Source organism: Prionailurus bengalensis, chromosome A1 (assembly GCF_016509475.1).
Source record: "Prionailurus bengalensis isolate Pbe53 chromosome A1, Fcat_Pben_1.1_paternal_pri, whole genome shotgun sequence".
In the NCBI taxonomy this organism is placed as follows: domain Eukaryota; kingdom Metazoa; phylum Chordata; class Mammalia; order Carnivora; family Felidae; genus Prionailurus; species Prionailurus bengalensis.
In genome coordinates this window covers 94606398-94678486 of record NC_057343.1, presented here as the reverse complement: position 1 = coordinate 94678486, position 72089 = coordinate 94606398, and the positions used below count along the sequence as shown (strand labels likewise).

At 42.3% G+C, this 72089-nt stretch overlaps 1 protein-coding gene across 1 annotated transcript; it reads left to right on the top strand.

The window, feature by feature from the left end:
* The first annotated feature begins 19021 nt into the window (after positions 1–19021).
* FEM1C (fem-1 homolog C) lies at positions 19022–46843 on the top strand. The gene is made up of 3 exons (XM_043556212.1): positions 19022–19375; positions 20234–20967; positions 42116–46843. The coding sequence occupies exons 2-3, from the start codon at positions 20424–20426 to the stop codon at positions 43423–43425; spliced, it is 1854 nt and encodes a 617-aa protein (XP_043412147.1). The 5' UTR covers positions 19022–19375; positions 20234–20423; the 3' UTR covers positions 43426–46843.
* The last annotated feature ends 25246 nt before the right edge of the window (positions 46844–72089 follow it).

The following is a 72089-nucleotide window of genomic DNA, read 5'->3' as shown; positions in this document are numbered from 1 at the left end:
CCATGTTGGGGCGCCTGGGTGGCTCAGTCGGTTAAGCATTCGACTTTGACTCAGGTCATGATCTCTCAGTCCATGGGTTTGAGCCCCATGTCGGGCTCTGTGCTGACAGCTCAGAGCCTGGACCCTGCTTTGGATTCTGTTTCCCTCTCTCCTTCTGCCCCTCCCCTGCTCACACTGTCTCTCTCTCTCTCTCAAAAATAAATAAACATTAAAAAGAATTAAAAAAAAATATTTTCCCCATGTAAACATTTTTTACTTGTTACTAATAGAATTTATCAATTTTTTTCTTTTATCTGAGTTTTTTTTCTTCCTAAGTTTTTAATTTTATTTTTTCATTCTTAGGAAGAACTTACCCATGTGAAGATTATTAAAATTATCTTTTTAACCCACTGTCCTTTGTGGGTATCTGCCTGGCTGTCTCCCTCAGTAGAATGTGTGACTCTTAATCTTGGGGTTATAAGATTGAGCCCCCACAATGGGTGTAGAAATTACTTAAAAATAAAGTCTTTAAAAAATAAATAAAATAGAATAATCCTTCCTCTGGTTTCTTGTAGTCCCTTTATGGTTTGATCATTCACATTGAAGTCTTTGACCCTTGTGAAATTTATTTTGGTGTAAAGTGTGAAATGTTGGTGTAATAACATTTATGCTGGTTGCTCTAATATTCTTTTGTGGTAATATGTCTTTTCCCAATGGTTTTTTTTTTTTTTTAAGGTTTTATTTTTTAGTAATCTCTACACCCAACATGGGGCTCGAACCTACAACCCTAAGATCAAGAGTCCCGTTCTCCACTGACTGAGTCAGCTGGATGCCCCAGTTTCTCCAATAGTTTTAAATGCCACCCGTTTACCTACTAAGTGCTCACAGGTATGTTGTGGGCCTATTCCTAGTCTCCATAGTATTTCTTGTTAATCTGTCAATTTATTCATTCGTACTTATCACACTCTTTTTATTACCGTCACCTTATAATATGCTTTAACATCTGAGAAAGCTAACCCACCCTTATTGGTTTTCATGTTCAGAATTTTCTCCTACACTTCCTTGTTTACTATTTCATATGAGCATGAAACATCAATTTTAACAGATTACTGTTAACATATGCCTATATTGCTGCAAAATTCCCTTTGTTACTTTTACTGGGACCACCTTACATCTATGGCTTAGCTTAAGGAGATTTGATATCTTAATGATGTGTATCTTCCCATCTAAGAACATCTTATGCCAAGGAGCAACACGGGTGTGCCTTCATGAGAACTTTTAACAAAAATGCCAAGGATTTGTATGTACTTTGTGTGCCAAGGGTTTATTTAAAAAAAATTTTTTTTAATGTTTTTTTATTTATTTTTGAGACAGAGAGAGACAGAGCATGAACGGGGGAGGGTCAGAGAGAGAGGGAGACACAGAATCCGAAGCAGGCTCCAGGCTCTGAGCTGTCAGCACAGAGCCCAACGTGGGGCTCAAACTCACGGACCGTGAGATCATGACCTGAGACGAAGTCGGACACTCAACCGACTGAGCCACCCAGGCGCCCCATGTGCCAAGGGTTTAAAGCAGGTCTGGTCTGGCACTAGTGAACCAAACATTTTTACATTAGGACTTGGGCACAGCATTTCAAATCCACATTTTGTAGTTATGTCTCTAAAATTAATAATGATGATTAAAATTTTTTTAATGTTTATTCATTTTTGAGAGAGAGAGGGAGAGAGTGGGGGAAGGGCAAAGAGAGAGAGGGATACACAGTATTTGAAGCAGGCTCCAGGCTCTGAGCTGTCGGCACAGAGCCCGATGCGGGGCTCGAACCCACTAACTGCAAGATCATGACCTGAGCCAAAGTCGGACGCTTAACCCACTGAGCCACCCAGGTGCCCCAATAGTAATTATTTTAATTTAAAAATGTGTATTCGGGACCTCAAAATCTCACATTCTAATAATTATGTCCCAAAGCAAGAAAATAGAGATATATAGAAAACATTGTGTATAAGAACACTTATTACAGTATTTTTATAATAACAAAAATTAGAAATTATGTAAATGCACATCGGTAGAGGTTTGATTAAATTATGGTAATTCTTATCTTGAAAATCCATTCAGTGATTCAAAAATTTTTCTTCTCATAAATATTTATTAACATAAAAATCCCAGTTATAATTTTAAGTGAAAAAGCAAGAAACCAAAGTATATTTAGTATGGTTCCAATTTGTTCCAAAAAGTTGACTGTGGGGGAAAAATATGTTGACTGTGTATATATTATGTGTACTTTGAAAAAAGACAAGAATTTAGTAAACCAAATGTTAACATGAGCCATCTACAAGGTTGGATTGTGGGTAATTTAAATTTTTTTCTTTGTGTTTTGTTGTATTTTCTACAAGAGGCAGTGTAATTTTATACATGATGTAATTCTTTTTTTTTTTTTTTAATGTTTTTAAATGTTTGCTTATTTGAGAGAGAGACAGAACGCAAGTGGGGGAGGGGCAGACAGAAAGGGAGAAACAGAATCCGAAGCAGGCTCCGGGCTCCAGCCTGACACAGGGCTCGAACTCATGAGCTGCAAGATCATGACCTGAGCTGAAGTCGGACACTTAATCGACTGAGCCACCCAGGCACCCTGTGATGGTACTTTAATACAAAGGGAAAAAAAATGCTGGTTTTTTTCTATTAATCGTTCATGTTGGGGAAATTCTAGAATTCTTGTTGGCTGATTTAAGGAGGTTAGATTGGGAATACCCCAAAAAGAGCAGACCCCCCAAAATAGCAGAAAAGTATTTCCTCTGATGGGTACAGTCTCAGACAGGCCATATCCTTCATCTTGGTACAAAAAATAAAAAAGGAATTTCTATTTTGTGCTTTATTCATCCACACTTATTTTTTGGCAGTTGAATCTCAGTTGTCATTCTTAGTAAAAAAAAAATCCAGTATTAATTTTCTGAAAAAATTTTGACCCTCCTTGGTTTCTCTTCGTATATTTATTCTTATTTATATATTTAACAGAAGATGACAAAAGATCACAGGAATAGCTTGTTAATTAATGTACAGGGAATGGTATTATAAGTTACAGACGAGCTTCAGTTAATGTGAATTCAGTTCTCAGTTCTAGAAATATTCACATGGCCAGTTGCAAATGGATAATAAACCATAAAGACATAGGGGTAATAATAATAATAAAAGTTGCAATTTGATTCTGGATTGCAAGTTAGGAAATACATTCCGTAGGAAATATTCACCCTTAATAAAAGCATTTTAGTAAATGTCACTTCTGAAAAAAATTTTTAAGATCGTGCTTAGATAATTAAGGGAAATTGCTGAATAAATGTTTACAAAGTAGGCACCAAACAGTCTGTCTCACACACATACAACACTCCTAATATATGTGATTTTAACTTAAACAGGATTTCATTTATGTTGCAAAAACCATTCAGAAGAACCAAGCACTCGTATTATAAATGTTTTTTGTTTTTTGTGCGAGAGATCTCCAGGGTAAGGATTACCTTCGAGCCTTCTCATGGCTTTGCTTTTTTGTTGTGTACCTGGCTATAGTACATTACTAATTGCTCATTTTCTCCCCCTCTCTTCTGGATCGTATTCTACTTAGACTTGTTCCTGCAGTAATAATTTGTAATCCCTTAGAAACCTGTCTTGAATTAATATGCATACATGCAGCTTGGCACCGATCTGCTTTAGGCCATGCCCAAGATGACAAGCAAAATGAATAGCATTTGACTGCTGCCTTCCCCTTCCACAGGTCCTGGCAGAAGGGCTTTGGTGGGTAAACAGAGGAAGCCAGCAAATGAGGAAAGAGGAAGCTAGGCTAATGGCTTGGCTCTGTGGACCTCAAGTTAATTGTCACCGAAGACACTGTCATCGTGTCTTTCTCAAACTTTACTGAGCATCTAAATGCCCCAGGGGGTATGTTAAAATGCCCAATGGGGAGCCCTACACCCAAGAGCTTCTGATTCCTTAGGTCTCAGGTAGCCCTGGAGAATGTGCATTCCCAACCTGTTCCCCAGTGATGCTGAGACCTGCTAAGACAGGAACCACCCTTTAAAAACCTTCACTCTCATGGGGCATCTAGTTGCTTCAGTAAGTTGAGCGTCCCGCTCTCTATTTTGGCTCAGGTCATGATCTCACGGTTCATGAATTCGAGCCCCTCATCGGGCTCTGTGCTGACAGTGCGGCGTCAGCTTGGAGTTCTCTCTCTCTCTCCCTCTCTCTCTGCCTTTTCCCTACTCGCTCTCTTGTGCTCTCTGTCAAAATAAATAAATAAGCATTTAAAAAAAAACCTTAACTCTCTTGGTAAATCTTTATCTCTTGAAACCCCCAGCTGGGTGGGCTAGATGTTCCTCCTTTCAGATCTAACCTTCCACCATGATGAGATCACTTCAGGATGGCTCCATCTCAAGTCTCCTCTTGTGGCAAGTCAGCTTCCTGGACCTCCTGTCTAGAGCCTGAGTCTTGGATCCCATTCTTCATAGGCTCATTCCTGACCAGTTTTGCAGGCTCTTTGTTCATGTCCCTGACCCTTTGTTTCTCTAATCTCTTGGATGGGGCTCTGGATCCCCAAAGCATCTTCTCTTGGCCTTACCTCTACCCTGCCTCCCGCACCCATGTGACTTGCACTGCCTGCCACCCCTCTTCTGTTGGTATCAACCATTCATGGCCTGCTGTGTTCTGTTATCACCCAAGTCCTTCTCGAAACTTCTCACCTCTTGGAGTGCCCAGATGGCTCAGTCGGTTAAGTGTCCGACTTCGGCTCAGGTGGCTCGTGAGTTTGAGCGACAGCCGGAGCCTGGAGCCTGCTTCGGATTCTGTGTCTCCCTCTCCCTCTGTCCCTCCCCTGCTCATGCGCTCTCTCTCTCTCTCTCTCTCTCTCTCTCTCTCTCTTTCTCAAAAATAAATAAACATTTAAAAAATATAGGAAAAGAAACTTGTCATCTCTAGAATTCTGACTCAGTTCAGCTCCACTGCTGGGATTAATATTATGAGTTAGAATTTCCTTTGGGGATAGAAGGCAAATAGTTGTGTGATTTGATTGAGTTTGGAAATGGGGACATGTGATTGTTAGCTGTCGAATCACCATAACCGCAGGACAATGAGCAATGGGTGATCTGAGCCAGCACTGACTTCAGTTCCACAAAGGCAAATTTACTTACACTGAATAGAGTCAAGGCTCATTGAAGAATTGTATTAGTTTTCTCTTGCTGCCTAATAAATGGCCACAAACTCAGTGTCTTAAAGTAATACCCACCTGGGGCACCTGGGAAGCTCAGTCGATTAGTGTCTGACTTCAGCTTAGGTCACGATCTTGAGGTTTGTGAGTTCAGGCCCTGCGTCAGGCTCTGTGCTGACAGCTCAGAGCCTGGGACCTGCTTCAGATCTCCCTCTCTCTCTGCCCCCTCCCCACTCATGCTCTGACTCTCTCTCAAAAATAAATAAATATTTTTAAAAATTTTAAAAAGAACACAGATACAGTGATAAACATAATACAACCCAAATGTTTATAGAGCAAATAGAATGATGGTATCCCAGTTTTTTAAGCACAGGGTTATTAACCACCACGTGTCAGATTCTGAGTCATTCCCCCAGCAGTGAGCTCACACTCCTAAGATGATGACTTTTTGAAGTATCCACTGGATACTTTGGATGTCCAAAGGAGTATCCATTGGGGATGGTCATCAGATAGATGATTATCTCAATAATGAAAGATGAGGAAATCAAAGAACTTAGAAAAAAAGATTACAATAAATGCTTTAAACAAAGTTCATTTGCATTTCCTTAACCCAAGATTTCTCAAGAACAGTCAAATCCCATCAGTAAAAAAAAGCCAACTGTGGGTGCCTGGGTGGCTCAGTCGGTCAAGCGTCTGACTTTGGCTCCGGTCATGATCTCATGGTTCATGGGTTCGAGCCCCGCATTGGGCTGTCTGCTGTCAGCACAGTGCCCAGATCTTCTGTACCCCTCTCTCTGCCCCAATTTATGCATTCTCTCTCTCAACATATAAACATTAAAAAAAGAAAAGGCCAAATGAATCTCATTTGCATTTGGGTAGTTAACATTTTTTTTTTTTTTTATGCTTGTTTTTGAGAGAAAGACAGAGTGTGAGCAGGAGAGGGGCAGAGAGAGAGGGAGACACAGAATCCGAAGCAGGCTCTAGGCTCCCGGCTCCAAGCTGTCATCACAGAACCTGATGCAGGGCTTGAACTCATGAACTGCAAGATCGTAACCTGAGCCGAGGTCTGACACTTGACCCACTGAGCCACCCAGATGCCCTTAGGTAGTTAACTTCTTAATATAAAAGAAGAAGTCACCAAGACCTGAACTAGGCACAGTGTCTAGTACATGGAAGGCATTAATTTAAAACCTGTGAGGTTGGAGACCACTTCCATGCAAAGCTGCCTTGAGCGGGACCCTTGGACAAAGACCTGAGAACTTTGGGCAAAAAAGAGAGAAGATCGTTAGTCTCATGATTTGGAGCAGAGTAAAGGTAAGGAGCACCTAGTAAATGAAACCTAGAACTTAATTATGAGTCTGATTCTGATTCAGAGGGAATCTTTGAGATTCCTAAACAGAGGAAGTAGACGGGTTAATGGCGTTGAAACAGCAGCCCAGAGATAGCAATAAAGCAGAACATGAACTAGTGGACAGAGTGAGGCCAGGATGGGGGAGAAGTTACAGCGATAATGTGGACATTTCGTTCTTCGCTTGTTGAAACAATGGTCTGGGTCCAAGGCCAGCACAGAATGTTCTCGGAAGCATCTCTCGAGTAGCAGTCGTGGACTGGTGTTAATATAACCATCATTTCTGGTCCAGTCTGTCCTGTGAACAGAGGCAAGTATTAGAGTCAGTGATTGTTGCAGTTAGGACAGTGCGTAAGGCTCTGTGAAGTTTCAGTGTGTGGCTGGAGACGCACACATATTTAGCCAGCACAGACAGAACAGGAACTCTGGGTCTGGCCTCAGTAGATAATCGAATGGATGCTATTTATTGTGTCTCTCCTTTGTGCAAAATGCTGTGTTTTGCATCTCATTCAGTTTTCAAAGCAATCCTTTGGCAGTAGGACCTTCGGACCCATTGTACAGTTGAGGAAACTGAGGCTCCGAGAGAGGTTGCTGATTGATTTGGGATGGTTGTCTCTGTATACTTTTCCCATAGCTTGTCCGTTAAATTCAAATCATCTGTGTATGTGTCTGTCACCCACCCCAGACTGTCAGGTCACGAGAAGAGGGCCTCTGTCTTATTTTGCACCCAGTACAGGCAATACACGCTATTGAACTGGATTGCCTGCCTGCAAAGCATGTGCTCCTGACGTCCAGCAGGTGTGCTAACTTCCCAAACTTAGTAGCCATAAGAACAGTGGAAAAATGTGGCAGGGACACAGTTAGGGCCTGGAGGCAAGGACAGTGCTGAATTTTAGAAGGCCTTCTAGAGATGACCTATGTTGACTTCAGAAGAAGTCATTCTTAAAATTCTCCATTCATGCAAATTCTTTTTTTATGTTTATTTATTTTTGAGAGTGAGAAAGAGTGTGAGTGAGGGGCACAGAAAGAGGGGTACAGATGATCTGAAGCGGACTCTGCTGAAAGCAGAGAGCCGATGCAGGGTCTCGAACCCACGAGCTGAGATCATGACTTGAACCAAAGTTGGATGCTTAACTGACTAAGCCACCCAGGCACCCCTCTTTTTTTAACTTTATTTATTTATTTTGAGGTGGGGGTGCGTGTGGTCAGGGGAGGGGCAGAGAGAGAGAGAGAGAGCAGGAGAGAGAGAATCCCAAGCAGGCTCCGAGCTCCCATAGCAGAGCCCGACACAGGACTCGAACTCACCAACCATGAGGTCACAACCTGAACCGAAATCAAGAGTCAGACTCTCAACCAACTGAGCCACCCAGGCACTGATTCATGCAACTTCTTGTTGATGGTGAGAAGCTGGACTCCATGAACAACACTATTGTTACAAAGACACTGGTCTAGAAATTCTTTCTCTAACTTCCTCTCCCCTCCACCTCCCAGAGCCCGCAGAATAACAAGGGAAACTGGGCAATTAGTTATCACATGTATCCTGTGTTCCTGGTGTTACTGCTTGGCACCAGGTAACAGAAAGCGATGGGGCACAGGCCCATGGAACTCACAGATTAGCCGACAGTAACGAAAGGCGTGACAACAGTGAGGAACGGGGGCTATGGGCATACATGCTCCAAATTAGTCTTTCAAGTTGGAGAAAGTACAAAGGACATTTAAGAGGCCTAAAGGCAGCGTGGTGAGGCAGGCTTCCACTGGGAAAGGATTGTGTGTGAGGCCTGAAGCCAAGTGCTGAGCAAGAGCGTGGCAGAGAGGCAGGGTCGCACAACCAAGATGGCAGGGAGGAAGACGCGGAGGAGGAGAACGGTAAGAACCAAGGATGTGGGGCGGGTGGAGGCCTTGTAAACCATATTAACATCCGTAGCCTTCTCCCTAAGGGCAGCGAGAAGCCCTGAGCATAGAGGAGCAGCAGGATAGCCATGCCTGCCTCTCTGGGCAGCGGAGTGGACCGTGAACTGAAGGAGGCAAGAGCAGTTGTAGGGAGACCAGTTAGGAGATGAACGCCCCGGTCTGGGAGGGTTAACGAGACCATCCCGGGAAGCACCACTGTCACATTCGTCACCAGGTTGACTCTCTGCCTAGTGGAAGCTACTTGGCGTCCGTCCCAAGTCTGGACACCCCCTGAGAGCAGAGAGAGGTGGACGGTGGTCTGGCATTGACTCCCCTTGAAGCTTATCTGGTCAGACTGTCTCCTCCACTGCATTGCACTCATGTTGGCTTTCTTTCACCTTCATGAGTGCATTGAGTTCTTTTCCTTTTTTTTTCCCCCTTGCAACAGGACCTTAATAAATGATGTGTACTTCTACCCAGACCACCCTTTCTTCCTGCTCTGCTCACTCCCCCTCATTAGCTGTCCTGCCTCCAGCTTTCTCGTCAAATGTCATTTCCTCAGAGCAGCCCGCCCTGTCCCCCAAGAATAGGTCAGGCCCCTGTCATGCTTGTTCAAAGACATCCTGTGTTTCTCCTTCCTAATGTGTATCTCTGTTTTCACATACAGTAAAACTCAGACTGGGAGTAACTTGTTCTGTGAGGGTTCTGCAAGACGAGCAAACATTTCTAATAAATTTGAACCTGATAAATGAGTGATATCTTGCAATATGAGTAGTAGATGATGCCGAATATCACGTGATCACAAGTGAGCCAATGGTTCTCTCTCTCTCTCACTGTGGCATTGTGGGTGATCGTCTCTCATGCTCGGATGCTCCGTCTCAGGCCGCAGTGTTTGGCAGAAATCAGTGATTTTTCAGAAGGCTGGAAGGTGCCCACAACTGGCACTAGTGTATTTTTTGTCACTTCAAAGCACTATGGACAGTCCTTTGCTTTTCCACACAAGAGTAAGCTTAGGAATGCTTTGCTTCATTCTAAGTCATTGGACAGGTTCCTTGTTAAAGTTGCACGAAGAGAAGAAGATTCCATTGAGCCAATAGATAGTAATGATTCTGTTAGGGATAGTGAAAGTCTTCCTACATAATAACCCTCCTCTCTCTTGTCTCCCTCATAACAGCCACGAAGTTTTTCAAAGGTAAGTACAGGTTAATTTGTTTATTTTTCTTTGTATTTTGTATTTTCTTTATTCTTTTGTATTATATCACAGTATTGTAATCACTTTCATATGAATTTTTTTGGGTTGTGGGATGAATCATCTGAGTTCCCATTATTTCTTATGGGGAAATTCGCTTTGATATACAAATGCTTTGGATTATAAGCATATTTCTGGAACGAATGATGCTTGCAAACCAGGGTTTTACTGTATTATGTTTATTTGTTGCTATATTTCAAAAAAAATCTTTCAGTAGCAAATGAATGAGACACTAGTCAAGTTAGCTTGAGCACAAAACAAAAGAGGTAGCAGGAGGGATGCAATGGTTCACATAACAGAGAGGCTGGCACAGGGTCAGCATGAGCAGGACCAAGAGGGCAGGCACATTCTCACTGGTGTGAGAGTGGCAGAGGGGCAGGTCCCAGAGAGAGGAAAGGGGGAAGCCCAGGACCTGAGGACCTAGGAGGACAGTGGTAACTTGGGGAGAAAACCCCTGTGACTGAGGACATTAATTGAGGGGGCAATGTAACACCATGGTTAAGATCTTGAGTTCTGGAGGCAGATTGTCCAGATATCAATTCCACTTGCCTCTGATTGCCCATGTGATTTTGTTCAAGTTACCCCACCTCCCCATGCCTCAGTTTTCCCATTTGTGTCACAGTCCTTGCAATGTTAGGAAAATCAAATAAAGCAACAAGCCTGAAGCTTTTCTACACAGCCCCTTACACAGAGAAACAATAAATGAATGCTCACGGCAGCCGCAGCAAATCATAGCACTAATCAGCAAAAGAGGAAACGGAGGCACAAATGCCTGGTTCCATATGCCTGGAACCTCTTCTCCCTCCTCTACATGCAGCTAGAACTTCCACGCCTCCTTCAGGTCTCAGCTCACACATCCCTTCCTCGAGGTGGGGACTCCTTCTCTTCTGATAAGTAGGCAAACGATGACATTTGGTCTGGGAACTAAGGGCAGAGGCTGAGTCTTCCTGCCGGCAGTTCAGCTTGGAGCCTCACATAGAAATAGACTCAGAGGGAAGTTACATTACCGTCACTAAGGGACCCAGGCCGGTGGTGTCACCAAAAGAACACATCCTGAACACGGTTGTCTGTTCTAAGGTCCCACGAGGTGGAATTTTAACAGGCTAGGGCTCTTCTGAGCAGGAATGGTGTGGGATCCCAGCACCAGAACCTACTGAATAGATACACTGGGATTGAGTTTGGGTAAGTGCTTGCCTTTGCTTGTTGTCGTTTGAGAGGAAAGTGGAATGTGGACAAATGTTTTGTTGTTGTTGTTGTTTTTTCCCACTCACTAATCCAGAAGGCATATCTTTTTTTTTTTAAGTGTATTTATTTATTTTGAGAGAGAGAGAGGGAGAGAAAGCACGAGTGGGGGAGGGGCAGAGAGAGAGGGAGAGAGAGAATCCCAATGGTTCTGAGCTGTTGTTTTCAGCATCATGTCCTGCTTGCTCTCAGTAAAAACAGAAGTTGAATTTTACTTGGCACTCTTGAGGCTAGTTTTGTTCCCAGGGCTGGGAGAGGGGGTAGGAGTGCCCTAGACCCAGGGTGGGGTGGCCATAGGGGACCGACATGGACTACTGGATTAGCAGTGCTTTGACTCCTCTCTCTAATCGAGTGTGGCTCCTGAGACTTTGGGTGGAGTCTCATGTGTTTGCAACTGACAAGAACCTGGCCTATCTGACATCAGTCTGGGCAGTGACAGAATTCAACACCAGGGTTTCTCACTGAAGGTGTGGCTTATCAGGCTGTCAACCAGGCTGGTAAATCCCCCAATATGCAATTCTTACAGCATCGGTGGGGTCATCTGTCAGTCATATAGCCACATTGTTGGGCCCGGGCTGAATTCACTCTCAGCTAATAGCTGTCTTGGATTTTTCTGTCCAATGAGTCTTACTGAGCAGACGCTAAGGTAATTGGAGGGAAACAGGGCTGGGAGGCACACCGGGGATGTCACATTCTCTTTCCAAAGTTGGAGGACGAGAGCCCATAAGACCAAGTTCTCAAACTTCGTGGATGTAAGCATCATCTCTAGGATTTGTTAAAAATGGAGATGCTTGGGTTTCTCGTCGAAACTAGTGAATCTGAATTTCTGAGGATGTGGTCCAGGAATCTTCCTTTTAAATAACTTTCCTAGGTGGTCCGTATTCTTAAGATCTGGGCACCCTATTCTAAGAAACAATAATGTAGAGGCCTTTCTGCTGCAGCAAGTGGAAATGGATTTCTCATCTTACGGCGATTGGATGAAATCTTCTACTGTTGGGCTCACTCGTGATGGCCTGGAGGTGGCCATAAAGAGTTTGGGAGAGATGTGGTCAGCAGATTGTGCAATAATTGATAAAAATGAGCGGGGTGGGGTGGCGTAGCAGTCAGGTAAAGCACGCCAGAGGCCCCAGGCACCTCTGTTGCCATTGGTGAGCGAGCTGTCAGCACACAGGCCCTGGTGCAGTGCCCCAGCCGTACCTGTGTCAGCGTGTTAGGATGCTGTCTCGTACCGACCTGGATGCTGGAATCCCCAATAGTAAAGTGAAATACTCAAGGCTCTCCAGCAAAGACGATGGCGACATTGACCTTCATTTTAAGTAAAGCCCTCCTGGGGCACCCGGATGGCTCAGTTGGTTGAGCGTCTGACTCTTCATTTTGACTCAGGTCATGATTTCACAATTTGTGGATTCAAGCCCCGCATCAGGCTCTGTGCTGACTGCATGGAGCCTGCTTAGGATTCATCCTCTCTCCCTCTCTCTCTCTCCCCTGTCCTCTCTGCTCCTCTACGACTCATGCTGAGTCTCTCTCTCAAAATAAATAGACTTAAAAAATAAAAATAAATTTTAAAAAAAGAAACAAAAGGACTAACCATAAAAGAACATTATAAAAAAAAAAGTAAAAAAGAAAAATCCTCCTAAGATCCCATATAAATCCATTGCTCTTGCTACAGTGCTGTTTGATTGATGCCTTTCTCATAATCATTGGCTCCCACCTGCTGGCCCGCTAGATCAACAAAGAGGGGCAGACTCAGCATTGCTGTTCACATCAGTGGTATCTTGGTGTTCCTGCCAGGATTTTACCACCTGTGCGTTGCCTACTATGCATCCAGAAGCTACCGGGGTTATCCCTAGGATGACATTCCAGATTTTGAGGACTAGCACCCATCTTCAATCCTGCAGAGAAGAGTCACAGATGGGACTGAGCCCAGCCTTAAGATATTGAGCAGAAACTGTGGCAAAGGGCTAAGGAATTCTACCATTTGAAGATGTTAATCAAAAGAATGGCCAGATTTTATAGGTCCATCCTCCAGATGTGAACTGGGCTTATAATTACAAATTAACTCATTATTAGGACATGCTGTATTTTTCATCTCCTGGCCCTGGCAAAAGCTGAGAAATTTTTCCACATGAATATGTATCTTGGAAGAGTAGCAGAGTTAGTGGTATGGGAAAGCAGGAGGTAAATCTGTAGTGGAAAGTGGAAAGTAGTGGAAACTGCTACCATCCTTTTTAGAGTTGAGCCTTTCTTTTACACAGTCCTTATAGTCAGTTTGTCCTAGTAGCAAATGGAAGAATTCAGTATGTCAAACTTCATATTCCTAGTAATGTATTTTGAAAATGTCAGAGTATCTTAACCTCTGCATTCACCTCTAACTTTGTGTTCTGATGGAGGACCTGGGCAAAATCCAGTGTCAGCATGGGGGCATCTGTAAGATGTTTTTTACCTGCTCTCTTATTAACAGCAATCAGCAACTTTTTAAAATTTTTATTTCATTTATTTTTCTAAGAATTAAAAAATTAATTTTTTTAATGTTTATTTACCTTTGAGAGAGAGAGAGAGACAGAGCGTGAGTGGGGAGGGAGCAGAGAGAGAGGGAGACACAGAATCCGAAGCAGGCTCCAGGCTCTGAGCTGTCAGCACAGAGCCTGATGCAGGGCTCAAACCCACGAACCACAAGATCATGACCTGAGCCGAAGTCGGACACTTACCCAACTGAGCCACCCAGCACCCCAGAATTAAAAAAAATTTTAATGTTTTAAATTTTTTTTGGAGAGAGAGACACAGAGAGAGAGTGGGGGAGGGACACAGAGAGGGAGAGACACGGAATCTGAAGCAGGCTCCAGGCTCTGGGCTGTCAGCACAGAGACCGAAGTGGGGCTTGAACTCATGAACCACAAGATCATGACCTGAGCTGAAGTCGGATGCTTAACTGACAGCAACCCAGGCACCCCAATTTTTTTTAAGAATTAAAAGAAATGTTTATTTATTTTGTGACAGAGAGAGAGTGGAGTAGGGGCTAAGAGAGACGGAGAGAGAGACTCCCAATCAGGTTCCACACTGTCAGCACAGAGCCCAAAATGGGGCTCACTCCCACAAACTGTGAGATCATGACCTGAGCAGAAATCAAGAGTCAGATGCTTAACCTACTGAGCCACTCATGTGCCCCCAGGACTTTTTTAAACCTCAGAGTAAAGTTTCCAATCGGTAAACAGTGTCTCTGTTCACCATTCCTTGGACAGCTTTGCTGTGGCCCACCAGTAAATTGGCCAGCATATAATTTGGGTCATTTTGTTCTTTGTAGATCAGGGTGTTCTGTTTATCATGACTTTAAGGACTGAACTTATGGCCATTTCCTAAGGAAAAAAAAAACACAGGGGCGCCTGGGTGGCCCAGTCGGTTAAGCGTCCGACTTTGGCTCAGGTCATGATCTCACAGTTTGTGAGTTCAAGCCTCGCATTGGGCTGTGTGCTGACAGCTCAGAGCCTGGAGACTGCTTTAGATTCTGTGTCCTCTCTCCCTCTGCCCCTCCCCTGCTCCCCTCCTCTGACTCTCTCTGTCTTTCAATAATAAATAAACGTTAAAAAAAATTTTTAAATATGGATAAGTGGTTATTATTTAGAGATGACAAAAGCCCGTTGTTAGCACCTTGTATTACGATGTCACTGCTGAAGTTCGCAAGACTCAGCCCGGATCCCCTGGAGGACCAGTCTGCCTTAGTTTAATTCTGTTTCCTGGCTTGTAGAAAGTGGCATATTCAAATATTCAAAAGAAATTAAAATGTCAGACTCTAAAAAGAGAGGGATAAGATGGATAAATGCTCAGGGTGGATAATTGCTGGACTCGTCAGACAGACTGGGGCTGAGGTCAATGAATTACTGGTGAGTTGCAGCTATTATCCTGGTTGATCAATGGCCACCCACACAGGCATGGGCAGCCAGTCAGGGACAGGGACAGAGGTCAGGACAGGAAGAAGGGCTGACACTGAAGGTCATGAACACATAGGGATGATGTCCAGCAGCCCTTGATATGCCGACAGGACTGTGCTTCTCAGAGGTGGCCTCATATCCGGGGTGACTCTGGCCACTTTATCTGTCCACACCTGGGAGACTCCTGTAAGCTATTAAAGATCCTCAGAAGAGGGGCACCTGGGTACCTCAGTCGGTTAAGCATCCTACTTCGACTCAGGTCATGATCTCATGGTCTTTGTGAGTTTGAGCCCCTCATCGGGCCCTGTGCTAACAGCTCTGAACCTGAAGCCTGCTTTGGATTTTGTGTCTCCCTCTCTCTCTGCCCCTTCCTCCCTCACACTCTGTCTCTTTCTCTCTCAAAATAAACAAACATTTTAAAAATTTTAAAAAAGAAAAGATCCTCAGAACAGATTTACTGCTTGGAGTTACCAATTACATCCTCAGCATTTTGAGAAATATCGGTTTCTGTGCCAGAATTGCTGTACGTTATCTGGGTGGGCTGGTTTGGGATGTACAGGGGGAGACTGTCAGTGGGTGGAAGCCAGTTCTTAAGAATCTTCAGAATCTTTCTCATCTCTTGCTCCTAGAGAGCTAAGGGTCGGGGCCCTGACAACTTCAGGAAATGGGATAACAAAGGAAAGAAACAGATACTTTTACAATGACCCAAGATTTCTGACTTGTGATAAGGTGATGAGTAAAATGATGGCACCATACCAGCGAGGGAGACTGTGCCAAGAGAAAATGATCAGAATTTGGTGACCGAGTTGCTGCCTTCTCCTTTGCATTGTTCAGGGAAGTAAAGAGAGGCTAGACCAAAAAAATACACAGTGGGAGGATCTGGAAATCTCCCGGCTAAAAGAATTCTCTTCTGCATACTTGTATGATTTTGAGATGTATTTGAGCTCACAAGTTTCCTTTGTATAATGGGAGTACCCCAAGAACGTGTTCTTGCTCTAAGTAGATTACTTCCACCAGTCCCACCCCTCCTAAAATCTCCAAGAGAGTGGCTGACTGACAGAATGTGAATGCCGGGTGAGTTGCACAAACAGGCAATGGTGGCTTATGATGCATTTTGAGGGAGGAGTATGGAGAATTTGCAAATTCAGAAGGTTGCCTAGGGTGCCAGCCTGTGTCTGGGGGGCAAGTGGGGAAGAAGGAAGGGGCCATCTGCCTGTGTTCTGGCAGCTCCCTGCTTTCTCCATAGGGCTCCCTCCCTTCTCCCACTGCCTTTTGGCTGAGCCTACTCCCACTCATTCTTTAGGATCCAGTTTAACCACACCTCCTTCCCAGACTCGCCCAAGGAGACTTGGCAGCTCCATCCTTTGGGCCCTTGTGGTTGTTTATATACATATTTCACTCTGATCTGTTTATAGCTACATTTCTCCCACAGACCATGAATTCTTTGAAAGCAGGGATCATATATTCATTTAGCATCTCACATAGTACACAATAGGATTCAATAACTATTGACATGAGGGGTGCCTGGGTACCTCGATCGGTTGAGTGTCCGACTCTTGATTTCCGAGCAGGTCATGATCTCACGGTTCTCTCTTCTCTCTGCTCCTCCCTCGCTTGTGCTCTCTCTCTCAAAAATAAGTAAACATTAAAAATAAATAAATAAAATGACACACTCTTTTATTCCAAAAAAAATCTAAACACATGGCGATTATAGTGATTATGCCTATTATCCACCATTTTAAAAAGATACAGAAAAACTCTTCTTTATCTATAGTATATTTTACTTAATTTAGTTTTCTCTTCACACTTATAAGTCCATTCCACATTCTCACCCCTCAGGATTATATCCTAATTTCATGTATTTCTTCTCTCCTCCTCCTCTTCTTCTCCTTCTTCTTCTCCTCTTTTTTTTTTTTTTTTTTAATTTTAGAGACAGAGAGAGCACAAGTGGGGGAGAGGGGCAGAGAGGGGGGCGTGGAGGGAGAGAATCTTAAGCAGGCTCCACACTCAGCATGGAGCCTGAAGCAGGGCTCGATCCCTGCACCCTGGGATCGTGACCTGCGCCGAAATCAAAAGTCACACACTCAAGCGACTGAACCACCTAGGAGCCCCCTAAGAATGTTTTTGCCAGTAATAAGTAGATGGGTCAGAAGGTGTTTTGAACTTTTCAGTTCTTTGAACTCCTTCTAATTTATAACCTCATTTAGTGATCTTAAGTTCATACTTTATTGAAAGCAATTATTTGGAAATCATCTGACTTGCGAAAGAATTCATTACACAGCCAATTAGAAGTATACACTTTCACAATACAGCCCGGTATTTGAAAATGATAAAAAACTGACAGAGATTCCCTGAAGTTTCTACACCCTGGAATAGTGCACCTTTTAAGGGATCTCAGTAAATGAGAGTTATGCCCTTTCTTTTGCAATGTGGAAAATATGTGGCTATTCTGACGCAGTTCAGAAATGAAACAGAGAGACCCCTTGACCGCATTCCCTCACCAGTAAGTCAGCTTCAGGACATAATACAGATGCAAGTTGAAGATTCTTGAAATATGTGGGCTTAAAACGACCTAAGTGGGTACCTAGCCCTCGAAAATTCCCTGGGGGATACACATCTTAGTTTGCAGGCCACTGATAAACATTTTTACATAGTCTTATTGAAATTGGTGTGAGAGACAAGTCTGCTCACGCTAGGCCTTTGTTGGGACTCTGTACCATCTACACCCCAGGGGGTCTAGAACTGTAACCTGTATGGTAAGAACAAAACAGCTAGTCCTCTTGGTTGGTTGATTATTGTAGATGGCTGCTCTGATCCTTTATATTCTCTTCTTCCATATTTTCTTCTCAGTGGTGGCAACCTTAATGTCAGTTTTGGGGTACAGATGTGGAGCCTGTATACTGACTAAGGGAAATATGCCCCACTTACAAATAATGAGTAAGACTGGAAAAACATGAGAAATCTTTAGAGTATGGTAAAGGAAAAAAGCAAAATATGTAGTTGTATGAAAATTATGATTTCAATTATACAAACCCACATAAACTTCTGGACAACGCTGTAAGTAAACAAGCAAAAATGAAGTTGCGATGTGTGTGTGTGTGTGTGGGGTGTGTGTGTGTGTGTGTGTGTGTGTGTGTGAAATGACTGTCTTTTAGAATAACGATTACAGGGGCACCCAGGTGGTTCAGTCAGTTAAGCATCTGACTTCAGCTCAGGTCATGATCTCATGGTCCATGGGTTCGAACCCCACGTGAGTTTGGCTCTGTGCTGGCAGCTCCGAGCCTGGAGCCTGCTTCCGATTCTGTGTCTCCCTCTCTCTGCTCATCCCCTGCTTGCACTCTTGTCTCTCAAAAATAAATAAACATAAAAAAAAAAAATACTGATTACATTTGTGAGGCTGGGGCCAGAGAATCTGTCTAATCTGTCTAATTCACTTTCCCCCAGTGGTACCTGAGGAATTGGGTGCGAGTTTAAGTTCCCCAAAACAAAGTGTTCAAGAGACGGATGGTCAGTTTTTCAAACACGAGTTCCGCATCGCGATTCACTATGGGTGCTACTCCCCAAACACACTTCCACTCTTCCTCAACCTAGTTTAATACATCCCAGGTCTTAACGTCACAAATTTGACAAGTTTACTTCCTGGTGTATGATATATGAACTCTTCATACCAACTTTTTAGCTTCCCTTCATTTCCTGGTTTTAATGTTCCAAGAGTTGAAGAGCTCGACCTCGTTGACTTAACACTGCTCTGAAATCTTACCTCCTTCGTAACTTTTTATTTGTTAGAGCCCATATTTTAAAAAAAGAATAACTTATGATTGGCAGGTCCCCAAACCAATCTTTTTCTCAAATTTGCGTTTCCTGCGTTATTTTGTTTTGTTTTTCCGAGATCTAACTACGAGCTCGGTGTATTTCCACCAAGAGTATTTATGGGTGTGAGAGGGTAGTAATAGTCACCACCCTTCTGGAAATTCTGTCCGTGGGACCCAAAGGTCCCTAGCGCATCCAGCCCCCGGCAACCTGGCGAGCGGAGGACCCTGCGACCTCCCCGCACCACCCCCACCGACCGGGACACCTTGGCCTCGCCCCCTCGTGGCGCCCCGCCCACTTTAGCGTGCCTCACGCTGGTGCGTCCTCCGCCGGGTCGCGGTCCCGCCCCCTCCGCGCCGCCCCGCCCCGCCCCGCCCCTACGCGGCTGCTCGCGGCGGCCGCCGCCCTCCCCCGGCCCAATGGCGCGGCTGCCGCGTCAGTGATGTGAAACCTGGCTCAGGCTCGTCCGGCCCCCGGCCCGCAGCCCATTACACCATCCGCCGCGGCATCCGCTGCAGCTGCTGTAGCCCGCGCAGCCAGGGAGGGCGGGAGGCGGCTCGGCGTGGCGGGGCGGGGCGAACGGCGCGGCCGGATTCATTCCTGTGGGGCGCGGGGCATGGAGGAGCTGTGCGGCTGCAGGCGGAGCAGGCCGGCCCGGGCGGCGGCGCGGACAACGGTTTCAATTTAAGGGGGGCGGCCCGAGCCCGAGCGGCCAGCGGCGGTGGGGAGGACCAGCCCCCGGGCAGGTAGTGGTGGCGGCAGGGGCCTGCCGGAGCCCGGGCTGCGGCCTGAGGCGCCCGCGGGGAGGCCTGGGCGGGAAGGGGAAGGAGGGCGCCCCCGGCAGCGGGCGGCGGGCCGGAGGCCCCCAGCTTCGGCGGCCCGGCGGGCGAGGGTCGTGGTCGCTCGGGGAAGGGGCGGCCGGGGTCCGGAGAAGGTGGCGGTGAAGGTTACGGAGGGGCACGGGGTCTGGGGGAACCTGCGATCCCTTGCGGGGTGGGGTGGGGGGGGAATCAAAATGGGGCGGGCGAAGTTAGAGAGAAGGCGGCCGGATTTCCTGAGAGCTTCGAGTAGTTTTAAAGGAAAGCGAACCTTGTCGGGCGAGGGCTTTGGCGTTGGCTGGCCGCGGTTTGTCGTGGCCGACCTTTTTGTTCCTTCTCGAAACCCATTCTGGCCATAGCGAGGCCTTCAGTCTCGCGCCCTTGGCTCGCTCCCCTCTGCAGATGTGAGGAAGAGAAACATTTCTGAACCCGCGTCCCTCGCCGCTTTCGGGTGCACTCTCCCTGGGCGTGTGCAAAGCAAAAACTAGAACAATGCTGGGCTGCTCTGGAGGCGAGAAAACCCGGTCGCCTGTAGTGTTTCAGCTTACCGTATATAGAAAAGAAACTGCCTCCCACCAAACCAAAACATTTGGGTCTGTGTGTAACCTTTTTGTAGTCTTTCCCACCGTGTTTTGGTGGCTTGAGTTGTCCCTTAAGTATGGGACTATCCGGCCCCCTCCCTCCCCCTAGGAGTAGAAATTAAGAAAACCTAAACTGTTTTTGCCTTTACCTATGGAAAACTCACAAATCCTCCCCCCCCCCCCTTTTTTTTCTTCCTTTTCCTAGTTTGGTGCTCTGGTTTTCAGATGTTGGAAGGCAGTAAGACAGAACACACTCTCCGTGGTTTTATATCCGTTTGGAGTGCCGTGATTAACATTGAACTTTGGTTCCTGTAACTCTTGCCTGTGTCCGTAGAGTTAGGCTGGGGCTTTGCTTTGAAGGATAAAAAAAGCGCAGCCAGCTCCACCGGACATAAATGGATCTAAAGACCGCAGTGTTTAACGCAGCTCGGGATGGCAAACTCCGGCTTCTCACCAAGTTGTTGGCAAGCAAATCCAAAGAGGAGGTTTCCTCCTTGATCTCCGAAAAAACGAATGGGGCCACGCCACTCCTGATGGCCGCCAGGTACGGGCACCTTGACATGGTGGAATTCCTCCTAGAGCAGTGCAGTGCCTGCATAGAGGTCGGGGGCTCCGTCAATTTTGATGGCGAAACCATTGAGGGGGCCCCGCCGTTGTGGGCCGCCTCTGCTGCGGGACATCTGAAGGTGGTTCAGTCTTTGTTAAATCATGGAGCGTCCGTCAACAACACCACTTTGACCAATTCAACCCCTCTCCGAGCCGCCTGTTTCGATGGCCATTTGGAAATAGTAAAGTACCTTGTGGAACACAAAGCCGATTTGGAAGTATCAAACCGCCACGGGCATACGTGCCTGATGATTTCCTGTTACAAAGGACACAAAGAGATTGCGCAGTATTTACTCGAAAAGGGGGCAGACGTTAATAGAAAAAGTGTCAAAGGTGAGTGCAGCCTCTTCCTTTCTGTGTTTTTTAAGTGTTTACCATCGTTTTCAGGAAGCTGGATGCATCACTGTAAACAGTGGGCGTTGAGTCAGCCCACATTGACAGACCTGTTCCGGCTAGGTGTCCCTTCCAGCATAACCTTGTTGGTTGTTTCTCTGATGTTTGAGAATACGCTGAATGAGTGTGATAACAAGCCCTCAGTCGCTGTGTTAAGTAGCATTTTCCGTCTCTTATTTGGAGTACTCTCCAATTCCCCGGTTCCCCAGACTTACAGGGGATGTTAGTGACAGTTGACCTGAGCCTTTAGGCTTGTGTTCAGTCTACTTGAGAATATACTTCAAGGTAACGTATTTTTTTTTTTTTGCCTAGATTGTTTTGTTTTTTGTTTTCTGTTTTTGTTTTTTAAAGAACCCCGGTGTAGTAGAAACTACTATATTTAGTGACTCATTGTCTTGTGTCTTGGGTAGGCATTTCATTTGTTATTTTGTCAGGGAAGGCCAGGCCACACTGACCTGGAAGGATTAGTGTCAGTGGAAAAAGAAAATCTGTCCCCTTCTTCTCTTAATTTATTGTGTGGCCAATAGAAAACCCTTTCACGTTGAGCATGTATTAAATATAGCGAGAGAGAAAACATTTTAAAATATGCTACAAAACTGAGCACAGAACAAGGCGTGGATTTGTTGGCTAGCAACAGTGTCAACACCTTTGTGGAAAAGAAGGGCTCAGGTTCACAACTGTGTGTAATTTTCAGGGATGTAATAAACCTAAAGCAGCAAATGATAGTTGCGAAGCTTTTTTTTTTTTTTCCCTAAGCTCTCCAAGACAGCTGTTTTGATAGCGTATTTTGATGCTTGGAACCTTTTTTTTCCCCCTTCAGCATGTTTGTTTATACAATAGCAAAGTGATTCACAGCCCAATTTAAAAAAAAAAACTATTAAAACTTAAAAGGAGACTACACACATGGAACGAAAAATTCAAACAATTCAAATTGATTTCCAGTGTTTACAATGAGAAAGAAGTCTGATTTCTAGACCTCCAGCCCCCTGCAGCCTCTGTTTGTAAGCACTCTCCCTGTTTTTGTGTGTTCTAGAGATAGTCTGTGCGATGACAGTATACTTGTCTATGTCTCTTCCTCCCTCTTTCCCTTCTGTTAGTTGATGCATATTATTTTGTTGTTGTTGTTGTTGTTTTTAAACCTTAAATTATCTTGGACCTCATTCAGCTCCAACACACAGAACTGCCTCATTCTGTTTCATGGCTACACAGTATTTCATTGTATCAATATACATAATTTATCTAGGCCCTGTTGATGGACAGTTAGGTCACATCCAATATAAGCAGAGCTTCTGTGAATATTCTTAAACAAAAGTGTGGCTTTGCACACTGTGTGAGAATAGCTGTATTATAAATACTTACAAATGGAATTGCTGAATCAAAGGGTGCATTTATCATTGTGGGAGCCTCTGATTGCCTTTTGGAGAGCCTACACCACACAATTAAGGGACACTACATAGTTATTGGACATAATTCACTGAAATTAGTATGATCTTTTTAAAAAAGGCAGGCTCACTGATTTTCTGTAAATTTTTTTTGTCAGAGAAAATATAAAAATCTCACAAAATTCCACTATAGACAATCCTTTTGAAAAATATTTCTGAATTTATCATAGAGATACATGTATGTAATTTTATTATATATGCTCTTCTGTAACCCTTTTTTAGCTTAATAAATAATATCTGTAATGTCACTAATTACAGCCTTTTAATTTCAGTAGCTGCATACTCCTAATGGAGGGTTATCTTCTGTCTTTTCAGTAGGATAAAAAACGTTCCTGTAGACATTCTTTCTTACCCTTTTTTTCATGCGTTCTTGCTTGTCTTTGAGGTGGGTTGTTGGCTCAAATGACAGCATGACATTTTTGTTTGTTTTCAACACATTCTTTTAAAGAAAGCCTGTTTTAAGAGGACAGTTACTGCTTACGTGACCAGGTTACCATGGGAAATGCTTTGAAATCGTAAGTAGCTGAGAGAGGGTTAAAAGGTATGGCTGCTTGGGGCGCCTGGGTGGCTCAGTTGGTTGGGCCACCCGACTTCTGTTCAGGTCATGGTCTCACTGTGAGTTCGAGCCCCACAGCTCAGAGCCTGGAGCCTACTTCTGATTTTGTGTCTCCCTCTCTCTGCCCAGCTCCTCCCCCCCCCCCCCAATAAATAAAATAAATAAACATCAAAAACAAAAGGTATGGCTGCTTGTTTAGGCTTGTTTGATTTGTTGTTTCTTTCGTTTGGGTTTTTTATTCATTAGCCTAATAATACACAGATTGTTAAACTTACATATTTAAGTAAAATTATTTTAAACCCTTAGGTCATTGGAGAAATGAGTCCTGGTACTGTTTCCCTTATGGTTTTCAGAGGTTCTTTGTCTACTTCTGGAGACAGAATGTGTGAGACACCTGTGCCCTAAACAGATCACATTTGTGTGAGCATTTTCCCCTAGTAAACTGAGTGGTATCTCCCTCAATTCCTTTGCTCTTTCGGAAGAAGGTTCCTTTTATCACCATCATCACATAGCTTTGCATGTGAGGACATGTATGCTGACTCTTTTGGTCAAATGATCTAATTCTAGAGTTGTTTTTTCTTGCTGTTTCAGTATCTACCACTTGTGGCTTTTACAAAAAATTACACTTACCATGAGAAAATAATTTCGTACCAAAAATTATTTTCAGATAGCCTCCTTTATACATATATATATGTATGTATGTGCATATACACGTGTATATATATACATGTATATATATATGTATATATATATATATACATGTATATATATGTATATATGTATATGTACACATACATGTATATATATACACACATATACATACAAATATAGTATTTTAAAAATATATATAACATGTATCACTTTGTGTGCATTGCTTTTACCTGTCATGGTGTCTTTTAAATTCTTTTTTTTTTTTTTTTCAACGTTTATTTATTTTGGGGACAGAGAGAGACAGAGCATGAACAGGGGAGGGGCAGAGAGAGAGGGAGACACAGAATCAGAAACAGGCTCCAGGCTCCGAGCCATCAGCCCAGAGCCTGACGCGGGGCTCGAACTCACGGACCGCGAGATCGTGACCTGGCTGAAGTCGGACGCTTAACTGACTGCGCCACCCAGGCACCCCTGTCATGGTGTCTTTTAATTTCAACAGTGATTTTTTTTAAGTTTACTTATTTGTTTTGAGAGAGAGAGAGGGAGAGGGTGAAATGGCATAAGTGGGGGAGGGTCAGAGAGAGAGAGAGAGGGAGAGAGAGAATCTCAAGCAGACTCTGCACTGTCAGCATGGAGCCCAATGCGGGGCTTGAACTCATGAAACTGAGATCGTGACCTGAGCTGAAACCAAGTCAGATGCTTAATCTCCAGAGCCACCCACACACCCCTTGACAGCGATTCTTAATGAAAATTGGGGGCTGATTAAAGTATATATGTACCCTCCCGCACTCTGATCCTGAAGCTTCCATTCCTTGATAATCACTCTCTTACTGACTCTAGATTGTTTTATGGGTTAATGCATAATAAAAAAACAGGAACCAGTTGAATCTAAGGGGAACATTGGAGAAGGATCTATGCGATAGAACATCAAGAAAGGATTTTGCCCCCCTCCCCCCATTTTTCCTCCTGGCCAAAAAGTGGAAAAGACTGGTGAGACTAGGGATAAAATAGAATAATTTCTTAGGAAATTGTGTGTGTTCACTGTTGGAAATGGTTCTGAAGAAAGAAGACATTGGCAGATTATGCTTGGTCTGCCTAAATACAAAAAGCACATGACCTCTACGTTCCATTGTATTCCATTGTTTTTTTGCAGTCACGCTGTCTTCTATTCGATACATGGTAATATTCTATTCGCAACCAACTCGTTACCTCTGGAGACAGTGGGTTCTTTCTTTTCCCCTGGCATTCAGAAAGGAGAAAAACTTTGAAATATTTAGAAATATTTCTCCATTTTAACACAGCATTTGATGTTTGAAATAGGAGAGCGGGTTGTGTAGACTACAAATCAGAAGTGATTGAACAAGCCTGTGTCAGAGTGATCACATTTCAGCCCTTCACGGTTATGGTCATCTTTGGCTTGCTTTGTTTTTCCTTTTTTTTATGTTCTCGTTGTTCAGTTCAGAATAGGGTCTGTAGTACAGTTAGGTGCGCCCTTCAGTTCTGCTTTTACACCCTGATTTGATTGGGGAATTGAGCGGCTGAAAGTGATTGGAATGCCTCAGAGCAGAAGAGCTTCTCTGAGTCGGGACTGGGAACACTGGTCCTAGCAGGATCCTCATGCTATCCTCATGCATGGCTTAATCTTTTTAAATACCCAAGGTAAGTAGGTTAATTGGTAATAAGATAATAACTGAGTTTTCTGTAGGCAAGGCATTGTGCTGGACATTGTGGGAGGCTCTGAGAAGACACAGGACGTCACATTTGCCAACTGCTAACGGGTTAGTATAAGTCCACGCTGGTGGATTTTAGAAGAATGGGATCTTCATGGAGACGCTGAACTGGGCCTTGAAAGGATTTTTGGGGTTCATATCGCTAGAATGCATTTGGTACAGTCTTATGGCGTGAGGAAGGGCACATTGAGAGATCTGCTTGGAGGGTCCAAGAATTGGAAAAGGCATATTTGGACCAAAGGGCGCTCAGGGCTAGATTGAAGTCTAGATAAAGGAGTTTGATTTTATTCTTTATGTAGAGGTAAGGCAGTGAAAGTTTGCGGCTGGTGTTTGTATCCATGTGTTAGAAAGAGAGCCTGGCCTGTAGTGGGTATTTGGTAAATGAGTTTGTTGAATGACTGTGCTGGATGTAAGAGAAAAAGGATTATACGCTCCTTGTTGGCAGGGACTGTTGTGTTTTTCTTTCACTATGGAAATAAATACACACATGGAGACATGAAATAAGAAATGAAGACTGTAATTGTGAAAAAACAGCAGTACAGGTGGGTCTCCAGGGGATTTCTTTCTCCTCTCCTTTGTTTTCTGCAGTAGTTTAAAGCAAACCCTAGGCATATTATATTAGTTCTGTCCCATAGGATAGGCATTTTGGGCTCTAGGTGTATTTCAGTCAAGAAAATCTGAAAAAAGAAATCTTATTGTTTTTTTTCTTGTTTTTTTTTTTCACCCACTGTAGCTGCAAAATTATTTTAGATAAGAAAATCTGCCCCGTAAATTAAGAGCTGTTGATACTAAGGTAAAGGACCAAGAGGATACCCCTTGTCACCTAGGTAGTTTATTTCCCTGTACTTCAGGACTCTCTGAGACTGTTGGAAGTAGTTCTATTTTCTTTCTTGACTTTGAATATTCTTCTCAGCTATTGGTTCACCTTAACACACCTACTTCAGAGAAGAGGTGAAGAGAGGGACATCAAATTTCATTCTGTTTTCTGGCGTTTCTGTGTTCATTCTGATTTCATAATAATGAAAAACAACAACTTACTAGTTGAATTCATTCACATTCAAATCCCAGAGCATCAAGTTGCTCCCTTGAGTGGTTCCACGTTCATTCTTGCCCTCTTGTGTCCCTGAGCGTACGTCTCTGTATCCCCAGGGAGACTTGATATCCTCCTTGGAGAAGTGAAGCTGCAGAAAATGTGTAGATGGAGCCCAGTGGGGAGATAGCCATCGTGTTCCTCTGCGCCTGGAGATTGGATTTTGAACTGTGAATCCTCACAAGTGAACCGAAGTTGGAGAAAATAAGTAGATCCTGAACACTATTGCTCTTTTAGGGCTATTGGCAGTGAGTTGAGCTTAAGGTTGAGGTTAAGTTTTACTTCTTGACCTTTGGGTACAAGTGGGACTGTCACCAAGTCTGTCTTTATCAGATTTTCCTAGATTAAAAAGTGTTTAAAACAAAATTCAGGAAGCCTCTGGCATTCTAGAGACGAATGCTCCTGAGACATTAGGAAGGTATGTGATGGAAGATAGAGGTGGGAACCAGCCTAGGTAAAGAAGCCATGTGGGTGCAAATCTGAGGAAGACATGTCTCTGCCTTTTGTCCTCCACCGTTAGGAAGAATGGCCAGGAAAGGGAGTTTGAATGAGTCTCAATTGTAATGTTGATGTTTTCATCAACTGACATTGTGTAATTTTCATCACATTACACTATACTGTTGATTGCTTTTAGTCTGGATTCCTAAGCTCAGGTCGTCTTAGCCTTGAAATTGCACCTGATGTCAAGACCCCTCTCCTAGGCACTTCTGATTCCCTTTCAGTCATAAGAATTCATCTTACTTCTGGATGCATATGTTTTTAGCATTGAACTTGTTGGAAGCTCAAGGACCTGTGTCGTTAAATTTCCATATGCTTCGAACTCAGCGCCTTATACACAGGATTAATGAAGGGAGGGCACATGGTAACCTTGGCACAGTTTGTCCTTGATTCTGTTTTGATTCCTTTTTTTTTTTTTTCTTCAAACTCCTGTTCTCAGGTATCTCTGGTGTTAGCATAAACATGGGGAAGGGAAACATCCTGAGCAGAGGAACTTTCTAGTGCCTCTCTCTACCCCTTCTAGTGTTTCTCTCTACCTCTTCCCTTAACACATACCATTTAGTTATTCCAGGAATAAAATACTTGGAATCAGCCTTGTTCTGCAGCTGAATCGCAGGCCCCCTCCCCTCCTTTGCAAGTGAGCCTCTCACGGTCCCAGCCACAGAGCTGAAGAAGAGTGGATGGCAGGCACAGTAGGCAAAGAGCAGTGGTGAGAATTGTTCTTGTGCATTTCCAGTAAGTCTGTTACAGTTAGAGACCCTTTAATTGCTGTTTCTAAAAGTCAGAAGTTTTTACCAAAAACGCAAGTACTTTGATCTTAAGACAGCTTTGAGACGTACTGTTCGCCCATTTAAGTGTGTGAATCAATGTGTATTCACAGAGTTGTGTGGTCATCACCACAACTACCTTTTCATCCCCAACCCGCCAAAACCCATATCCAGTCATACTCACTGCATCCCCTCTCCTCTCCCACCCCAAGTGCAGAAACCTTAGGCAGTCACTAATCTTTCTGTCCTCTAGGGACATAGGCCTGCTACGGACATTTCATATAAATGGAGTCCTAATATGTGGTCTTTTATGATTTGCTTCTTTCCCTTAGCATATTGTTTTCAAGGCTTGTCCATTTTGTAGCATGTTCTTTTTATTGCTGGATAATCCCTTGTGTAGATAGACCACATTTCTCCATTTATCAGTTAATGGGCATTTGAATTGGTTCTGCTTTTTAGCTATTAGGATAAGAATGCTGATAAGAATATTCATGTACAAGTTTTTGTGTGGATGTTTGCTTTCATTTCTCTTAGGCATATGTGGAGGAGTGGAATTGCTGGGTGACATGGCAACTCTCTGTTAACCTTTTAAGGAACAGCTAAACTATTGTCCAAGTGGCTGTACCGTTTTACATTCCTGTCAACAGCCTAGGAGAGTTCCAGTTGTCCACACCCTCTCCAACGTTTGTTACTACTATTTTTTCTTTTGGAGGGGGGAATAGCCATCTCAGTGGGTGTGAAGTGGTATCTCATTGTGGTTTTGATTTTGATTTCACGTGATGATGTTCACCATTGTGTGCTTTTCATGTGCTTATTGGCCATTTGTTTATCTTCTTTGGACAGGTGTCTTTTTGTATGCACGTTTTAAAATTGGGTTATCTTTTTATTACTGAGTTGTAAGAGTAATTTATGTATTATGAACACAAGTCTTTTATCAGATATTTGATTTGCAAATATTTTCTCCTATTCTGTAGGTGGTTTTTTCACTTTGTTCTTTTTCTTTTTTTTTTAAACTTTTTTAACGTTTCTTTATTTTTTTGAGACAGAGACAGAGCATGAACGGGGGAGGGTCAAAGAGAGAGGGAGACACAGAATCCGAAACAGGCTCCAGGCTCTGAGCTGTCGGCACAGAGCCTGACGCGGGGCTCGAACTCACAGACCGTGAGATCATGACCTGAGCCAAAGTCGATGCTTAACTGACTAAGCCACCCAGGCGCCCCATCACTGTTATTTTTCTAAGTAAATTTAATTTTTTAAAGAAAATGAGAGAAGTTAAGAGTAACGGAAAGGGAGTCAGGTATACCATTAAAATAAGAGGAACAAGTGAAATGAGTACTTACAACAAACTTAAATTTTTTTTTTTTTTGTAAAAACTGAAGTGATTATAAAATGTCTCTCCCTCCCATTCCTTTTTCCTTCCTTCCTTTCTTTTTATTGAAGTATAGTTGACAGAACATTGTATTTGTTTCAGGTGTACAACATAGTGATTTGAGTAATAACGTACGCAGTGTTCATCATAGTGAGTGTGGTTACCATCTGTCACCACGCCATGTTACTACAGTATTATCGGCTGTATTCCCTGTGCTGTACTCTGTATCCCCATGACTTACTTATTTTATAACTGGAAGTTTGTACCTATTAATCCCCCTTAGCTATCTTGCCCATCCCCCCTTGCACCCTCCCTCTGGAAACCACCTATATTTATGAGTTGCTGTTTTGGTTTGTTCATTTTGTTTTTTAGATTCCACGTACAAGTGAAATCATATGATCTGTGTCTTTTGCTGTCTCACTTATTTCACTTACCATCCCTTTTGTCCCATCCATGTTGTCATAGATGGCAAGATTTCATTCTTTTTCATAGTTGAATATTACTCCATTGTGTGTGTGTGTGTGTGTGTGTGTGTGTGTGTGTGTGTGTGTATACACAGATGCACATGCACACGCACCATGTCGTTTTTATCTGTTTATCTGTCGATGGACGCTCAGGTTGTTTCCATATCTTGGCTGTTGTAAACAGTGCTGCCAGAAACATAGGGGTTTATGTATCTTTTCGAATTAGTGTTTTTGTTTCCACAGTGGCTGTACCAGTTTACGTTGGTGTTTTCACTCTTCTGATAGGTATTATTCACAGCAATTTGGATTTTATTTTACAAACTGATTTCTTAAATATTCACCTTGTAGATCACTTAGATTTGACTTAAACTAGAAAATTGTTAAGAATACACTGCAGGGTTTACTGATATCCTTTATTACAAAGGAAAGTTTCTGAGGGTCAAACGGTGTAATTTAGTCATAGAACACACCCTTTTCCTGCTGTGGCATAGAATTTTCTCATTCACGCATAAGGTGGAGTGGAGATACTCGTTTTTCTGTGTGGTGTGAAATAGGGCTGTGACCTAATCCTCCTTTTCAACTTCTGTTCATGTGTCTTTTTTTTTTTTAATGTTTATTTTTGAGAGACAGAGACCAAGTTCGAGTGGGGGAGGGGCAGAGAGAGAGGGAGACAGAACGTGAAGCAGGCTTCAGGCTCCGAACTGTCAGCACAGAGCCCGATGTGGAGGTCGAACTTGTGAACTGTGAAATCATCACTTGAGCTGAAGTCGGATGCTGAACCGACTAAGCCACCCAGGAACCCCCCTTTTTACTTTTTAATGTTTATTTATTTTGAGAGAGAGCACAGTGTGGGAGGTGTAGAGAGAGAAGGAAAGAGAGAATCTCAAGCAGGCTCTGTGCTGCCAGTGCAGAACCCATCACGGGGCTTGAACCTATCAACCGTGAGATCATGACCTGATCTGAAATCAAGAGTTGGATGCTTAACCATCTGAGCCACCAAGGTGCCCCTTCTCTTTGTATTTCTTGATATCATTATTAGATGTGTTAGTTTAATGGCAGACACCTATATGACAAACAGGAAAATAAGATTTCTCTTCTGTTTTGAAAATAAGATTCCTCCTCTGTTTCCCTGGCGCTCATAGTAGCAAAGACCAGCAGCGTAGGCATCACTTAGATCCACCCTGGATCACCTGAATCAGAATCTGCATTTTACTGCGATCCAGTGGTGATTGTGCACATTAAAGCTTGAGAAGCACAACTTTATTTGACTAAAACACATACACACAAAACTTGAACTGTGTGAGAACTTTACAAAACAGCAAAATCTCTTCAATTGATATTGTTAGAAAAAGCAGTTTATAGTAGACATTTTGTATTTGTAAAACATTGTATAGCCCTTACGAGAACATTTTTGTTTCAATAAAAATAGAAATTGGGAGTGGTTTAGGAACTGACTTAATTCTGATCCTGGAGAGCCTAAGTAATCTTATTCAAATGGAGATAGTTATAAATTCTGTGTTGAAGTTCTTGTATGATTTAAGTCGTTAGTTGATTGGTAACAATCTCATGCAGACAATCACTTATTTATTGTTTAGTCAAGTCCAAAACATCTGGTGTGGAGCCAGGGAACTGTTAGGGCTCCAACTAGTTATTACTCAAAATACTAGTTTGTTTTTGGATTACTTATTTTAGGAAAATCTTGACCCCTTCGGTAGGCACCTCAGCTTTCACAGTGGAGTGTAGTCTCATGTGCCTGCTATCACAAGATTACAGGTCTCTAGAATTAACAGCAGCCAAGATTGGCGCTTGTAGAAAGGTCTTCTTGAGAAATACTGCCATGATTTTTGTTTGTTTTTTGTTTTATTAAGTTTTTATTTTAATTCCAGTATAGCTAACATACAGTGTTACGTTAGTGTCGGGTGTACAGCATAGTGATTCAGCGCTTCCACACATTACCCCGTCCCGGTGCTCCTCACGGCAAGTGTGCCCCTTAGTCCCCATCACCTATTTCACCCATCCCCCGAGCCCACCTCCCTTTGGTGACCAAGCGTGCACACCTCCGTCTCCTTCCCTTAGTGTCCATCCCAGAAGCCTCTCAACGAGTAGGGCTACCTTTTATTCTTCCAGATCCTTCGCACTGTTTCTATGTTCAGTTATAGGGTTGAAAAGTAATACATTTAAGATCATACTGTGTTAACTTTCTGCATACATACTTTAACTGAATTAACACTTGGACCGTTAGCTTGATTTTTAAGAAATGGCCTTTTAACAGACATGCCTTTTGAGAAATCATAAGCATTTTCCATAATGAATTCAGTGTCAGAAGTTTTATTTTTTCTTCAAATGAACATGTTCTGAGTCAGGCATTGAGAATTATATAATACAATGTTTATATTCTTTCTTTTTTTTTCTTTAGTTAAAGGTAAATTAAATTTCAATGCTAAATATCCCTAATTTCATCTAAGGTGCCTGGTAATATTAGTATTTATTTTTGAACCTTGTGTTCTATTTTTAATTGGCTTTCTTACTCTGAGGACACAAAATTAAGACCTTATGAGGTAGAGATAGCGAATCTTGTGTATTATGGAAGCATTTTTTTTTTAAGTTTATTTTTGAGAGAGAGCATGTGTGCATGAATGGGGCGGGGGGGCGGGGAGAGAGAATTCCCAAGCAGGCTGCATACTGCACACTGTCAGCATGGAGCTCGACTCAGGGCTTGAACTCACAAACCGTGAGATCATGACCGAAGCTGAAATCAAGATCAGATGTGTAATCGACTGAGCCATCCAGATGTCCCTGGAAACATTTTTAAGAGGCACATAACCCAGGGAAAATGCTTCAGTTGAATATTTAGTAGTGCTTGGCACATGATGTTATACACCAAGAGTTTGTCATTAATAAACCTAGCAAAAATTAAATACAATTTTATTGGTCTTTGATGTATAATGTAGCAGAGGTTAGTCATCAGGACATAGTTAACTTGATTTTTAAATTCAACTTGTTAGATATTTTTCACAAGAACTTGTGTTTAATACTGAAAGCATCTCTCTCGAATGAAACAATAGAGCAAGGTATATATCATAAATATAGCAGATAACTGATCAACATTTTATAAAATGCATAGAGAAAGTCAGACTAATAGTCCCAGAAACTGGAACGTAAATAGACTTGTCATAAAAGAAAATAAAGTTTGTGAACAGACATGGGAAAATGCTCTGTGTCTCTAGGTATAGAAGTAATATAAATTAAAATTCGAAAATTCATTCTAGTACCAGAAAGAATACTATAAAAGTGGAACTTTTATTTTATTAAAAAAAAAGTTTTTTTTTTTCAATGTTTATTTTTGAGAGAGAGAGAGAGAGAGAGAGCGAGAGAGAGACAGAATCTGAAGCAGGCTCCAGGCTGTGAGCTGTCAGCACAGAGCCTGACCTGAGGCTCGAACCCACAAACCGTGAGATCATATCCTGAGCCGAAGTCAGACGCTTAACCAACTGAGCCACCCAGGCGCCTCCTATAAAAGTAGAACTTTTAAAAGATTGTCTAATTACTTTGGAATGAATTAAAGATGTATTTTAAGCTTTCACACATTTGTGATTCTATTTTAATTTAGACATTACTTTTTTTGTCATTTAGTTATCGAGGTATAATTTTATACAATAAAACTCATCTTTTTTAGCAAATAGTTCCGTAAGTTTTGATACACATACACTGCAGCTTGCCCACCAGTATAGTAAAGGTAGAACAAGGGTTCCTTCATGCCCCTTTGCAGTTAGCCCCTCTCAATCTGGCCCCTGGCAGTCACTGGTCTGTTATCTGTCCTTACAGGCTTTTAGGCACTAATTGTAATAGTGAAAATCCTGAAGCTCTGCAGACATCCATTGACGGGAGGTGTTTGTGTTAACTTGGTTCATGCCTCCTTGCTCGAACTCACCATAGAGCCGTTAATAATGATCGCGTAGTATCCATGGAGTTCATGTGGACCATGTACCCACCGGTAGCCCATCGTGACAAAATGACAGATGTAGGAGAAAAGCAGGAAACAGTTGTAAACAGACTGATTAGAACTTTATCAAAACATCTATGTAGAAAGACTTGGAGACTTCAGACAAAAATTATAGTTGCTTTAAAATTACGCCTTTTTTTTTTTTTTGCCTCCCTTTTCTAAACTTTTGAGTCAAGGTCTAGACTATAATTCAGAAACATTTTTTCAGAGCTTTTAGGACATGAAGCTGTGGTGGTCATATACATAACTTGTTAGAGTAATTAAGATTTCTCTCCTGAGATTTTACTTTTTAAGCTTACTTTATCCCGAGTTTGAATCACTTTTTGTGATACCAGCTATTAAAAATTTAAGAATCTTTGGGCGCCTGGGTGGCTCAGTCAGTTAAACGTTCAACTCTTAATTCTGGCTCAGGTCATGGCCCCAGGGTCATGGGATTGAACCCCGTGTTGGGCTCCACGCTGAGTGTGGAGTTGCTTAAGATCCTCTCCCCCTCTCCCCTTCCTCCCTTCCCCCCCTTCCCTCCTTCCTCCCTTCCCTTTCCCCCACTTGTGCACTCTCTATCCCAAAATAAATAATAAATATTTTTTAAATGTTCGTTTATTTTTAAGAGAGAGGGATAGAGTGTGAGCGGGGGAGGGGTAGAGAGAGAAGGAGACACAGAATCTGAAGCAGACTCTAGGCTCTGAGCTGTCATCACAGAGCTCGACGCAGGGCTTGAACCCACCAACTGCGAGATGGTGACCTGAGCCAAAGTTGGATGCTTAACAACTGAGCCACCCAGGAGCCCCAATAAATAAACATTTTTCAAAAATTTAAGAATCTTACCTTAGCCTTAGCAGTGTGCTAACTGCTAGCTGGGATACAAAGGAAATGTTACATGGGGTCTGTATAGTTTAGGAATAGACTGTTAAGGTAAGAAAACCGGTTTGTGTGGCAGTAATACTGTACTATTAGAAGATATGACATAATATTATAATAGCCCATGTAGTAGGGTTACCTACCAGGATAAGTGATACATTTATTCACTAGGCATTCTCAAAATGACAAATCGATGTGGTATAAACAAGATGGCCTCTTTGGGCAGCTGAAGTTTCTGTTGAAACTTGAAGGACAAGAAGTTAAAATGGTAAAGAAGGAAGAGTGTATTACAGGGAAATGAAAAGCCGAGGCGTGGACACGAGTGGGATTGTCCCCCGTGCTGGGAGGGACACTTAGGACAGAGTGACAGGAAGCAGAAGTGGGGTCTCTGCCATGTGAATGATTGATAATGTCTTTTGAATGAGAGTGTTGACCAACTATGGCCCGGGGGTCAAATCCTGCCCACCTCCTATTTTTGCATTGCCTGAGAGCTAAGATGTTTTACCTTTTAATTTACATTAAATTGGAAACAAATTTAATGAAGAAGAATATTTTATGACTCATGACAATGCCATGAAAGTCATATTTCAGTGCCCATAAGTACATTTTTGTTGGAAACCAGCCGTCCCCATTCATGTAACGTATGGTCCCTGGATACTTCTTGACATGGCAGAGTCGAGTGGCTACAACAGAGACCTTACAGCTTGCAAAACCTAAAAATAACTGTCGAGCCCTTTATAGAAGAAGTTTGCCAGCTCCTGGCAAGATTCACAGTGCAGCATTCGTATTGGACGTGCTGATAAATGAGGCTGGAGAAGTAGGGTAGGGTAAAATCCACTCCTCATAGTGTGTCTTACATGTGTTACCACTAACCAAGATTCAGCTTTACTTCACATGTTTTTTTCTAAAACTATGGATTTCTTCCTTGTTGTCCTCCCACCCTGCACAGATAGTGCCTTGAGAATCAGTGCTGTGGGATTCTTCAAGCCATCTTAAAGATTTTCAGCTGTTTCTTTAGAGGAAGCATGAAGGGTGTTGAGTTGGAAAGTAACATGATCAGTGGAGTTTCATTAGGAGGTTTGGCTTGTATTAGATAAAACTTACTCATCAGATTTGAGGACGACTAGCATTTAAAATATGACCCCAGGAATGAGCAGAGCACTACAGTGGTGATTGGGAGGCATGGGTGTGTGTTCTATTACTAATGTCTCTGTTTTCTATTTGTAGAATAAGTGTTTTCTCTGCCTGCATAGTTATGGATGTAAGATGACAAGGGGGCAACAGTTGATACATAACATTTAGGAAAATAAAAAATGCTGTGCTGCCGTATGGATACTGTTTTCTTCTCTGATGTCTGCTTTTTATTATTTGCTTCTGCTTTCTCTGGGTTTAATTTACTGTTTTTCTCCTTTACTTTCTTGAGATGGAAGTGTGGCCATCTTTTTAAAGCCTTTCTTCTTTTCTAACATGTACCTTTGAGCACAATTTCAGCCATATCCCACCAGATCAGTTACTTAAGGTTTTTGTTCTCATCCAGTTACAAATATTTTCAGTTTTTCCATTGGGATTTCTTCCTTGACCTGTAGGTTATTTAGAAGTATATATTTAAAATTTCAAATATATGGAGATTTTTCTAGCGTTTTGTTGATGTTGGGGTGTGTGTGTGTGTGTGTGTGTGTGTATGTGTTTGATATCTAACTTGCATTGTGAACTTAGAACATAATCAGGGATATCAGTCCCTTGACATTTCTGTGTGACTCTCTTTATGGCCAGAGTGTGGTTGGTGTTTCTATTTTTCCCTATATCCTTGGAAGAAAATGGTATTCTACAGGTGTTGAGTCCAGTGTTCATTTATGTATGTCTGTTAAATCATGTTTGTTAATTGTGTTCAAAATCTTCTATATCCTTACTGGTTTCGGTCTTCTGTACTGAGAAGTGTGTTCAGGTGTACTTGCCCGATTGTGCATTTGCCCGATTCTCCTTGGAGTTCTGTTGATTCTTTGCTCTATATAATTCAAACCTATGTTCTTAACTCAAAAGAAGTTTAGAATTACAGTATCTTTATGTTGTTTTGAATTTTATATCCTTATAAAATATTTCCCTTTATCTCTAATTAGCCATGCTTTTTGCCTTAACGTCTGCTTAGTTAGGATCTGCTTAGTCCTTTATTTTATTTATTTTTTTAACATTTATTTATTTTTTGAGAGAGTGTGAGTGGTAGAAGGGCAGAGAGAGAGGGAGTCACAGATTCAGAAGCAAGCTCCAGGCTCTGAGCTTTCAGCACAGAACCTGATGCAGGGCTCAATGAACCGCGAGATCACAACCTGAGCCAAAGTCGGCTGCTTAACTGACTGAGCAGGCACCCCAGTCCTGTATTTTAATATCACACAGCTTCCTTATAGTTACTTTTTGCATAGGATATAAATTTTTTTCCCTTTTTTTCCTCTTTAGCCTTTTTCTGCCCTTGTATTAAAGGTTGTGTCTCCTGTAAGCAGCATGTAGTTGAGTTTCATGTATTTGTATTTTCAGTCTGACATTTTATGTCTTTTAATGGGAACATTTTGTTTGCTTGCTTTTAATGTAATTACTAACATATTTGGATTTTAATCTCTATTTTCTGATTTTTATTTGTCCTATCTGGTTTGTGTTCTTTGTTTCTCATTTTTTTGTCTGAATTCTTTTTTTCTTACTTCATTTTCTTTCTCTATATTAGAGACTACATAATAATGACATGCTGCATATCCGCTGTTATTTTATGGATTACTGTACTACCTTGACTTACCAAAGGAATAACATAAATTTCTTTTTTATTTTATTTATTTCTTTTTTCATTTTTCAAATTTACATCCAAGTTGGTTAGCACATTGTGCAATAATGATTTCAGGAGTAGAATCCAGTGATTCATCCATTAACGTATAACACCCAGTGTTCATCCCAACAAGTGTCCTCCTTAATGCCCCTTGCCCATTTAGCTCATGGGCCCCCCCACAACCCCTCAAGCAAACCTTAGTTTGTTCTCTATATTTAAGAGTCTCTTCTGTTTTGTCCTCCTCCCTGTATTTATATTATTTTTGCTTCTCTTTCCCTTATGTTCATCTGTTTTGTATCTTAAATTCCACATATGAGTGAAGTCCTATGCTATTTGTCTTTCTCTAATTTCCCTTAGCATAATACCCTCTAGTTCCATTCACATAGCTGCAAATGGCAAGATTTCATTCTTTATGATTGCTAAGTAATAACTCCATTGAATATATATACACTGAATTTTTATCCATTCATCCGTCGATGGACATTTGGGCTCTTCCCATGCTTTGGCTATTGTCAGTAGTGCTGCTATAAACATGGGGGTGCATGTGCCCCTTCGAAACATCACACCTGTATCCCTTGGATAAATACCTAGTAGTGCAATTGCTGGGTCGTAGGGTAGTTCTGTTTTTAATCTTTTGAGGAACCTCCATCCTGTTTTCCACAGTGGCTGCACCAATTTACATTCCCACCAAACAGTCCACGAGAGTTCCTTTTCTTCACCGAAGCTTGTTATTTCTTGTCTTTTTGATACTAGCCATTCTCACAGATGTGATGTGGTATCTCAGTGTGGTTTTGATTTGTATTTCTCTGATGATGAGTGATGTCGAGCTTTTTTTCATGTCTCTGTTAGCCATCTTGATGCCTTCTTTAGAAAAGTGTCTATTCAAGGAATAACATAAATTTCTGATTTTACCTCTGTCCGAGCCTTGCAAACATGTTTAGAATAGTTGAACTCCACTTACCCTCCTTTTATGCTGTTGCTGTGAAGCATTTCATTGCTCTGTATGCATTTCAAGCCCTACAAAGCACTGTTCTTTCCAAAGTCTCTATTTCTTATGTATTTATCCCTTTTATTGATGCTTCTGTCCATATCTCGATGCTTCCATGTGGCTCATCTTTCTTTTGCCTAGAGAGAACACCCCGTAGTATTTAGGTCTGCTGGTCATAAGTACCTTGGTTTTTCTCTTTTCGTTCTTGCCTGAACCAGTGCTTCATTTCACATTTATTCTTGGTGTGGGTGTAAAATTCGAGTTGGCGCTTCCCTTCCTTCAGTGCTTTTAAGATACCATTCTGTTGACTCCCAAGTTCCTATTCCCCAGGAGGGCTTGGCTCTCAGCCTAGCGGCTCTTTTGCAGGTGGTTTCCACCTGTGCTCTGGTTGTAACGTTTCTCTCTTTGCCTTCGCACTGGGCAGTTTTGCTGTAGTGAGCCGGGAGGTGATATTCTTTGTATTTCTCTGTCTTGGTATTTGTAAGACTTCCTAAATTTGTGGTTAGTACTTTATCAGCTTCAGGAAATTCTCAGACTTTAGCTGTTTAAGTATTGCTTTGGGCCCATTTTCTTCCTCTAGAATTCTGGCTTTCAGGTTGTTAACCCTCTGACATCGTCTCTCACTGTCCCTGCTTTGCCAGCTTGTCCCCTCCATGCTGCTTTCTGTATATTTTCACCTCACTTATTGTCCAGTCCCTCAGTCTCTCTTCAGCTGTATGTAATCTGCTTTTAAAGCCACCCACTGAGGTTTTCAGTTCTAGAACATCCGTTTTGTTCCTTTTTTGTAGTTTCCACTTTTCTAATTCTCAGAAATGTTTTTTAATCTCTCATACTTTGCGAAGCATAATTATTATTCCGAGGTCTGTGTCTGATAACTATATTATCTGGATCTTCTGTTGGGCCTATCAGCTCTTATTTGTCTTGGTTTTGTGTTGCAGTTCCTTTGATTGGATACTTAACATTATATATAAAGAGTATAAAAAAAATAATTTGAGCTATAGCAAATAGACAATATCTTCTCTAATTACTATTTGTATTTGCTTCTGGCTTTTGACTAGTTTAACTAGCAATCCCGAATTTCCTTAATTCAGTATCAACACGATCTTAAATTGGATTTAGGTTCCTCCAGTACCTGGTTTGTTTGCAGTTTGCCTTAACTGCTAGGGTGCAGCCCTTCAGAGCTATGACTCAGGGTGTACGGTGAGGGGGGAGGGGGGTGCAGGGAGCAGTTCAAAGTTCCCTTCTTAGTGGGTTCTGGACTCTGGTTTTCTCCCCTGGCTCTGCCAAGTTGTCAGAAGCTCCACTCAGTTTTTTACTAGCTGCTGCTTCCAGAATTGGTAGAGGCCACTGGGGGAAGCTTCCCCAAATCCTGGACTTCTCTAATTTTCTTTCTGCTCCCGGATGTTGTCCACTTTTTAGCTCTTTGCTAAATCAAACAGATTTTTAAAAATAAATTTTTCAGCTTTTCTAGTTCTTACCGGGAAGATTGATCATACTCTGCCATTACTAGATGTGAAACTCTTCTGCCATTACTAGATGTGAAACTCTTCTGTATGTTTTTTATTTTTAAAAGTCATCTTTTTCAGTCTATGGTGTATTTCAGTACAGCAATTCAGTTAATTAAGAAAATGACTTCTCACAATCTAAAATTCTGATCAAGAATATGTCAATATGTTTTAAAAGAACACAGTAAAATTCTAAGTCAATTCAGACAAAAAAAAAAAGAAAATGACTTCTCTTGCATTATTTTTTTTAAGTTTATTTATTTTGAAAGAGACACATATGGCACGAGTAGGGGAGGGGCAGAGAGAGAGGGAGACAGAGAATCCCAAGCAGGCTGTGGGCTGCCCACAGGGAGCCCAACACAGCACCCGAACTCACGAAACCGAGGGACCATGACCTGAGACTAAACCAAGAGTCGGATGCTTAACTGACTGAGCCACCTGGTGCTCCTTTTGCATTCTTATTCTTGATTTTATATGACTCTGAATGGAGAAGAATGCCATTGAAACCTTATGTTTCCCTTATATTGTCTCTTTCTTAGAGGAAAAAAGTACTATTAGGGATTTTTAATTTTAAAAGTTTTAAAAATACATTTAGTAGTAGCTGTGTTTTTTAATGGAAATTATTTTGAACAAATGAACGTTAGTAGTCAGAAGCTCTGGGCTCTCTGAGTGCTTGGTTATATACACATTGCTAAAACATGCCATCAGACACCATTCCATTGTGGACCTTTGAAATCTTGAGTCAGAATAAATATGTGCAGATAGTCATGTAATTCCTGTAGGTATCATGGAAGAATAAACAGGATAAGCCTGTGGAAAGATTAAAGTCCTAATGTGTCATAACTTGCTTTTTGGAATTGTAGTTAATAGATCTGTTATGTGAAGTATTCAAGTTTAAACCAGTGTTTAGTACACCTGCTGTGTCAGCATCCCCCCACCCCGAGCTGGCCTCCCCCCCCCATGTCTGGAGGTGAGTCAGCATACCATTATAATCATGGCTGAGATGTATTGCAGTGACGTAATGAAGGGTGTGCAGCTGGATCCTAAGAGGGGGAGGCACAGGTGGGGTCGAGAGGAATCTTTGCAGGCTTTTTTCGCTGTCTCCTTGTCTTAAGAGGTCACACACAGCAGTTTTCTGCCCAGGGAACCCCATTAGAGACTCAGAGCCCAGGGGTTTTCTTGGAGGCTAGTCACATAGGCACCCTTTGCGGAAATACCCCAAATTCCAGGCTCTCAGAAGGAAAGCAGGTATTCAGCATAAACTATATTATCAATACAAACAGGAAGCCACTCTTATCATTTAAGGAGGATTTTCTGAACTCTTCACCAGACGAGTTCTCAGGTGTCAGCTGAGGGCTGTCCCTTAGCAAGCAGCTAGTTCTTTCTGAGGATAACCAGTCTCTGCCAGCTATGTTAACTCTTTTCTGCACATGTGCCTGAAATGACTCACTGTTGAAATTTTTTGCAAACACCGTGTAGAAATACCAAAGGTCTGTGTGATAATTTTTGTTATGATAACTGGTAAAATGTTTGGCATTGAACTCGGGCAACTGAAATACTTTGGTGGTTGTATTGTCTTAATACGTTGCGTACAGGCTTTTACAGCATGTGCCTGTTGTCCGTTTTAATCCACGTGTGGGAAGAACAAGACCGCGTCAGAACATTTAGTACATCTGAAAAAAATGTTTAAAAAATTAAATTACCATGGGAAGTAATCCATCATGAAAGGATACTTCAGATGTCTCTTTTAAACTTCATAATGAACCACCCACATATTTTTTTCAGATTTTAGTGGACTTGTTTTTCTTACGGGAGCTGAGGAAAGTACTTTGTCACCGAGGATTTTGATTAAGACAGCTTACCTCCCCATTTGACAATCAAATATTGAAAGACATAATTTCTGACTGCTATTAGAATCAAACTAGAGGATCTTAGATATCATGGATTCAATTTCTTGTTTTTAAATGTGGAAGCTGACCCAGAAAGTTAAGTGACTGCAGAGTTGAATAGCTGGTTAATTTCATTTCATCACTTTTGAGTCAAAGAATATGCACTTGAAAACATTATTTAAAAAACCCAAGAGGCCATGGATTAATTTTGAATTTCATTTAGTGACTTGGATGATCCTTTCATGCCTAATTTGGTCATATAGTCACCAAACTTAACAAGTGTTTATTTAACTTCCTCTGTGTGTCAGACACTAGTTTTAGGTGCCGGGATAATTTTTTCTCATGTGTAGTCAAATTGATGTCCCACAAAGGGCGGCCTGGGACTGCCTGCTTCTCTTTAGGTTCCTCATGTGTTCCGTTGTACCCTGGTCCCTCAAAATCTGTTATCTCTTTCTTTCCTCTCCTTAAGGTAATACTGCATTGCACGATTGCGCGGAATCTGGAAGTTTGGACATCATGAAGATGCTTCTCATGTATTGTGCCAAGATGGAAAAGGATGGTTATGGAATGACTCCCCTTCTCTCAGCAAGTGTTACTGGTCACACAAATATTGTGGATTTTCTGACTCACCATGCACAGACGAGCAAGACAGAACGGATCAATGCTCTGGAGCTTCTGGGAGCTACATTTGTAGACAAAAAAAGAGATCTGCTTGGGGCCTTGAAATACTGGAAAAAGGCCATGAACATGAGGTACAGTGATAGGACTAATATAATTAGCAAGCCAGTACCACAGACACTGATAATGGCTTACGATTATGCCAAGGAGGTAAACAGTACAGAGGAACTAGAAGGTCTTATTGCTGACCCCGATGAGATGAGAATGCAGGCACTATTGATTAGAGAGCGCATTCTTGGCCCTTCGCATCCCGATACCTCTTACTATATTAGATACAGAGGCGCAGTCTATGCGGATTCTGGAAACTTCAAACGATGCATCAACCTGTGGAAGTATGCTTTGGATATGCAGCAGAACAATTTGGACCCTTTAAGCCCAATGACCGCCAGCAGCTTGTTATCTTTTGCAGAACTGTTCTCTTTTATGCTGCAGGATCGGGCTAAAGGCCTGCTGGGCACCACTGTTACATTTGACGATCTTATGGGCATACTGTGCAAAAGTGTCCTTGAAATAGAGCGAGCCATCAAACAAACTCAGTGTCCGGCCGACCCATTACAGTTAAATAAGGCTCTTTCCATTATTTTGCACTTGATTTGCTTATTAGAAAAAGTTCCTTGTACTCTAGAACAGGACCATTTCAAAAAGCAGACGATATACAGGTTTCTGAAGCTTCATCCGAGGGGAAAGAATAACTTTAGCCCTCTTCATCTGGCCGTGGACAAGAATACCACGTGTGTGGGGCGGTACCCTGTTTGTAAATTCCCATCTCTGCAAGTGACTGCCATACTGATCGAATGCGGTGCTGATGTGAACGTCAGAGACTCCGACGACAACAGTCCCCTGCACATCGCTGCTCTCAACAACCATCCAGACATCATGAATCTCCTTATTAAATCAGGTGCACATTTTGATGCCACAAACCTGCACAAACAAACTGCTAGCGACTTGCTGGACGAGAAGGAAATAGCTAAAAATTTGATCCAGCCCATAAACCATACCACCCTGCAGTGTCTCGCTGCTCGTGTCATAGTGAATCATAGAATATATTACAAAGGGCACATTCCAGAGAAGCTGGAGACCTTTGTTTCGCTTCATAGATGATGACCGGACTGTATGTTCTGCACTGTCAAAGCACGAATCGGTAACAGTTGTTTCATAAACGAGCACTGTTGTGATGACACCAGCATTCACTTAGCTTGATCTCCTCGTGCTCTCATTGGCTAAAGCATTAGAAGCATCCGATTGACAGGATTGGTTTCCCAGTATTTAATATAAATATACCATATAATATATTGTTGGTGAACTATTGAGAAATGTAATGTCCTCTTCAAATTTCTAAAATTGTCTGCCAAAGGCTTACCTGTTCTGGTTTTGTTTGCTGTTGGGTGTTTGGGACAGAGTTCACCGTTTTTCAGTGGTGTCTTTATACTTTACTGGTTTGTGAATTTTATACAATTGAAAAATCTTTCTTTTTCCTGCTTTTTCCTTCTCTTCTCCAAGCTTCTTCCCCGTTTCCGCTTCCTTTGTTTTCCTAACCATTTCTACTTCAGAATTTTTTCCCCCCTTACGGACCCATGCTAGGTCGTACACCCTCTCCGGACCTGTTAACCATTTGCAGTTACCATAAGTGCTTTATCTTCTCTATGCACCGGCTTAAACTTGACTGTTGTATGTTAGCACATTTTCTATGCAGCAGTTGGTCAACTTCGACTCAAAACACTGTTAAGTTTCGTTACAAAGTTCATTTTATGAAAGTGGTACTCTCTGTAGCATGAGTATTTAGAGCTACAGGTTAGCTACCCGAGCTCAAGCTCTTTTGTTTCTTTTTTTTTTTTCTCTCTCTCTTTTTCTTCACTTCTGAGGTTTCTCTCTCTACTCCACTGAAATTATCGTGTGCTAAATTTGGGAAACAAATCTATTCTAACTCATTAACCCAGTTGAAATTTAGGTCTGTCATCTTAATATATCATGCAGTACAAGGAAGAATCTTTATAAAGCGACCCACCTTTCATGCTGCGCCAGCATTGGCCCGCTTGTGCTGATGATGTGATTAGGTGTAGAGCATTTGCTTAAATTTAACCTCAAAGTTTATCATACAGCTTTAATGAGTCACATTGACATAATTCAGCACTTGAACTGCAGATCACTTTTAGTTACCAAAAGAGCTAAAGCATGTCAGTGGCATGATGCTTGCCAAGCCAGATCTAGGCATCTAGGATAATTAAGGTATTTTAGTATGCAATTTACTGCCCTAGTATCAGAGGTCAGTAGAGTGTCCATTCTTTCTTTCTTCCAGCCTAAGTATACCTTTAAAGATACCTTGCATGAATTACTTTGGTCTCAGTTATTTGTCACTGTAGTTAAACACAAAGGTTGCAGTGCTTTCTATATTCCCTTACTGAAAGTTAGCTTCGCTCTGCTTTTCTTTTTTTATGTGTCGTTCTTTTTGTTCGTTTGTTTTCTGCGAACAGCTTTGCTAACACCACCACACACAGAAAGGGCTCTTTTAAGAAACGATAAGTGAAAAGTATTAAAAAAAAAAAAAAAAAAAGATTCAGGTAATTCTCATTCAGCACTTTATTGTTATTCAGAATGAAATTTATGATGGCACATTTGCCCTGCAAATGTCTTAATGAAATTGTTCTGAATAAAAAAGCTCCTCATTTGTTGGAGAAAAACTCAAGTTTACCTGTGAGTCGAATGAGCTGGATCACTTGGGTTTTTGCTTCCATTTTATTCAGAGGGTTTGATGTAATGGTATTTAAGGAGGCATCACTGCAAAGAATCACATTAGGTTTATTTCATCTTTATTCAGTACAAAACTCATAATGAACAGTAGTAAGTAAAAAAGCATTAGACTTACTTTCTGATTAAATAATTGAGGTTTAATTTTTTTTTTTTTAAGATATCTTTACTAGGTTGTGAATTGAATTTCACCATTGAAAAGGGTGAATGGGATATAAATGGTCACTCTCTAGCCTTTCGATGAAGAGATTTTAAAACCATATTTACCACGGACAAATTTGATGGGGTATTTGAGCTGCCACATGTATTAGTAATTTATGATTTAGACAAATATGCTAGAACTCTCAGACATCAGTATTTTGAAATCATTTGCCTCTGACCTTGTGGTATAAGAATTATATATGCATGAGCTACTTTTTTTAAAAAGGGAAACTTTGTAAGTACAGTAAATCTACACCAGTAGATCTCAGTAATTTGGGGGTAAATGATGAGCAATTGGATTTTTAAGTGATTTAACATTTTCCCCTCTTTTTGGGAGGGGATAAGAGGGCTTACGTGCTCGTATAGTAACACACACCTCACTGTACTTTATAGGTGAACTTGAATCATACAACTTTAGTGGAACTAAGGATTTCTTGACGTAGCCTTTTCCACCACTAAATATTGATCACTTAGAACAGTTCTTCGGCTTTGAGAACTGAAATGCCTTATTTCAGTTTAGGGTACAGTTCTCTGTTCGCCATCTAATGCTGTTCGGAGCTCTTGGAAAATCCGTTAGTTTGATAGCTGAGAATGGTCCATGATTTCATTCTGGAGGAGGTTGGTTAAGAAACGTGACCTTGGACACCGTTAAGGCCTTTGTCTGAAAGTATTCTCACAGTCGTTCTTGACTGAATTAAAAAAATACTTAAATTTGTGTTCCTTTTTTTTAACCACAAATGAGTACTTTAATACTTGATGAGCTAATTGTACTCGTGGGATTCGAACTAAACTATACTGTAACATGGTGATATTGGCTGGGGTTTGTAAGTTTTGGTGACATTTCTGTTCAAATGCCCTGTAAGGCCTGCTGAATTTCCAATGTTCCGCTCTTGATCATTCCTGGAAGAGAAATGGTCATTTTACTCAGATTATTAGATACCAGTCTACTTTATAAAGACAAGTGGATTATAGGTTTAAAAAAGAGTCATTTTCTTACCCATAAATCTGACATGGGCATAAAACCCAAATCAGCAAAAACTAACATGGTGCCCATGACGACTTTGAAGTTAAGCAATTGCTCACTGACAAAGTTACTACCTTAACGTGTAATATCTTAGAGACCCCGCAGCTACTGTGACTTGGGAAAATTCTTTAAATTTGTATGTGAAAAAGTAGCTCTTTAAAATCATTTTGCCCAGCTGAAACCTTAGGTTGAATTTTACAGGTAAAATAATCCTTGTAATTATCAGAATTGTGGGAACCAGATGAGATAATAACCATTTTTTCGCGTAATGCGACAGCAGCATTCTTGCATGGAACTTTAACCATTTTAGAGTTAGATCCTAGAGAAACTAATTGGTCGTCATCCTTTCTCTTTCTTTTTTCTTCTCTTTTTTTTCTTTTTGCCCTCATATATCACTAAACAACTAGTTTCTCCCTTTTGTCACTTCCCATTGCATATTTTTCAGAAGAAGTACTGTATTCAGATGCCAGCCAATAAGTTGTCACATAATGGAAAATGATATGCCACAACATTCATTGTAAGGTTTAATAAAATTAAATTTGCACCAAATACAAGCGTATTCTTATTAACTCTTAAGACTGGATGCTTTGATAGTGTACTTCTGTTTCCAAACATACCACCTCGGTAATTTATGGTCAGAACTGTTAGAGATAGCATTATTGTTCATACTTCTGTGTAAAAAACAAGGATGGATTTGTACAGTTTGTTCTAATTTCTTTTCTAGTGAAAACCACAGAAACGAAGATAGGAAAAGACGTTCAGTGCATGGGAGAGGGGCTGCTTTTAACTCTTAGCCTTGTATTTTAATGAGTTTGGTATTAGGTATCAGAAGTATGTCATAAATATATTACTGTGAAGGTAAATCCCATCAATTTATTTCCATCACTTTTTTTTTAATTTTTTTTTCTTTTTTTTTTTTTTTGAGAGAGAGAGAGAGAGAGCGCGTGCTAGTGAGGGAGACAGAATCTGAAGCAGGCTCCAGGCTCCAAGCTGTCAGCACAGAGCCTGATGCAGGGCTCGAACTCAAACTGTGAGATCACGACCTGAGCTGAAGTCAAACGCTTAACTGACTGAGCCACCCAGGCACCTCTATTTCCATCACTTTTAAGTCATAAAATCTAAGCAGTCCTTGTCTTTTTCTTATTTGTAAGTTTCCTAATAACAAAAACTTTTAATAGGTCCAGAAAATGCTCTGGGCTGTAATTTCTAAACTCTAACCATAAATTGAAATATCTGATTGTATAGGTGTTTTTCCCTTCTTAAACCATTAATCTTCCTTACCAGTAGTAACAAGGACCCTTTTAAACCTTAGTTGTCCTTAACCTTGGTTCTATGCTTTTCTCCTGACGAGTGCCACCAAAATGTAAGAGGAAATCTTACCAAATTTATAAGGATATGAAAATTATATTGTTAAGGATTGGAACCAAAAAAGCCTTATGTCTCTAGGATACTCTGTTTCTTCAAGATACTTTTTATGCTTTTTTTCCATATCTTTACTATCAGAACATTCTTTCTTTCTTCTTAATCTCCTTGATCTATTCTGCCCTTCCCCCTACTCGGGTCCCCTCTGGCAAACACCAGTTTGTCCTCTGCATTTAAGAACCTTGTGCTTAGATTTCACATGGAAGTGAAATCATATGGTATTTATCTCCCTCTGACTTACTTCACTTACCACAATACCCCCCAGAATGTTCTTTCTTAAGTAATTTTGGGTTGTGGGATTTGTAAAATAATTGGCTCCTGGGTGTCATCGTGTTACCTTACATTTTATTGTGAAGATAACATTTAAATAAGATTTTCTCTTCCAGAAATTAACTCACCTTTATAGAACTATTTCAGTTTCATTTTCCTAGTCTAATATTTATGTCTGATTTCAAAAGTGAATAATTTCTCTGCCTTAAAAGACAATTTAAACTTATAAAAGGATACATTTAAGACATTCATATGGAAGAATGATTTGATGAGGGGTCATTCCGCTAAGACATTAACCACTGTATACTTTGGTGTAAGTCAGGGAATGGAATGGTTTAAAGTATTTGACATTATTGCCAAAAGTAAAAATGGAAAAAAAGTGATAAAGTCTGTTACAGAAAAACTATGTCCAAACCTTCCCAATAATCAGTCTCTTATAATGTGAGGTCTGCTTGGTTATTTTAGATGTAAAATTTGATGCTTATTAATTTACTCTCTTCCTTTTCTGAAAGACCAAATATAACTTTGTTAATGGCAGGTTTCCTTTGTTTACATAATAGATAACCAGGACTAATTGATCCTAGGAGTGATATTTATTTTTAAAGTCTTTTCATCCTTGTAATTGAATGTCTTTGTAGATGATAATATCACTTATAATAATACTTAGCTCTAAAACTTAGCAGGCACCTTGATTCCCTGTTTTTAAAAACGTGCTTATTTAATATATTCATTACAAGGACTCAACTGGAGACTTAGGAAATCAAAAAGAAAACAAAAGTTAAACCACAGCTTGAAATAACAGAGTTGTTTACAGACCATCCAGGAAAAAAGAAAAAGACAGCACAGGGAGTGAGGCCAGACAGCCAGGGTCAGGGCTCTTACCGGGGACACCTGCTCTGGGGACATTTCTTACAGGTACTTGGAGGTTGTGGGTGTTCACAGAGTTGAGCAACATGTGTTCACAGAGGGCTGCCAATGTTGGATCCTCGTAGCAGGCTCTGCTCTGAGAGCTGGATGGTCCTGACATCACACAGGGCAGGGTCCTTGTCCTCCAGGATGTCCAGGCAGCCATGGCCATGGTGTGCATGGGCCTGAGGGGGCTTCCTCACAGGCATGCTGTGACAGGAGCCACAGGGGAACCCCAGGGAGAGCTGCTACCTCAGGTCTTCCCAGACTCTTCCATGGATGGTCCCCACCCATTTGGAAAGGTGGTCTGATGGAGGGACTGGCAGAAATTCCCTGGTTGCCGGAATTCGTGAGGATCCTCAGCGCCTGCTGGAAACTCTGGTCCCCAGGGCCCTGATGGCACCCGCACCGGGCCCTGTCCTTTATGTCTGGATGGTTCTGGGAGCCATCCCCACCTAGATTCTTTAATAGCACCATTAATAGCAGTTTATTGTTGAGCTGGTCCTACCGAATTTCTGCTGTGCCAGACACTGTGCCAAATGACGATTACTGTGTCCACTCACTGTCAAAGACTTGGGGAAACCAGCCAAAAGAAAACCACCAGTCTTTCTTCCCAGTTACACACAGCTAATGCAAAGGTGTGTTTTCTACTGTTTGTTGTTTTAAATCTTAAATTCTCTCGGGACAAGCAAGTTCTTAAAATAGTGGACGGCATCTAAAATTCAGGAAATGCTGAAAATAGAATTAGGTCAAGAATGAATGTAAATGAGTGGGGCCTGTTTATACTGGAGTGCTAAGGGGGAAGTACACTTCTTCCCCATGCCCTTTCAGGGTCTTGATGTAGATTTGAATTCTAAATATTATTTATTTTACAGATGAAACGTACAAGTCAGGAAGAGTTTTAGAATATTTTTCTTTGAATACTCGCAACGTAACTTGTAAAAATTTTGGAGTAATTTTGTATTTACAGAAAAGTCGCGAAGGTGGAACATAGAGGAGTTCTGCAGCCCCATCCTGTAGCTTCCGCTAATATTAACACCTGACGTACGTGGTACCTGTTTATGAAAATATAGTTTGTCAAAGCTAAGGTAACATTGGTACAATATAGTGAGCCCACTCTATGCACTCGATTGGCGTTTCACAGTTTTTCCACTAAAGTCCTTTTTCTGTTCCTAGACCCGACCTAAGATAATCAACATTGCATCCGGTCATCATGTCTCCTTACTCTGTAATCGTTTTTCCATCTTTCATTGTTTTCCTAGACCTTAACATGTTTTAGGAGTACTGGTCAGATATTTTGTTAGAAAGTCCCATCAATTTTGATCCGATATCTTCTTACGTTTTATCAGGATTGCCATCTTCTGGGGATGACGTACTGAGGTCACCACTGAGGTGACGTACCCTCCTCGTTACTTCACATCGGGGGTACATGATGCCGACGCGACTTACCCACTGGTGATCTTAAGCTTGAACCTTGGGTTGAGATTGTGTCTGCCAGGTTCATTTTTCTGTTGTAGAGTTACCATTTTTGCATTCCATATGCTGTTATTTGGAAATGAGTCACTAAGCCCAAGTCTTGCTCAAGGAGAAGACCAATTAAGCTCCACATTCTAGAGGGGGGGCAGCTGCATATATTATTTGGAATTCTTAATCGAGCAGAGATTTGTCCCTTCTCAGTCATTCATTCGTGTCGGTATAGGCTCATGGATATGTATTTCATTTGTGTGTGTTACAATTAAATACTGTAATTAATGTTTCATTGCTCAGATGGTTCCAGCTTTGGCCATTGGGAGCCATTTCTTTTTGAGTTTTTTCTCTTTAGGCTTCCTTACTTTCTGGTACTACAAAATGCTGTAGGTTTGTCTTGTGTTTCTCTGCCCCAGCCCTCGAATCAGCCATTTCTCCAAAGAGCTCTGTTCCTTTTATTGGGGAATGGTATTTATTTATTTTTAAGTTTTATTTATTTATTTATTTATTTATTTATTTATTTATTTATTTATTTGAGAGTTACAGAGACAGAGTGAGCAAGTAAGGGACAGACAGAGAGGGAAAGAGAGAATCCTAAGCAGGCTCCGTGCTGCCAGCACAGAGCCCGACGCGGGGCTCCAACCCACAAAACAGTGAGATTATGACCGAAACCGAGAGTCAGACGCTTTATCACCCAGGCTTCCCAGAGATTGGTATTTAGAACCTAAGACTTGATGGTTGGATGTGCTCCTTGAATGTATAGTGACCCCAGTACAGACATATCTCTACAGTTACTTCTGTCTGTAGTGTTTAAAATAAACCTGGGTTCATCCTTCTGTCTCCCAACTTCTCATCCAGCACTTTAGAGGATTCATTCCAGCTTTCTTCCTTTGCTTATTTGCACCTACTTCTCTGTAGCAAGAAACCTAACTCCTATTATCTATATTTTATTTACTTACGTTTTTCAACACTGGCATACATGTAAAGTAGTTTCAGAATTGCTAACCAGTACCCTTGCGAGAAATTACCTCCTGGAATACAGTGCTTATATACATTTCTTTTTTCGGTTCCATTTTATCCTTAGCCTTACAAGTATCCAGTCAAATTACCATTTTCCAAAGTTACTTAAGGTGACACCTTTTGTCCTCCACAAAACTTCCATGTGATACAAGATTCTGACTGCAAGCTGTGGCTCACCATCAGAAAACGAGGAAATGTTTAAGAGACATCATGTAGAAAGTGTTCAAGTAGAAACGTATACATTTAACTAAAACTGTTCTCCCCGTCTCAGCTGACTGTTCGGCAGATCTGGCTCCAGTATCTTGTCACTGCTTTTGCTGATTGTCTAGCATTTTAATGTCAGATTTAGAAGTTGCAATTACTGAAATAGAATCACAAGTTCCATTGGCGAAATTGGTCTTCCTGCCATTTTGAGTAGGCCTTAAAAGTGGAAGTGACTGATGTCCGTGGGTTGTTTGGAGTAGGTGGGGAGCAAAGTTAGGGGAGAGTCTTTCTTTTCATTATCTTTTCAGGGGTATTTATTAAAATGATGTTATGCTCCGTGATTACATTGCTAGACCACCTTGATCAATGTGTGCTGAAAGCCAAAATAAGAGAATTGCTAGTAATCCTCATGACATCTCGTGGTGTGCTGTGTATTGACTCCACTGGCTTTTCTTCAAGCCCCACCTGTGTATACCATTGTACACACTGTGACATGAAGGGATACTGTTGGGTTCAACTATCAGAACTTCAATTCCATGGGGTGCCTGGGTGGTTCAGTTGGATACGTGTCTGACTCTTGGTTTCAGCTCAGGTCATGATCTCACGGTCCGTGGGTTTGAGCCCCACGTCGGGCTCTGCGCTGACAGCTCAGAGCCTGCGGGGGATTCTCTCTCTCCTTCTCTGCCCCTCCCCCACTCATGCTGTCTCTCTCTCTCTCTCTCTCTCTCTCTCTCTCTCTCTCTCTCTCTCTAAGTAAATTTTAACAACTTAAAATAGAAAAACTCCTCTAGCCTGCCAATGCACTTGAAAGGTTAAGGGAAAGTCTTCGTGGCTGAAGAAAAATAAATTGATGGCGGGGTGGAATTTATCACATGCATTCACACAGTAAATTTATTGACCATCAAGTGCTATGCAGTGAGCCGGGGATAGAAACATTACTAATACAGCCCTGCCATTGAAGGGTGAGCAGTATTTTCGGGGAGGCAAACAAAGCTAATTTTCGACTGTTCTGGTGGAGGGCAGAGCGTTTTTTCTGACTTTTAGGTTTAATAAGAATTGAGATCTTGAATTAAAATTGCTTCTCAATTACATTGTGCACCTCCCCTCACCTCTCCCCCCCTTCAAACCATAGGTTGCATTGTTAGCACTGGCTGTCTATTTCATCTTTTTTTTTTTTTTTTAATGTTATTTTTGAGAGAGAGCGAGCAAGCAGGGGAGGGGCAGAGAGAGAGGGAGACAGAGGATGGGAAGTGGGCTCTGGGCTGACAGCAGCAAGCTGGATACAGAGCTTGAACTCAGGAACTGTGAGATCCTGACCAGAGCTGAAGTCAGTGGCTTAGCCAACTGAGCCACCCAGATGCCCCTGTGTTCAGCTTTTTATCGAAAAGAGGTTTAGAGGAAAAGTACATAGTTCACTGATAGAATTCTCTTCATCTTTTGACATCTTTATTTGTGCTAAAATTTGTACTTTATATCTTATTTGAAATGTGTACTTTTTCTTACATAAAATTGTAGGAGCTACCCTGTGTGTGTGTGTGTGTGTGTGTGTGTGTGTGTTCACGTGCATGCAAGTGACCTTTTTTGTATTCTGAACTTGTTACATCTGGCCCATACTGAGCATTCAGAATGTGTGCTCACCGTGATTGAAAATCAGTCTTACCCAGGTTTGGTAAAAGATCTGTTCTCTGTAGTCTGGAATTTCAGAGAAAAAAAAGTTTTTTTTAAACTAAGATGTAGAATTGGAAGAAGAATAAAGATGAGTGAGGGATCAAAAAATACATCTCACAGTTTTAACCTTTCATTAATCTTTTAAGCCACTACAACTACTTTTTAAAAAAATCTTGAGGGGTTCCTGGGTGGCTCAGTCAGTTGAGCATCCAACTTTGGCTCAGGTCATGATCTCACGGTTCATGAGTTCGAGCCCCACGTTGGGCTCTGTGCTGACAGCTCAGAGCCAGGAACCTGCTTCAGATTCTGTGTCTCCCTCTCTCTCTGCCCCGCACCCCAGCTCATGCTTTGTCTCTCTCTCTCTCTCTCTCTCTCTCTCTCTCTCTCTCTCTGAAAAAATAAACATTAAAAATTTAAAAAAAAATCTTGAAACTAATGCAGAAAAATTAGCTTCTTAGCTACCTTTAGAATGGGGGAAATTTGGTTGGAAAGCAGTGTTTTCCCTTTTTTCCTGTTCTGTAGCGTCTGTTGACAGTCTGGTCTTAATGTTGCCAGTGGAAAGGATTTCAAAACATCAATCCAGTGAGAATGTAGTTCTTCTGCCTGGCGAAGCTATGGCACTGAGGAAGATTAGTAAAGGCAATGCTACCCACGTCTGTAAATATTTTCATCAGCAGTGGAGTATGTTGGTTTGGATTTGTTTCATTTTTAATCTAATCTGAATCTGGTTTTTAACAATTCTATTTTAACTTATTTACATTTTGTAAAAAAAAAATTCAAGTAATAATTTATTTTTGAGACAAAGACAGTGTGAGCAGGGGAGGTGCAGAGAGGGGGGGGGACAGAGGATCCGAAGCAGGTTGCGTGCTGACAGCGGAGACCCCCGTGAGGGCTCAGACTCATGAACCATGAGGTCATGACTTGCGCTGAAGGTGGATGCTCAACTGACTGAGCCACCCACCCCGTTAACTTATTTACATTTAAAGCGATTTCTGATTCATTTGGATTTCTACCATGTCATTTTACCAAGCTTTTGCTTAGCTTTTGTCTCCTTTCCTACCTTCAGGGAGATTGTTCTGTTTCTTTTTCCCATCATTTGTTTAGAATTTTTATCTTCCACTTATAAAAAACAAAACAAAACTTTGTTAGTACAGTTTTTTACACTTTTTTTACATTTACAGCTACTCTTACATTTTTTTTAAACATGTATAGTGGGTTGAATTGTAGTCTCAAAACATGTCCACCCAGAACCTCAGAATGTGACTTTGTTTGGAATAAGGGTCTTGGCAGATATATTTACGGTAAGGATGTCCAGGTGAGGTCCTCCTGGAGTAGGATGGGCTCTAAATCCAATGAAGAGTGTCCTTATAAGAGACAGGAAGGGAGAAGGCCAGGTGAAGATGGGGACAGAGACCAGAGGGTTGTGGCTACAGGTCTCTAAAGAATGCCAAGGGCTCCCATCTGGCTGGGAGAGAGGCACACGACAGATTCCTCCTCAGAACCTCCAGAAGGAACTCATCCTGTTGACGATTTGCTTTTGGACTTTGCCTGCCTTGACTGTGGGAGGATACATTGCTGTTGTTTGAAGCCAAGTCTGTGGTAAATCGTCATAGCAGCCCTAGATGATGAATACAAGGTGCATGCTGGCTTAGCAGAGCTGTGCACACCTTGGGATGTTGGCACTCCTATATGCTCTCGAATTTCAGGTTGTCGCACCCCTAAGAAAATGCCCCACCTCGGATCTAACACTTCTCCCACACAAGGGAATCATTTTCTTGTTTTACACTGTGCCCCAACGTACTTCTTTTACCAGTTTTGTTAGCAGCACTATTCATCATTCGTGCCCCACGTTTTTCCTTTGGGGAAAAATTCTCTTCTTTTAAACTTGCAGACGATACATTAAAGATGTATAATGGGACGCCTGGGTGGCTCAGTCAGTTAAGCATCCGGTTTCGGCTCAGGTTATGATCTCCCGGTCCGTGAGTTCGAGCCCCGCCTCGGGCCCTGTGCTGACAGCTCAGAGCCTGGAGCCTGCTTCGGATTCTGTGTCTCCCTCTCTTTCTGCCCCTCCTCTGCTCACACACTCTATCTCTCTCTCTCTCAAAAATAAATAAATGTTAAAAAAAATTTAAAGATGTATATATTAACAGCTCTTATACGGACAGCGTTCCCCCTCAGCATTTTGAAGACACTGTTCCATAGTCTTCTGGCCTCTAATGTTGCTGAGAAGTTCTGTCATTCTTTGTTCCATTGTGGGTGATGGGTTTGGGTTTTTTTCTTATTCTTCTCTCATTTGAGATGTTCCGTCTGCAACGTTTTGCAGTTTCTTTATGATGTGAGTAGGTTGGAATTTATTTCTTTATCCCGCTTATGACTCAGTAGGATTTTTTAATCTGTGGACTCATGTCTTTCTTCAGTTCTGGAAAATCATCACCATTGTATCTTTGTGTGTTGTCTCTTCCTCATTCTCTGTATTCTTTCCTTGCGGAACTCCTGATGGACATATTGTTAGACTTTTCTGATTTCTTCTTTGCCTCTTAACTTTTCTTACCTCTTCACTGTCTCTGTCCCAGACTCTGTAGTCCTCCTGAAGCATTCCTCCAGTCTCTAATTATCTTATCTCCTAGGTAAATCTGCTCTCCTACCTATTAAGTTTTTAAATTCCACTGCCTCTGTTTTTATTTCCAGAAGTTTCTTTTGTTCAAGTCTCCCTGTTCCCTATTCAATTTCTCCCAATCATCACACTAACATTCCTACTTTATGATTCCTTTTAGTTAGACTGTCTTCAAGTTCATGGGGTGCTAATTCTCCTGTGCATGGTGCTTTCTCTTGGTCATGCCTCCTTTCCTCCTAGAGGTTGTCATTTTATTTTCATAGTTGTCCTCAGCAGGTTGGTGCCAGACCTGTGCATCCAGGAAATATCCCTACGGAGCAACCAGGGCCCCAGGAGTTCCAGAACTCGTTTTTACATTAAAGTTTCAGCTTGAGCCTTCTATAAGAAGAGGGCGAAATTAATTTGGATTCTATGCACAACATGTGGGCCTCAAGTTAGTTTCACAGGAGAACATTTTGTTATTTAGCCTGATGTGGAGGAAGGGGCGGCCAACAAATCAGGAGCCTAGGAGGCTGAAGTTTTCTTGGCCCCTATCCTTAAGGAAGAGTCTTCCCAGGGTTCCTGTCATTGTGGATAGAATTCTGTTCCAGCTCATGGTCTAACTGAGACTCAAGGAGATGCCCTTCTGTAGATGCTGAACCCTTAGTCCTTGGCCATTAGACACCCCTACCCCCATCCATGTCCGGTAGTAGCTTATACACTGACACTCTGGCTTTGAATTCTCCTCTTCGTTTCTGAAACTTAAAGAGTTTTTCTTTCTTTCAAGCTTGGCTATATAATTTAAAAGCTTTCTTTCAAGCTTGGTAGATTTATCTTCCATCTCCATGGGTCTGTCATTAGAGAGCTCTAGGAGAGACCACCAGCCTCATTTCAAACTGATGGGTCACAAGTCCAAGAGCTATTAAAGGGTTTTCAGTTTTATAAGAGGTGACTCAAGGTCATTCTTATATTGATATTCTCCTTAGTTATACTTTGTTAACGGATCAGAAAAGCATAGAATTCTAATTGTGCTGAGAGTCCTATACGACCTTGGAAATGCCCATGGGATTTGCTTCTGAATGTGGACCCTGTTTTTCCTCTGCCACAATAGAAAACAAAGTTGCTCAGAGCAACCTGTAACGAGGCCAAGATTTGAGGCTGAGAGTCTTTTGAGCCACAGAGAGGTCTGCATTTTGTAGTCACAGACTGTAGAAGACCTAGCTCCAGGAAACTTTCCTGCAGCATCCAGGGTAAAAGAGAGGGTGAAGATTTATCTAGTGTACTTTCCCCACTAGAAAAACTCACTCATGGGTTATGTTGGTGTACAAGTTTTATTTTTATTCTTTTTTAAAAAATGTTTATTTTTGAGAGAGAGTAAGAGCAGGGGAGGGGCAGAGAGAGAGGGAGACACAGAACCCGAAGCAGGCTCCAGGCTCCGAGCTGTCAGCACAGAGCTCCACACGGGACTCAAACCCACCAACTGTGAGATCATGACCTGAGCCAAAGTCGGATGCTTAACCGACAGAGCCACCCAGGGGCCCCAAGTGTTATTTTTATTCCGATTTACATGTTTGTGAAACATTGCGTGTCTAATGATTTTTTAAGACAATGTCATACACCTCTAACAATGGACTGATATCTCAAGGAAGCTAAAAGAAGAAATGCATACTCTTTCATCCTTCCATTTAGGCTGGAATGCTGCAATTCTAGCATTCCATTTAATATATACGTATATATACACATACACGTACATATGTTTTGTATAGAGAGAGTGAGAGCTACAGATACATCTATATAGATACACACGTACACACACACAGAAAGACAGAGAGATCCCTCTGGAGACACTATTCAGTGTAGAGATAAATGGTAATGCACTTTGTTGGATTGTGTCAACAGCATCCCAGATAGTGTATTTGCTGGAGTGCTCGTGCTGAAGTTAAGGAATGGCTTATTAAATTATAATGACAAGGCTGTTTTTAGTCATAGAATAGGATAGTCATTCAAATGTCAGATGTCTGAGAAAAAATGAGACCCATCAGCTGGGAACACACTTTAAATAATCGTGACCGCATTTGTTTTGCTTGCTAGTTTCCTAGTTACGCACAGGACACAACGGAATCGCAGACACACCAAGAAGACGTTGTAGATGACCCTGATTATCAAACAGCTGAAAAAATAGTTTGGCTCTGGTGGTTGAGACACGGATCTCTTCAGAAAATAAGTCAAAGCCCTTTGGAGTTTTTTTGTTTGGTTGGTTGGATTTTCTGACTGCGTTGGATTCATTCAGTATATCTTCTCTGTAGCATACAATTACAGTGTTAAAGGATTTAGTATTAATTGTAAATATGTTCACGTGTCTTAGGTAACTACTGAATACTGCCTTTTCTGGAAATGTAAAATTGCGTGCGGCTTTATGTATTCACTCAGGTAGATTCAGCAAACTAGGTCAAAGGCAGTGATGAGCAGAACACAGAATAACAAAGGGAACTAATCAGTAAAATATTAGAGACTAAAGATTAATGTATTACTTAAGTGCACGAGTCTATTATTCGCTGTGTGACCTTGAGGTGGTTACTTACCTCTTTTGAAGCCTCTGTTCTACACTTAATGAGAATTAATAATACCTATCTTACAAGGATTTTATGAGGGGTGAAAAAAAGGACTTAACATGCTAAGTGGATCACCTGGCCCATAATAATTTCTTAATAAATGTAGTAGCTTGTATTAGTATCTGGTGGAATAGATGAGAAGATAAATACTAGATTTACTTGGATTTCACCTTTGACGTGCACACTGAGCTTATTGTATCCTTGATCAAAAAATGTGAAATTTTTATTTTCTGAAATTGAGATTATAAAACTGAAGAGGGCAGCTGGTATTGGAAACTAGTAAGTTGTTATACTTCCCTGAAAGATGAACTTGAAGGTAGTAACAGGAAAGAGCTCAGCATCAGAAAAACTTCATTCTTAATTTTGGATCAGGCAGAGCAAGCTTGGGAGACCGACTACATTAAAATTTCGCAACACCTTTAAAAATAAGCCCCGTGACAGCAGGTGCTGGCATGAGAAATGTGCTAAACTTTTTAAACGCTTTACTTTGAAGGGTCTCAATTGTATTGTCTTTCAGAGGTAGAGAACTGATTTCTAATTCTGCCTCTATGGGGAAATTGGCCGCATTTTCCGTATTATGAGCAGGCCCCTAATGCCCAAAGGGAATTGTGTTCTGTCTTTTATTGCCTGTGGGAGGGGTGTTGCTAAGAAACAGAATTCCTGATACATTCTCAGGAAAGCAGCCTGTCATTTTAGTGATGCACCGAGAATAAAATGCAGCACAGGCAATGTGTTTGAAAAATCTAAAGCTGTTACTATCCAAATAAGACCATATCTCTGGCTGATTAGCCATAACTCATCCGATTATGTGAGGCTAAGAAAACACACCTCAAAAGCCTATATATTGATGCTGGAAAAGCATATATGGCATGTGGAATCTTTTTTTTTTTTTTTTTTTTTGTAATTTATTTATTTATTTTGAGAGAGCGAGAGAGGGAGACAGAATCCCAAGCAGGCTCCGCATTGTCAGCCCGGAGCCACATGCGGGGCTCGAACTCACAAACCATGAGATCGTGACCTGAGCCGAAACCAAGAGTTGTACGCTTAACCGACTGAACCACCCAGGCGCCCCCACATACGCAATCCTTTCCTGATTGCCTGAAGGACAAAGGGAAAAGAGCCACAGAGTTTGCAGGATGGGAAGAAACTAACATGCATTGAACTCTTCAGTGCCCGGAGGGAGCCCTAGCTTGCCTGCCCACTCCCCAAGCAGAAACTGTGAGGTAGGCAGCCTTATCTCTCCTGTACAGACAGATAAGGCAATCAGTTCATCGGAAACTGGACCCAAATCCCCAGGCCGTGAAGCGGCCGCACTCTTAACTTCAAACCTACCTTTTCTGACTCAGAATGCAGACTTCCCGCCGTTGCACTTAGGACCGATCGCCACCCCAGGCTGTCTTTAGAGGTTAGTAGGCTCAGCATTAGGCCACAGCAGCTGAGGAGAGTGGGGAGATTCTGTAAAGTCAAGACACAGGCCCGGATTTTTCAGACAGCCTTGAGCTCTGGTTACTAACTCTGCTAAAGAACAGGGGCGTCCTATCACGTCCTCCAGTGACCACGCGTTCCTGCCAAAGACCTTTAAAATACAGACAGGAGGGAGTCACTGCCAGTCTTTCAGTGACTGGGCGGTGTGGTGCGATGGAGGAGCCCACGTGAAACGATCGAGGCTCCAGGGTCCCTTCCAACTGCGCTTCTGTTACTGTACCACATTGTCACACATCCCTTCTGCAGGAATCTCCCCTGTTAGGAGAACTGGGTTCATAACTAGCTAATGGGAGGAGCGCCCTGGGGGTATAAGGTCGGTTGAGCCACCGACTTCGGCTCAGGTCATGATCTCATGGTTTGTGGGTTCAAGCCCCACATTGGGCTCTGTGCTGACAGCTCGGAGCCTGGAGCCTGCTTCGGGTTCTGTCTCTCTCTCAATCTCTCTCTCTCTCTCTCTGCCCCTCCCTCACTCACGCTCTGTCTCTCATAAAAAAAACAAACATTAAAAAAAATAAATAGCTCATGGGGAAACAACAACAACATTGTATTCCCGAGAATTCATTCCTCCAACAAGTCTTGATGGAGAGCTTACCGTGTGATGGGTGAGGAGTTAGAGGAGGGGCAGCACAGGCCTACAAATTTCCCATTGTCACGGCTCTTACCTTCCAGTGGAAGACTGACCTCCATAAAATAATTTCAGATAGGAATACATGTCCTGAAGGAGAAACATACAAGCAATGTGGAGGGGTGGAGAAGGAGTAGGAATGGGACCGTGGTGGCAGTTTAGGGTGGGCGATCGATCCCTACAGCTGCTCCAAGGATCTGCCATCTGCACTGAGACAGGAGAGGGAGAGAGAGAGGAGAGAGAAGGGGGAGCTGTCCAGCCTTAGGAAGACAGACAGATTGACAAGGCCCTGAGGCAGGGCTCCTGCTTGCTTATTTAAGGAATGGCAAGGACACGTAGCTGAGGAGTGGGACAGGTTGTCAGGTGCATCGCATCAGGCCTTGGTGGCTGTCGGCTGGGGTAAGTTTGGATTTTATTCTGGGTGTGATGGGATGCCATTAGAGGGGGCTGACCTCCAGTTGATATGCAGTATGTTACTGAAAGATAACTCTGGCTGCTGCCTGGAGAAGCGGTGTTTGGTTTTTTATTTTATTTTATTTTTTATTTGAAAGAGAGAGAGAGAGAGAGACAGAGAGAGCAAGCTGGGGAGAGGGGCAGAGGGAGAGAGAGAGAGAATCCCAAGCAGGTGCAGAGCCAATGTGGGGCTCGGTCATGGGATCATGACCTGGGCTGAAATAAAGAGTCCGGTGCTCAACAGACTGAGCCACCCAGGCGCCTGGAGAAGGGGTGGTTGTGAGTGGGGACTGGGAGGTTTTTTTTTTTTTTTTAGGTTTATTTATTTTGAGAGAGAGAGGGGGGCGGGCAGGGGCAGAGAGAGAATCCCAAGCAGGTTCAACACTGTCAGTGCAGAGGCTGATGCAGGGCTCGAACTCACAAAACCATGAGATCATGACCTGAACCGAAACCAAGAGTGGGACCCTCAACTGATTGAGCCACCCAGGCGTCCGGAGAGGAGAAGGGGTGGCTGTGAGTGGGGACTGAAGAACTTGAGGAGGCTCTTACTGTAGTCCAGCTGAGAGACAGTGGTGGCTGCCCCCAGGGCTCAGGTAACAGAGACAGAAGTAGAGGGGTGTAGACTCGGTTCAGAGGCGGTTCCTGAAGGATGGCTGATGGGTCGGATGATGCGTGGGAGGGCAGAACGACTCGGGGACTCTAAACATAGTGCTTGGCAACTTGTCACTTCCTCAGCAGTTACGAAACAAAACCCACCCTGGCTGATGGCCCCTTGTCATTTCTGCCACACAGTGAAACACAGCAGCCTCAGTGACTGACAGTCCTCGGTGCACTTGTGAGGGAACGATGGGATTTGAAAAACTGAAGCTTTACAATGTTTTCTTTTAGATTACCATGGTAATTTTGTCTCACAAAGGGAAGAGCAAATATTCCCTTAGCTGTCAGAATCTTTAAAAGGAAAGAAAGAAAAAAAATGCAAAGGCAGAAATAGATGAACTCTGCAAATGGCAGTGGTTCAGACAGAAAATAAAAACCAAACCCACAATGCAAAAGCCAACTTAAAAATGTTAGCCTATTGAGAGACTCAGGGGAGGAAACAGTTAAGACAGTCTATCCATCCGTGTTTGGAGTACCTGTTTCTCCCTAAAATAACGATAGTGCAGCAGGGGGTGGCGAGTAACAATATGCAGCCTATGTGTCCCTAAGGAGTGTGAACGTCCAGTGGCACACAGAATATTCCCTCCTGTGAGAATTCAAGACAACCCCTGTGCAGAGTCAGCGTTCTGATGGCTAAGTCAATGCAGAGTGCAAGAAGCTTTTTTTTTTTAATGTTTATTTAATTTTGAGAGACACAGAGAGAGACAGCACGGGCGGGGGGAGGGACAGAGAGAGAGGGAGGCATAGAATCCGAAGCAGCCTCCAGGCTCTGAGCTGGGCCCGACGCTGGGCTCGAACTCATGAACTGTGAGATTGTGACCTGAGCTGAAGTCAGAGGCTGAACCAACTGAGCCACCCAGGCGCCCCAAGAGGCTTTTCTTAATGTATTAAATTAGTCACTGTCATCAAATTAACACTTCAAAGTAAGTTGAAAACACCTTCCATCAGTATCCACCCGGTGCCACCCCCACCCCCCAACACCATCCGCTCTTGTCTTCTGGTAGCAGCTTCGTGATTCTCTTGGGTAGACTCACCCCTCTTCCACGGGGTTTCGCCCTTAGTGGGACTGCTCTGCGAACGTTCAGTAAAGTAGGGCAATCAGATGCTGTCTCTGTGGACTGAGTACAGAGAAAAAAATGACTGGAACCTGTTAAACTCAGTGGCGTCGTGAAGAGACTCCCTCTTGATTTCAACTACTCAGATCCCCAGAGTAGCCTAATTCCTGTCCCTGGTGAGACCTGGTACTTCAGCTGTTTCTTTGTGAGTATCAGCTACCATATCCTCTCAAGAAATCCCTTTTCTTGCTGAGTTGGCTGGTGTTAGTTTCTATGGCTTGTGATGGAGGAATCCTAGCTGAGACACAGTTAAATTGTATCATTTTAGTAACAAACCCTGGCTTTAGTAAAACTCCCGCTTGCCTATTCAGCAAAAGAAAGCCTGAGAAATGGGTGCCTGGGTGGCTCAGTCTGTTACGCATCTGACTTCAGCGCAGGTCATGATCTCGCGGTCTGTGGGTTTGAGCCCCGCATCGGGCTCTGTGCTGACAGCTTGGAGACTGGAGACTGCCTTGGATTCTGTGTATTTCTCTCTTAGCCCCTTCCCCACTTGCACTTTGTCTCTCTGTCTCAAAAATAAACATTAAAAATAAAATCAATGTGCCAAGGGACTCTGAAAATTAACCATCCACTTAAAAAAAAAAAAAAAAGGACATTAGATGGGAAATGGTTCCCATGACTTTCTCAGGCAGATGCTTGATGTGACACAGATACTCATTCAAGGTCACACTGCTCCTTTCCGTACACATTTTACACATGTTCTTTGCATATGCTTTGAAGTAACACCTATACATCTTGTGCACTTTTTTGAAGGCCCATATTCAGTTCATGCTGCTCTTTCTGTCTTCCAAAGTGTTCACGGTTCACTGAAATTGTGCCACCCTTTGACCTGTGATTTGACGTCAGGAGAAATGATGGAAGTCCAGATCAAACACAAGGCACCCATCCAGCCAAGGGGGCCAGGCTGACAGAGTCCCTGAGCAGGGTCTGGCCTCACATTTGACACACGGAGATTGATCGGGGTGCGTTTGGGAGGGTAGGAAAAGAAGGAGAGGGTGTCCTGTTTTCTTCTTTTTCCTATCTTTTTTTTTTTTTTTTTTTTTAGCACCTCCAACATGGTACTTGCACAGTAAGTCTCTTGCCTCCTTGGTTGAAATCAGAACCTACAATTTAAGCAAGATATTCACAGAGATGCAGAAGGCTAAGAAAGCCATGGAAGAGAGAGGCAAGTGAATTTGTAAGTGACGTGAAAGACAGGACAAGTAGGAAGATCGTCAAGTTGTGTAACCAAATTCACGTAAAAGAAATCTTGGGGGTGAAGGGAGGGCAGTGTGCGCTTCAATCCGTGACGGGTAAGGTCCCAGTGAGTGTGAGCAAGGCTCCCTGTGAAATAATTAAGGTGTGGAACACCAGTGTGGAGTCGTGATCGACATAGGGTCTTCTTTTTTTGCTGGCTTTTTTTTTTTTTTGAGAGTTTATTTATTTATTTTGAGAGAGAGAGAGATAAGGGGAGGGGCAGAGAGGGGGTGGTGGGGGAATCCCGAGAATCCCAAGCAGGCTCCACAGTGTCAGCACAGAGCCCCATGTGGGGCTCGAACCCACGAACCTCGAGATCATGACCTGAGCCGAAGTCCGACGCTCAACCCACGGAGCCACCCAGGCGCCTTGAGCCCACTTTTTAGCTAGAAGCATAGAACCCTGGAAGGGAACCTTAGAGGTTGGTCAGACTGCTCTCCATCCAGCATGGATTTTTCAGTCTCTACTTGACTCCTTCCAGTGCTGGGGGGGGGGGGGGGGAATAAGCCCACTGTCCCCAGTCGAAGGAGGGACGCGGACACCCGGAGCACAGTGAAGCGAGGCTTTAATCAACCTTTTTACAAGATCAGGTGTCTGGACAGGCAGACTCAGGGACAGTCACAGCAGACCATGTATTTCCTAGCATGAAGTCCCTCCCCTGCTTCTTCATTGGCTGAGTTCTACCACGTTGCAGCCTTACCTGGAGGTCCTATGCCCACGGAAGGCAAAAACTATTCTGGTGGGAACAAACAAACATTCCCAGAGGTGATGCAGAAGCTTTCAGTCCCTCCTCCCTTTATTCTCTGGCGCATGCTCATTGCAAAGCCCGTGAAAATAAGCCCTGGAAACGGAGAGGGGAAAGAAGAAGAACCAGGAAGTGAAGTGTCTAAAGGTTTAGGACTCCACTTGGGGGCGGGGGGGCTGGTTTGTTCACATTTCCAGTAGGTTATAAACCAAAAAGCCATCCTTATATTGAACAGAAGTCTTCCCCAGGATGCTTGACTATCTCTCAGCTCCCACCTTTGTGTAGTAAGAATGCTAACGCGGGCCACACCACCCTCTGCACAGAGGACTGTGTCGGTTCTGGAGCAGGGTTTGCGGGGAGCTCTGTCAGTCCCAGAATACAAGGCTTTTTCTCCCCAGGACACACAAATGCCACCCAAGTAGCTGGATCAGGAGGGATTCTCTGCAACCACTTATCTCTGACCCTACAAGCTGGCTTCCGTCAAAGCCTGAGGGCTATCAGCCTGTCTGTGTATGTCTGAAGCCAACAGTAAACATGCTTCCTCTTTTTTTTTGTTTTGTTTTTGTTTTGTTTTTTTCGGTCAGCTTACATTTAGGTCAGTAGATATAAACTCCACTTAATATTAAGTCAGTAATTTCATAGGATTAAGCTGCAACCCAGCCAAGAGATAAACCGAACTATTTCCTTGTAAATGAATCTCCTGAATGTAAACCACATTCCAGAGGCTGCCAACAAGTGTTCCCAGTGTTGGTGGAGAGGCAGGTCTCAGAACCAGTGTAGACGCCACTCTGCTAAGAATCTTTGATTGGAAATTGACCACAAGTCTAGGAGAGAATGTTCCCATTCATCGAAAGAAAGGGGATTTTTGTGTGGCTAGTCCTAACCTCTAAAGGGTGCAATGCTTAATAGAAATAGTTCTTGGGGTGCCTGGGTGGCTCAGTCGGTTAAGCCTCCGACTTTGGCTCAGGTCATGATCTCAAGGTTTGTGGGTTCGAGCCCTGCGTCCGTCTCTGTGCTAATAGCTCAGAGCCTCGAGCCTGCTTCGGATTCTGTGTCTCCCTCTCTCTCTGCCCCTACCTGGCTCACGCACTGTCTCTCTCTGTCTCTAAAAAATAGATACAAACATTAAAAAATTAGAAAGAAAAAGCAGGGTTTTTTTGGGGGGGGGGACTGGCTCTGATATTCAGAACATGGCTAGGCACCCCCCTAACTTTTTAGCCTGCTGTTTACAAATACTAGAACATAACGCTATAGACTGAATGTTTGTATCCCTCTAAAATTCCCATGTTGAAACCTAATCCCCACTGTGATGATATTGGGAGGTGGGGACTTTGGAAAGTGGATAGGTCTTGAGGGCGGAGCCTCAGGAATGGGATTATTGTCTTTGTAAAGAAACCTCAGAGAGTTTGCTCATCCCTTCTGCCAAGTGAGGACACTGGGAGAAGACGACCATCAGTTTGTCAACCAGGAAGTGGGCTCTCACCAGATGCTGAATGTGCTGATGCCTTGACCTTGGACTTGCAGCCTCCAGAAATGTGAGGAATGAATTTCTACTGTTTATAAGCCACCCAGCCTGGTGGTGGTTCGTGATCGCAGCCCAAATGGACTGGTAACACATAACGTCGTTCATCCTGATGTGTTTCATTAGAAAATTCAGTGGTTGTGACTTTTTTGATGTGTTTTAATCCTAAGGAGGACTTTGTTACACAAATATGCACAAGTGATATTTTTGGTCCCTGGGTTATATATTAAGAAATTGAGGACACCACTAAACTGAGATTATCAGCAAACTTTAACCACTCAGTGGGTACGTCTTTGTTTTTCTTCCCTCTGATGCAATATGCTTCCTTCACCTCTTCCTCAACCGCTCACCCCCTCTCACAATAACAAATTTCATGCATCCAAGAATCACATGTGCTGGGCACTTGGGTGGCTCAGTCAGTTAAGACTTGGCTTCAGCTCAGGTCATTATCTCAGGGTTGTGAGATTGAGCCCCGAGTTGGGCTCCTTGTGGGGTGGAGAGTCTGCTTAAGATTCTCTCTCTCTCCCCCCATCTCTCTCTCTCTGCTCCTCCCCCCCCAACTCTCTCCCTCTCTCTCTCTTAAAAAAAATCATGTGTGTACATTAGCATTCACATCTTTCCTCACAAAGTGAGTAGTTTCTCTAAACATACATACCTCTAACAACACTTTATGCCTTTTGTAGTATTTGTAATGACATCATTTGTTACTAAATGTTGTTCATTCAGTTGTGCACTTCTTGAGGAAAGGATCATATCTCAGGCATCTTTTTGGACTCCTATGTCTTAGATATCATCTTGTGCCTAATGAACTGTAAATATTTACTGAAGGGGTGAACATTTTAAATGCATTAAAAAGAAATATCTATATACTGATATATCATTTGAGAGTAAATTGTTCTGTCTTTAAAAAGGATTAAATACATAGTGTATGCATAATTTTGAAGATTTGGAAAGAATGAGCATCATTACTATTGCACTATCCAGAAGTAACAACTACTGACATTTTGGTGTGTTTACTTGGGTCTCTGATTCCTGGAACTATCCCATCAAACAACTTTTATTTAAATATAACTTTCTTTATGCTGTTTCCAGCTCTTATCTCACACTAATGATCTTTTAATAGACAAAAAGAAGCGAATGCAATTTTTTTTTTAGTTTTTTTTTCATGTTTATTTATTTATTTTGAGAGACAGAGCAAGCAAGGGAGGGGCAGAGAAAGAAGGAGACAAAGAATCCCAAGCAGGCTCTGTGCTGTCAACGCAGAGCCTGACATGGGGCTCGATCCCACAAACCATGAGATCATGACCTGAGCCAAAAATCAAGAGTCGGACACTTAACCAATGGAGCCACCCAGGCACCCCTGATGTGATTCTTTATTTTGTTTAAATAGAATCCTCTCTCTATTCAGGGTCAGTTGCTTCATTGACATTAGTGCTTGGGTCTGATAGCTGCATGCAGTAGCCACTGTGCTTTGCTTAGAAGAAGTAACCCCCAGCCCCATCCTCCTCGACTCCAGGGTTTAAATATGTCTGCACATTCAGGGTACCTGGGTGGCTCAGTTGGTTAAGCGACTGACTTCGGCTCAGGTCATGATCTTATGGTTTGTGGGTTCGAGCCCCATGTTGGGCTCTGTGCTGATGGCTCAGAGCTTGGAGCCTGCTTTGGATTCTGTGCCTCCCTCTCTCTTTGCCCCTCCCCCACTTGTGTTCTGTCTTTCTCTCTCTTTCTCTCTCAAAAATAAATAAACATTAAAAAAAATTTAAATAGGTCTGCACATGCAAAAAATGACTAAAACAATTATTTGAATTGTGTAAAGGTCTTTGTTTCTTACCTTTTGCCTTAGTGGTCAGGCAAAGTTGTTTTGAGATCTGAGTTATCTGGATAATTACAGCCCAGTCCTTCACTTTTCTATTTTCACCAACAGGCTGAAGATGTTTCAGGGTGGTGTCAGCCCCCTAGGTAACCTTTCGGGATGCTGCTTTTCTTCCAAAAACTGTAGTTATGCCAAGACAGTTACACAGGGTGGGGTAGATTTCTCCTGGTGCTTAGTTCTCTGTCCCTCCCTGGATTCTGTCCACTTCTAAAGTCTCCTGCACACCTGAGATAGAAAGGGCTTTCTTGACTGTAAATGAGGACCAGGCTGTAGAATGAGATGGATGTATGGGACAATGCTGCGGTGGTCCTCAGTGGCTCGAGTTGCTTGGATAGGAAGAATGTCCAAAATATACCTTGGCACTTCATGAATGGTGCTCACTTCTGTTGTTCCAAGGATATTGACAATATTAACAACCCCAAATGAATTTGTTATCACCATAGTTGATCTGAAGAAATATTTTTTTTTTAAGTTTATTTATTTTGAGAGAGAGAGGGCAGGAGGGGCAGAGAGGGAGAGAGAGAATCCCAAGCAGGCTCTGCACTATCAGTACAGGGCCCAATGTGGAGCTGGAACCCAGGAACTGTGAGATCATGACCTGAGCCGGAACCAAGAGTCGGATGCTTAACCGACTGAGCGACCCAGGCACCCCTGATCTGAAGAAATATTTTGATGATCAAAACACTAAGAAGGACAGATACTCAGAAAAAACAACAAAAAAAATGTTAAGTTGAAAACATTAAGCTTGATGAAAAACTTCAGAGTAACATCCTTATATTTTCCTTTAATTGCCCTTGGTAAAATGTGTTCTTAGAAAGCCACTGGCCAGGGCGCCTGGGTGGCGCAGTCGGTTAAGCGTCCGACTTCAGCCAGGTCACGATCTCGCGGTCCGGGAGTTCGAGCCCCGTGTCAGGCTCTGGGCTGATGGCTCAGAGCCTGGAGCCTGTTTCCGATTCTGTGTCTCCCTCTCTCTGCCCCTCCCCCGTTCATGCTCTGTCTCTCTCTGTCCCAAAAATAAATAAACGTTGAAAAAAAAAATTAAAAAAAAAAAAGCCACTGGCCATTATTTATTTTGTTTTTCCTGGTTCTCAACTTCCTTTTATTTATTTATTTATTTATTTATTTATTTATATTGTTGAAGTATAGTTGACTAATAGTTATATTAGTTTCAGGTGTACAAGATACGGATTTTACAATTCTATACATTACTCCGTGTTCACCATGATAAGTAGTCACCACGCTACTTATAATATGTTATTACAATATTATTGTCTATATTCCCTATGCTTGTACTCTTCGTCTCTGTGACTTACTTAGTTTATAACTGGAAGTGCGTTCCCCCTCACCCTTCATCTATTTCGAGCATCCCCTCACCTGCCTCCCCTCCAGCAACCACCAGTTTGTTCTCAGTATGTATGAGTCTGTTTTTTGGATTCCATTTATAAGTGAGATCACATGACGTTTGTCTTTCTCTGTCTGACTTATTTCACTTAGCCTGATACCCTCTAGATCCAACCATGCTGTCGTAAATGACAGCATCTCATTCTTTTTTATGGCTGAATAATATTCCATTGTGTGTGTGTGTGTGTGTGTGTGTGTGTACATCCATATATATATATATATATTCCACATCTTATATACTATATATTTATTTGTATATATATATATATATATATCATATTTTCTTTATCTGTTCATTTATCAGTGGGCACTTAGGCTGCTTCCAAGCTTACTTACTGTAAATAATGCTACAATAAACATAGGAGCACAGATATCTTTTCAGATTGCTGTGCTGACCATTTTCGTTCACAAAGCTTTGTTGGAACAGGGCATGCCTGTTCATGTACATGTCTGTCTCTGGCTGCTTTCATGCTGCAAAAAGGCAAACTTGAGTCACCATGGCAGAGACCACGTGGCCCATGAAACCTAAAGTATTTACTGTCCGGTCCTCTAACATAAATTTGCCAACTCTGAATGACCTATGAGATAGAGTCCTTCTATCCAGAAGATTCTAAAGTCCTTGAGTACTCTTGCTAGGGATTCACTTATAGCTCCATTGCATGTACTTTCCAAAGTCATTAGGGCATTCATTCCTTCAGCAAACATTTACTGAATCTCTGTTATGTGCCAGTGTGTCTGTATGTCTTCTAGGTGGTTGGGACACAGGAATGAATTAAAAAGACAAGTTTCCTAACATCGTAGAAAGCCTGTTGTAGTAAGAAGAGACAGGCAAGAAACAAGGCAGCAAATAAGTGAACGACATCGTTTCCTGTAGTAATGAATGTTTCCATGAAAACAAAACGAAACAAAACAAAACATGATCTGTGATGAAGCCTGACCTAAGCTGGGAGGGTGTCTCTGTACTTATTTAGGATGGGTGCTCGGGTGTAATTATCAGCTCAGCATTTCTCTTTATACTGAATGGCTTTGACCACACAGGGACTAGTTGGAAATCACGCGTAACTACTAACACCTGGGCTACTGTGTCATGGTGAGTTGGGCAGGAAAAGAAGATGCAGAGACACTAACCCCAAGAACGTAGTCACAGGTTGCCAATCTGTCCTCAGTCTGGGAGAAATAGATGATATAACGGAACACCACACAAGTACATCCTAGCTTTCGGTTTTAGACTTTTTTCTACATCAGAACATAAACACAGGTTAAACACATGGGGCACCTGGGTGGCTCAGTCGGTTAAGCGTCTGACCTGTGATTCCAGCTCAGGTCATGGTCCCAGGGTTGTGGGATTGAGCCCCGAGTCGTGCTCTGCACTGAGTGTGGAGCCTGCTTAAGGTTCTTTCTCTCTCCCCCTGTGCCCCTCCCCTGCTTGCACTCTCTGTCTCTCTTAAAAAAAAAAAAAAAGTTCTACCCTGCATAGAACATTGTGATACAGTTTTTGAGTTGCAGTTGGAAAGGACTTGTACTGTTGTGTATTTTTATGCTTTATACCTTTTTGTAAAACGGTGCTGGTGAAGGTGACGATGTACTCTAGGTTGGAAGATTCTTAAACAGGAAACTGAAGGCAATACTGAATCGACAGAGAGGAATATTACAGAAACCTTGTTTTCTCAAGAGGACAATGGGAGTGTAGGCTGCTGGAAGCACTTTTATTTCTTTTCCTTTGAGTTCTCATTATTAAATAATAAAGCATGATCTTCTCTGCTTTAGCAAATCAGTGTCATCAAATAAGCCAGCATAATTAGACTCACGGATTCCAGCCTGAATTTCTGGTCAGCAAAAATGTTAAAGCAAATCAAAACCAAAATACTCTCAGTTCGCTTTTCTGAACTGTAACACTAATATAATTTTTTTTTCTTTTCAGGAAGGAGAATGTTCTTGTTTATGGTTTCCTTTGATCAATTACCTCAGATCATTCCCAATGCTAAAAAAAAAATAGTCTTGACTGGAATCCTGCTTCAGCATTTGGGACTGATGCTGAAAGTAGTCTAGAAACATCGGATCTTTCGCGTGTTTTGCGACGGTAAGCTCCATGTTGTAAAAATGGCAGAGTTCTTACAGTCCCTGGTTGAGCATAGCAAATTCCTGGTCCGTGGGAGCGTGTTTGTATTGCAATGATCCTAATTTACCCATAAATAAATTATTCTCCTCTGAAGCCCATAATAAATACAGTTTTAATTGCATGCCAACTGTCAGACCCTAAAATTAGACAGCTTTAGTCCTACTTTGCCAATGGGAGGGGCTGTTCTGGAATATTTGAGCCGAGATCTGCTGAGGCTCCAGAAGCACTTTGGGAGAGAGAGGAAAGAGGCAGAGATATTTCTGATGAGTGTCTGAACAGATTTCAGTTGTAGAAGCCTTATTTCTGGGTCAGACAGAAGTCATGTTCACATGTCTGCAACCAACTGGAGGCGAGTGCCCGGACCCATGCCTTTTATCATCTCTCTTCTTTGGAATCTCCGGG

Bases quoted from the DNA above. Each gene is read 5' to 3' on its own strand.
- FEM1C (XM_043556212.1), top strand. From the start codon at position 20,424: ATGGATCTAAAGACCGCAGTGTTTAACGCAGCTCGGGATGGCAAACTC. The intron at 20,968-42,115 runs GTGAGTGCAGCC...CCTCTCCTTAAG, and splicing joins TAATAGAAAAAGTGTCAAAG to GTAATACTGCATTGCACGAT.